We start from the raw sequence: 71123 nt of genomic DNA, 5'->3' as shown, positions 1-71123 counted from the left end.
TATCCTAGTTATGATTGTGCGTATTCGTCTTGTGAGCGTCGCGAACTTATAAGATAGTGTGTTAATTCTTAATGAAGCGAAAGTGGATTTAAGGATTTAGAACTTGCCATGCTAGCATAGGTTCATGTATTGATATGCATGATTCGTAGGTATTTTTAACCATCTCACTTGCCCTATGTAATCAAGATTGATAACTTATGCTTAAACCATTATGTTGTCAAATTCTATAGACATCTAGGGTCTCAATATAATTGGTGCCTATTCAGCTTCTATCTCTTTTGTGGATGTCTGGTAGAATGGTACTCGTGCAACGAAAGTTGGCGTTTATCAGTTTCATGTTGTCTGATTAGTGTCATCACCATTGCATGCTAATATTGATAATAATAAGGCTATTGAATGAAGTATTTAATGAAGTTAGAATTCCATGTCTGTCATATATATTAACTCAGCCTACCTTATTCTCATAGTTATAATAGTTAGCGTAATTCTTAGTTACAAACGTTTTCAATTTGATATCGTCTTAGTATTGGATAATAACCATACATTGTTGCTTAGGTGCGTAATTTAGATAGTTAACCAATACAGTCTTTGTGGGATCGAATCTGATTATATCTTATACTACTTGCGAACTCGTATACTTGCGTGTAATATTAGCGCGTGTTTAGCGACTAACAAGTTTTTGGCGTCGCTGCTGGGGACTGCAGTGTTAATTAGGGCTGTGCATTCGGTTCGGTTAACCGAAAACTGAACCGAATAACCGATTTTATTTCGGTTCGGTTAACCAAAATATGAAATTCAGTTCGGTTTTCGGTAATGATTTTTTAAAAAATCGGTTTTTCGGTTTTTAATCGCGGTTAACCGAAAACCGAATAGATTAACCGAAATTATTTATAAGTAATAATAATTTATTATTTATATATTATAATTTATATCTACAGACAGACTACAGACATCATCACTCATCAGATATGTACTATATACACTACAGTCTATACTTTCTTTCTACAAACACATAACCGAATAACTTAAACTTGCGAACTAAAGCTACCGGCGGTCCGGCGTCGCCCTCTACTCCACATCACAGTCCACACTACCGGCGTAAGTACTTTAATTTCCACTTCAATTTATACTTTTGTTTTGTTCTGTTCGATTTCAAATTGGATTTAGGGATTTCAAATTGGATTTAGGGATTTCAAATTAGATTTAGGGATTTGGATTGAATTCAGTTTATACTTTTGTTCTGTTCTGTTTTGCTTATGTTTATTTTCTCGAACTCTCAAATTTGAAATCATTTCAGTCACCTGGACTTTCCCTCACCCAGTCACCCTCACCTTGACACTCTGTAGATGATATCATATGTACAGAGTCTGTAGATGATATCATATGTACTACAGACTACAGAATCAGACTATCAGTATTACAGTAGTCACTAGTCAGTATATATATGTTTTAATGCTGTTGTGTTGATATTGGACTTGAGTTTCAGTGTGTCTATAAACTCACAGAGTCACAGTTTAAATTTTTAGTTCTAATTTTTTACCCATGTTATCTGTTTTAGATGGAAAGCGAACATGATTATCAAGAAGAATTAGAAGCTCAGACCGAAACCGTGGCTTCGAATCCGAGAAAGAGAAAGGGAATGGAATCTCGAAGTGATGTTTGGGAACATTACGAGAAAATTAAAGATGAAAATGGAGTAATTGTTAAAGGTAAGTGTAAGTATTGTGCTAAAGATTTAAGTGCAAATACTTCAAGAAATGGTACTAGTAGTTTGCGTAATCATTTAAAGTCTTGCAAGTCATACAATGTTGAAGGTCGTCAAATGAAATTAGCTTTTCAAACTAATAAAGATGGGGGAAACACTACTTTGGGTAGTTGGATTTTTGACAAAGATTTGGCTAGAGAGAAATATATAAAGATGATTATTGTTGATGAGTTACCATTTAGGTTTGGGGAGGGTTTGGGCTTTAAAGAATTTATGGCTACCGTGCAACCAATGTTTCAAATTCCATCTAGATGGACGGTTGCACGTGATTGTTATGGGATGTATTCTCTTAAAAGAAATGAGTTTAAAAAATCATTGCTTGAATCAACCCAACGCCTTTGCCTAACTACGGACACATGGACTTCTAATCAAAGGATTAATTATATGTGTTTAACCGCACATTTTATTGACAAAGATTGGAAGTTGCATAAGAGAATACTAAACTTTTGTCCAATTGTTAGTCATAAAGGTAAGGCAATTTCTATGGCAATTGAGGAGTGTTTAGTGGAGTGGGGAATTACTAGGGTGTTATCCATCACGGTAGATAATGCAAGTTCTAATGATGTAGCTTTGACAAAATTAAAAGAGAGAATTGGTAATTGGGATACTAGTGTCTTGAATGGGGAACATTTGCATTTAAGGTGTGTTGCTCACATTTTAAATCTAATTGTTAAAGATGGATTGGGTTTATTTGACGGATCAATTAGTAAGGTGAGAAATGCCGTTAAGTATGTTAGACAATCACCCGCGAGAGAGGTAGTGTTTATGGAATGTGCAAAATATGAGAAAATTGAGACTAAAAGATCTTTGATTCTTGATGTTGATACTAGATGGAATTCAACATATGAAATGCTAGATATGGCGGAAAAATATGAGAGAGCATTTAGTAGGTATGATACACAAGATCCTAGGTATAAAAAACATCTTAAGATGGGTAATGTTGATGGAAGGCCTACTTGTGAAGATTGGGTAACCGTGAGAAAATTTGCATCATTTTTGAGAATTTTTTATGATCTAACTTTGAAGATTTCGGGCACTTCTTATGTCACTTCTAACATTTTCTTGCATGAGATATATGCCGTTCATTCTACCTTGAATGATTGGACATATGGTGCTAATGTTGAAATGCATGCTATTGGAAAGGAGATGTTGGAAAAGTTTGAAAAGTATTGGGGAAGTCCGGTTAAAATGAACAATCTTTTGTTTATTGCGGTGGTGCTTGATCCAAGGCACAAGTTGCAATTTGTGGTGTATATTTTAAAGCACATGTACGGGGAAGATGTTGGGGGGTTAATGGGAAAGTCTTTAGAAGAAACATTGTATAAAATGTTCAATCAATATAAATCTAAACTTGCAAAGAACAAACAAAGAGATGATGTTAGATAGAAAAATAGAGAAGAAAATGTTGGTCAAGTGCATCCATCACAATTGTTGAGGATGCAATTTGAGAAAGATATTGGAATGATTTCAAGTGATGGTAGTGCATCGGATTTGGAAGAGTATTTGAGTGAAAAAGCAAAAACATTTAGGACTTCCGAGAGGTTTGACATTTTAGAGTGGTGGAAAAATAATTCGATGAGATTTCCCGTTTTATCTCAAATGGCACGGGATATTTTAGCTTTCCCAATATCCACTGTAGCTTCAGAATCGGCTTTTAGCACGGGAGGTAGAGTTCTCAATGATTTTAGGAGTTCTTTAACACCTAAAATGGTTGAAGCACTTATATGTGCTCAAGATTGGATGAGACGAACCGCAAAAGCTATAAGTGTTGAAGAGGATCCGGATGAAATGAAACAACTTGACGAAGGTATGCTACCCTTCCTAATAATTTCTAGGTTTTTAAATTTAATTAGCAAGCAATATATTTATGAAGAGTACTTATGATTTTTCTGTTTAAATTATGTTTTTTCAGCACTAGAGAAGATGAACATGGATGCAAGTTCTACGGCGGCATCAGCCACTGGTGGAACTGGTGGAACTAGTGAGACTCAGTCATGGTACAAACTAAAACCTTATACCCTGTAAAAAATTTGGCAGTTGTTTCAATCATCTGCATATGATATTTTCAATCATATTAAGTCTGCATTGCAGACTGAATTGAGTGAAAACTCCAGTTATTTTCAGTTATTTTGTTTTCGATTTGTAGTGATTTCAATCATCTGCATATGATATTAAGTCTGCATTGCAGACTGAATTGAGTTTTGCAGTGCCTGTTTTCAGTCTTGTTTTTTTATATATTTTTTTCCAGTCTGCATTGAGTTAAAAAGATGTCCTGTAAGTTTGTAACTCATAATTGAGTTTTGTTTTGGATTTTAAATTTTTTTTCCAGTCTGCATTGTGCTTTTTCTGGTGTTTCCGGCTGCATCTTTATAAAGCCCCAGCTTTACACCCATTTGTTTTTGTAACACTGCAGTCTGCAAATATGTTATATTTTCTGTTAGGGAAAAAGTGAACTGACTTTATACCCCCAGCCCCAGGTGTATTTACATCTTTATTATAGCATAAATATTGGTTAGCTTCTGTGTTTGAATTGTGAACTGACTTTCTGACAAGCATTTTTGGGTGGTGGATCAGAATACAATCCAGTAGGCAGTAGCTAGCTTATTAAAGATAATTCACACCTGAGTAATGAGTATGTTGTAAGATCTAATTCTTTATATTTTTATCCAAATGCAGACTTGCAGTTGCAGCCTTGCAGGAGCCAGGACCAGGAGGCCAGGAGCACTGGAGCAATGCAACATGTGGAGTCTGGTTCTCTGGAGTCTGGAATTTGGACTGAGTAGCAGTCTTGCAGATTCCAGTTTCAATGTTTCATCACATCATCTGCCAAGTGCCAACTGCTGCCAAGTGCCAAGCATTTAAATTTGAGATTTCCTTATATTTCAATTTTCAGACTCATTTTATATTAGCCAAGTTGTATTTGTTTTGAATGCAAACTGATGTTATGAAGTATCAAAAACTTATAATTCTGTTTGTTTGAAATTGCTGCTTGTAAACTTAAATTCTCTAATTATTTTTGGATAAATTTAGCCTTTTATTTTGAAATTCGGTTTATTTATTTCGGTTTCGGTAATAACCGGTTTATTTATTTTGGTTTTGGTTTTAAACCGAATAAATTTCGGTTCGGTTTTCGACAGGGTTTTTACAATATTTCGGTTTCGGTTAACCGAAAAAAAATTCGGTTTCGGTTTCGGTTAACCGAATGCACAGCCCTAGTGTTAATTACTAGTTTATGTGCTTTCCATCAGTGGTCGTTAGAGTTCATTGACTCGGACATTGTTACTTATTTGTTTCCTTGTTTTATTTCAGGTGATTTAGCGAGGGTGTATGCATACGTGTTCGCGTACTCGTAAGAGGACACTGGATAAAGCCGAGGAAGAACTTGTGGTAATTCGTAGAGAAGTTTTTGAGGAAGAAAAGAAGGTAGAAGAAGAAGAGAAAGTTGAAGAGCCAATTATAGCAGTTATGGGTGATCAAGCAGAAAATCCGAAGGCTTTGATGGACTATTCTAAGCCAAAGATTAATGACATTCAGTCTAGCATCATTAGACCAGCCATCGCGGCTAACACCTTTGAGATCAAGTCAAGCACGATCCAGATGATACAGAACTCAGTTCAGTTTGGGGGTTCTCCTACCGAAAACCCCAACATGCACATTAGGGATTTCATCGAGATTTGCGATACTTTCAAGTTCAATGGTGTGACTGAAAATGCTATCAAGTTGTGATTCTTTCCATTCTCTTTGAGAGACAAAGCTAAGTGCTGGTTACACTCTCTACCGACAGGGTCTATCACAACTTGGGAAGATCTTGCTCAAAAGTTTCTCACTAAATTTTTTCCCATGGCGAGGACTGCAGTAATCAGGAATGCTCTTACCCAGTTCGCGCAACAAACTGGAGAATCTCTGTGTGAGGCTTGAGATCGATATAAGGAGATGCTAAGGAAGTGCCCACACCATGGCATGCCTAATTGGATGATTATCAACTGTTTCTATAATGGATTGGGTCCTACTTCTAGGCCCATGCTTGATGCAGCATCAGGAGGAGCCTTGTGGGCTAAGAGCTACGTTATAGCTTATGAACTTATTGAACTGATGGCTGCTAATGAGTACCTGAATCTTTCCCAGAGACTGACTCAGGGAAAAGTGACAGGAATTCTGGAGTTGGACACAGAAACTGCAATAGCTGCCCAACTTAAGCCTTTGACAATGAAGGTGGACACTTTGGCTAATTATGGAGTTAATTAAATTACTAGTGTATGTGAGCTTTATGCTGGCGCCCATGAGACTGATCAGTGCGCAATTTCTAATAAATCAGCGCAGTTCGTTAGCAACTTCCAGCGATCGCAGCAACCTGTGCTAGCCACCTATCATCCTAACAACTGCAATCATCCTAATTTCAGTTGGAGCAATGCTCAAAATGCGGTTCAACAGCCTTACCAGCAGTATCCAGCTAAGCAGTACAACCCCCCTGATTTTCAGCAACCGCGGTATTTACCAAAACAACTACAACTGCAACAAGCTAATGCAAAATCTGAATTATAGGAGTTGAAGCTCATGTGCAAGAGTCAATTTGTTTCTATCAAGTCCTTGGAAAATCAAATTGGGAAAATTACCAATGCCTTGCTAAATCGTCAACCCAGTACATTGCCTAGTGACACTGAAGTACCAGGAAAGAAGGAAGCTAAAGAGCAGGTAAAGGCAATCACTTTGAGGTCTGAGAAGGTTGCAAATCCTGATCAAACTCAAGCATTAACTGAGGAAGCTGGGGTTGAGGAAGAAGCAAAGCAGCAGGATGAAGAAGTGGAACCAAGGAAGACTACTGTTGAGAACACTCTGCCTGAGGGTAATACAAGGGAGAAACAGATCTATCCTCCACCGCCTTTTCCTAAGAGGCTACTGAAGAAAAATCTGGACAAGCAATTCGAGAAGTTTCTGGAGGTGTTCAAGAAACTTTATATCAACATACCTTTCGCGGAGGCTCTCGAGCAGATGCCTAGTTATGCAAAGTTTATGAAAAGTATTCTCTCTCGGAAGGTGAAGCTAGATGATTTAGAGATTGTCGCTCTCACGGAGGAATGCAGTGCTGTGCTGCAGCAGAAGTTGCCTCCAAAGCTTAAAGATCCAGGAAGCTTCACTATTCCATGTACTATTGGAAAAGTGTCTTTTGACAGATGCTTATGTGACTTGGGAGCAAGCATCAATCTGATACCCTTGTCAATCTTCAAGCAATTGGACTTACCTGATCACAAACCAACTTATATGACTTTGCAGTTGGCCGACCGTTCTATTACATATCCGAGAGGTATTGTGGAAGATGTCTTGGTCAAGGTGGATAAACTCATCTTCCCTGCTGATTTCCTCATTCTTGATTTTGAGGAGGATAAGAAGATTCCCATAATCTTGGGAAGGCCCTTCTTGGCAACTGGCCGGACCTTGATTGATGTGCAGAAGGGTGAGCTTACAATGCGAGTGTTGGATCAGGATGTGACTTTTAATGTGTTCAATGCTATGAAATTTCCTACTGATAATGAGGAGTGTTTAAAAGTTGAGTTGGTCGACTCGAGGGTCACATCAGGACTTGATCAAATGCTAAGGTCTGATGCCTTAGAAAAAGCCTTATTGGGAAATTCAGACAGTGAAGATGACGAAGGAGATGAGCAATTGCAATATTTGAATGCGTCTCCCTGGAAAAGGAAGATCGATATGCCTTTTGAATCTCTTGGAATGGAAGAATTGAGCAAAGCTCCTAAACGCCTCAAGCCTTCTATTGAGAAAGCTCCTACTCTTGAGCTTAAGCCTTTGCCTGAACATTTGAGTTATGATTTTTTAGGTGATGCATCTGCTCTGCCTGTTATTATTGCATCTGACCTTCTAGGTAGCGATGAGAAAAAGCTTTTAAGAATTCTGAGAGAGTTCAAATCGACAATTGGATGGACTATAGCAGATATCAAGGGAATCAGCCCTTCTTACTGCATGCATAAAATTCTGGTAGAAGAAGGTAGCAAACCTACAGTCGAGCAGCAAAGAAGACTTAATCCAATCATGAAGGAAGTAGTAAAGAAGGAAATTCTAAAGTGTCTAGATGCAGGGATCATTTATCTCATATCTGAAAGTTCATGGGTAAGCCCGGTTTAAAAGTGAACCAAAGAAAGGTGGTATTACTATGGTAGCAAATGAGAAGAATGAGCTTATTCCTACACAGACAGTCACGGGGTGGAGATTTTGTATGGACTACAGGAAGCTAAATAAGGCCACTAGGAAGGATCACTTTCCCTTGCCCTTCATTGATCAGATGCTTGACAGGTTGGCTGGTCATGAGTACTATTGTCTTCTGGATGGGTATTCGGGTTATAATCAGATTTGTATCACTCCAGAAGATCAAGAGAAAACTACCTTCACTTGTCCATTCGGTACGTTCTCTTTTAGACGAGTTTCTTTTGGTCTGTGTGGTGCACCAGCCACATTTCAGCGATGTATGATGGCCATCTTTTCTAACATGATTGGCCAGAATGTGGAAGTGTTCATGGACGAATTCTCAGTATTTGGAGATTCTTTTGATGAATGCTTGTAAAATCTTGGACATGTTATCAAGAGGTGCGTTGAGACCAATTTAGTTCTCAATTGGGAGAAATGTCACTTTATGGTGCGTCAAGGCATCATTCTTGGGCACAAGGTTTCTAGTAAGGGTCTTGAGGTGGATAAGGCCAAGGTGGGGGTCATTGAGAATCTTCCCCACGTATTTCTGTCAAGGTAATTCGCAGTTTTCTTGGTCACGCGGGTTTCTACAGGTGTTTCATCAAAGACTTCTCGAAAATTTCAAAGCCATTGTGCAGTTTACTAGAGAAAGATGTCCCTTTCAAGTTTGATGACGAGTGTCTTACGGCTTTTGAGACATTGAAGAAGAGCCTAATCTCGACACCGGTCATAACTGCACCTGATTGGAATGAGCCTTTTGAGATGATGTGCGATGCAAGTGATTATGCAGTTGGAGCAGTTCTTGGGCAGAGGAAGAACAATATATTTCATGTAGTCTACTACGCAAGTAAGACTCTAAATGGTGCTCAACTGAATTACACTACTACGGAGAAAGTACTTTTGGCTATTATCTACGGTTTTGAGAAATTTCAATCTTATCTACTTGGGACTAAGGTGACAGTTTTCACTGATCACACCGCCATTTGATATCTCTTCTCAAAGAAAGACTCGAAGCCTATATTGATTAGATGGGTTCTTTTGCTCTAATAATTTGAACTAGAGATCAAGGACAGAAAAGGAACTGAAAATCAAGTTGCTGATCATCTCTCACGTTTAGAGAATCCTAATGCTACTTCATTGGAGAAGACACTGATAAATGAGTCTTTTCCCGACGAGCAGCTGTTTGGAGTGTAAGAAGAAGAGTCGTGGTTTGCAGACATTGTGAACTACCTTGTGAGTAACATCATGCCTCCCGACTTATCTTATGCTCACAGGAAGAAGTTTCTACATGAAGTGAAGTGGTATATGTGGGATGAGCCATTTCTTTTTCGCCAAGGAGCTGACAAAATCATCAGGAGATGTATTTCTTACAGCAAAATGGGGGGAATCTTGCGAGATTGCCACTCAAAGGCTTATGGAGGACATTATGGTGGAGAAAAGATAGCAGCTCGTGTTCTTCAAGCAGGTTTCTTTTGGCCAACATTGTTTAAAGATGCGCATCAGTTCGTTTTGAAATGTGATCGATGTCAACGTGTGGGTAATATGTCTAAAAAGGATGAGATGCCTCTTAATGTGCTTCTCGAGGTTGAGGTCTTCGATGTTTGGGGAATTGACTTCATGGGACCATTTGTCTCATCTTGCAATAATCAGTATATCTTGTTGGCGGTTGATTACATGTCAAAATGGGTTGAAGTTAAGGCATTGCCAACGAACGATGTGAAAGTCGTCCTTAATTTTCTTCACAAGCAGATATTCACAAGGTTTGAGACTCCAAGAGTCATAATCAGTGATGAGGGTTCGCATTTTTGCAACCGCAAGTTCACTGACATGATAAGAGGTATAATGTGAATCATCACATTGCTACGTGTTAGGTCACACATACTGTAGAGGGGGTGAATACAGTGTAAAGTACAATCAAATCGAACTTTAATATCTTAAGTAACAGAAAACAAACTTTATTGAAACAATAAACTCTGTTACAGTATAGAACTGTTACCTCTCAGTGATGAACAAATATCACGAGAGCTGTTAGGGTTACTAAGAATAATCTCTTCGAATATGATAACACTTTTAGTGTAAACCCTATGTCTGTGTTTATATACTACACAGTTACAAGATAATCGCTAATTGATATGGAATATAATTCTGCTTTCTAAAATATATCAATCAGATATCTTTTCTTTCAAGTATTCCATTCTTCACGGAACTCCTTCTTCATGCATATCTCTTTTTATGTTTATCTCGATCTTCTTTCCTTTAATCAGCTACTGTCCTTATCTGAACGTCCTTCAGCACTTAAGTTCTGATATCCATCTTCTGATGATTATCTCCTGATAATATAAGTACTGATATCCTTAAGTCCTGACTTCCAGTAAGTACTGATTTATCCTGTTTAAGTAAGATCTGAAAACTAAACATAAATCATATTAGCCATGACATTATCAAATATATCTAACAATCTCCCCCAACTTGTAAATTAGCATAATATACAAGTTTAACAGATATTTGATGATGTCAAAAACATTAAGTACAAATGCATGAGAATTAGACTAGATAACTATAACTTACAGTCCTTAAAGCTTTACCAACATTTAACTTCTGATAACAGCTTCAGTCTGGACAAATATCAGAATTTAATCAGTTGTAGATCTTGACTTGGCTTCAACTTCTGATCTCTCTGATGTCAGGAGTTGTTCTGAGATAGTTCTTCAACAAACATCTCTCAGCATATATAAGTTCATCAATCATCCTCCTTTTAGCATCTTTAAGCTCTGCATTATCTTCACCAATTTGAAAGATTGCAGCCCTGAGATCATTAATCTTTACTTTTCTTATATCCTGATCCAGTCTGATCAAGTAAGCTTTATCAAACTCAAGATTGAATTCCACAGCCCTGTAACCGAGAAAGGTAGTTATAATCTTAGCAGTGTTGGGCTTCATTTCAACTATATCACCCTTTTAATCTCTGTACTTTGGAACATATGTGCTGTCAGACTTAACAAAATAAAGTTTTTTCTGTCTCTGAATCTGATCCTTCAAATAGTTTGCAGCACTTCCTGTCAATCTGTCATCCACTTGAAGTAAGAATAGTACATGCTCCAGTTCTTCAAAATACTTCAATGGAATGGCATTCTGCCTTATATGATAAACCCTACCATCTATCATGAAGTACAACTTCTTTCAAGTAGGTATGGTAAACCATTTGTACAGATTCCAGTTGATTCAATCTCTCAGGAGTTGCTCCAATACCTGGTTCACTTAAGGAAGTTGGATCATTGGTAGTGTTCTATATTCTTCTTTCATCAGCACTTCCCAATCCAGTTTTATCTCTAGCTTCCTTTCCAGTAACTACTCTTGCTTTAAAACCACTTGCAGCAGTCTTCAAAGGTTGAGTCTGTTTTGCTTTAGTGAATCCTGGTAGGAGTGTCTTTGGTCAATTTTCTGATATCAAGTTAACTTGAGCTATGTCAGAGGTTACTTGCTTCTTTGGAATATCAGAACTTACTTTCTCTTGACTCTGAACAACTTAAGCCATGTCAGAGGTTGTTTTAAGAACTTTTCTTGAAGTCAGAGCAAGATCATCCTTTTCATCAGTGATTTCTTCATTCTCAGGAGGCACATAAACCTTGATAGGTTCACCAACCTTTTCTTTACCCTTGGATCTTGGATCTATCTGCGGTTATGATTTAGCCAATGTTGCTTCAGTATTTGTCCTTTCTTTTATCACAATGCCTTTGAGTTTTGGAAGTGTCTTTTTACCAGAAGCTTCAGTTTTAGATGTGACTTTCTCTGATTTAAGTGTGGCTTCTTCTTCCATTAAACTCTCCAAGTCCATTCCTGGATTTTCCTGAAGAAATAATTGTCTTGACATTTCTTCATCAATATCTAAAAGTTCATCAGAACTTATCCTTTTACCAGTAGCAGAACTAATCCTTTTCCCAGTATCAGAACTTGTCCTGTAACTTGTGATTTCAGCTTTTCTTGATGAGAAACCTCTACCTTGACTATGACCTCTACCCATTCCAGAGTTTCCTTGATCATCCTTTTCATCATCCTTCCCTTTCAGTGTCTTGTTAGTCTTGCATTTGGACTTAATTACTTTCTTCCCCTTTTTGGCATCAGCAGGTAGTAGAAGAGAGAAAAGCAATTCCACTGAGGCTTGGATTTCAGTAAGTTGAGATTGCTGCGAAGCTTGATTTTTCAGAATATCATCAATCTGAGCTTGTTGTTTCTCTTGAGTCTTCTCAATATAAGCAATCCTGTCAAAGGTAGGTTGGAAGAATTTTTTTATCAATCTTTTGAATTTGGTCCTGTTTGATGAATTCTTCATGAATCTTGTGTAGCTCTGCATGAGTAGTTGAATGGAGACCTTGTAGATGTTTAGTACTCAATGCAGTGACTCTAAGCTGGGTTTTGAAATCATCAGTATTTAACATCTCATCATCTTTTGTCAAGTGCTCAGCCAGATTCTTTGCAGATGGAACACAAGTAATTGAGTTCCATTCCTTAGTCCACTCCTGTCCTGCAGTAGTTTCACTCCAAGGCACTGGTGCTTCTCTGGTAACAAACTTCTTAACAAGTTCAGATTTAAGAATAGTTTGTTGAGGAGCATGTCCTGAAGGACCTGCTTCATCAGCATCTACATTTGGAGCAGCATCACCAGTATCTCCAGCATTTGCAGCATCAGAACTTACAGAATCAGTATCTTCTGATAAAACAACAGTGTGAGTAGCAATAGAGGCTTCAGCATCCTCTAATTGCTGATCTGGTTCCAAGTTCTGATCAACAGCCATATCCTGATGCTCACCTATATTCTGATCATCAGCATCTAGATGCAGAGAAGGTGTAGATAATTCTAGAGTGTGAGCAGCATCAGTAACAGGTGTTGTTGATGGATTAGTTGATGTTGGAGCTTCTAAGAGAATTACTGCAGGCACAACCAAGTTTTGAACATCAATATCAGCACTTGTGCCTGGATCAACAGGAGATACAGATGGTGTGTTGACCTTTTCAGAAACAGCTTCCTGAGATGGAGTTGATGAAGAAGAAGTAACTTTAGCAAATTCCTTTTCTTGTGAGATCAGAGATTCCTGATCCCCTTCTTAGTTGCTGCTTCTTCATCATCTGAAACTGGCCTTTTTGCCCTCTGTTTCTTGTATCTCTTTGTAGATATGGATTCCTTGGGAGTTTCAGGAACAGTCATTCTTCTAAGCCTCTTGAGAAGCCTAGATCCCCCAATTCCAGAATCCTTCTGAGAAGTCACTTTCTCAGCTTCTTTAACAACAGGTTCCGAAGAAGGAACATGTTCCTCACTGTCAGACTCATCTCTCAAAGCAATCTTCCTTCTCTTTTGAGGTGTTTTAGGAACAGTCTTTGTCCTCTTAGGTTTGGAAGATGAAGGCTTAACAGTAGGTGCTGAGGATGAGGGTTGAACTGTCTGTGAAGTGGAGAGATAGGATTTGATATATTGCCTGAGGGTTGGATGAGTAGAATGAGTGGTAGGTGCTGATGGTTGTTGTGGTGTTTGGGAGGTTTTTGTTGGTTGGACATCAGAATAAACAGATCTATAAGTATTAAGATCAGCATTTACTAAGATCTGTTTTACAGACTGAGGAATCTGTAAAGGTCTAACCACTGATTTCTTAGTGTCAGCATTTATCAGGTCATTAAAGTAGCGTTTTGCAACCTTAAAAGGTGGAGTTGAGGAACTGACTAATTAAGGTTCATCAGTATAAAAAGTATATATAAGTTGACAGAATCTAGCAAAGTAAACAACATTCCTATCCTCTGTCATCCTATCCCCAATAAAACCAATTATTGCAGTTGCAAAATCAAAATGAGTTTGGTTGATAATAGCATACCCGATGTGCTTACTCATTATAAGGATTAGCATCAAAATTCAAACACTTGTTCCCAAAAGGTTTAGTGATGCAGTCGATTAAGAAGCTCCATTCCCTCCTGATATGAGCCCGTTTCAACTGCACAAGCTTTGCCAAACTCTGTTCATATCCCAAACTGGCCATTAACTCCTCTCTCTGTCTTACTTATACTCTAAAAAAAATGTTACTGTTGGACACCTGTCAGACATGCAGTAATAACGGATAGTTACTGGGCGCGAGAAAACAGTAATCATTACTTACCCACTTATAGTTTTTCAAGGAGAAACCGTTCCACTTACCCATTTATTCCATTAATCAAGGTGAAACAGTTTTAATTCAGAATTGAAACCGTTCCCACTTATTTAATTATTGTTCACTGCAACATCAATATTCTGAAAATAAAGTGAAAATGACCAAGATAAATCAGATGAGTAAGTACTGATAAAGGAAAATCAGAACTTAAATTAAAACAGAATTTATATGGTCATCAGAATATGAATATGTATCAGGATTTAACAATGCATTAAAATATCTCAGAGACAAGATCTTGAAACAAAAACAAATTTCATTAATATATCAAGAGAATACATTCATGAAATTTAAATTACATCAGAACTTGTACAAGATTTCCCTAAGCTTCTAAACCTAACGTCAACAGCCTTTGTCCTAGCTCAAGAAGCAGGGCAAGGCTGATGATGAAGAAAAACAGGAAGAAGAAAATAAATCATTTCTTCTTCCTACTCTCGATAAACAGAATGGCGAGTCGAATGATTCGCTCTTGCTGGCGGAGAGCTTCTAGCCTTTCCTCCTCCAATCGCTCCAGATGGCGATGGTAATCCATATAGAAGAACATGAGGTGGGTAAGTACCTCCTGGAGAACAGAGTCCCATATCTCATCAGGAATGGCAGTGACGTGCCATTCCTGCTGCCAACACTACGCCATAGATAGCCTATCGCAATGGTTTAATCACGCGTGTTACAAAATTATGTTACCTTAGGTATGCTCATCTTAGCCTACTGCAACCTAGTGTTTTTGATGTTACCATAGCCTTCGTAACATGTTACTATAGCTTCAAAGTGTTACATACGGTAACATGTGGAAACTTATGTTACAATAGGGTGTTAATCGATAAAAAAGTAATATTTTACAAACAATTAAATTTATATAATTATTTGACTTCAAAGTTAATCAATTTTGATAACATAATTAAGCAATAATTTTAATATTAGCTAAGATTGATAAAATAAATTATTTTTGTTAAATTTTGTAAACTGTACTAATTAGTAACTGATATTTTTTTATTATTAAAAAAATTGGAAACTATTTAAACTTAAAAGTTTAATAAAAAAATAGCGATGTTGGGCTCTCGATCAGGCGGACTAAAGTAGGCTCAAAACTTTTGGAGAAGCAGTAGTTTTCTGGACTGACCTGGGTAAAATTTTAGAAAGTCAAAATTTAAAAATTTTAATATAAAAGTTTAAAAGTAATAAAAAATTAAAATATTATAATTCTCTTTCATTCTGATACGAGCATTGATGTACACATTTTTAAAAATAAAATTTATTAAAATGTAAATATACAGATTTATGTAAGTAACAAAATACATAACTAATTTTGTTCTAAAATAATATTTTCAATATTATTTACTACAATTATAAATTATAAATTATAAATTATATACTTTTTTTGGAGACTTGAAATTTTTAAAGGGGGCAAAATTTGAAAAAAAATTCAAACGGAGCGCCCTTTTTTGATGAAAGTCGCCCAACCCACTTTCTATCTCTTCCTCTTCTCTCTCTCCTGTACTCTTCCTAAAATTCTCTCTCTCTCTCTTAAACCTCTCTCTCATACACCGCCTCTTTTCCTCTTCTCCCTCTTCTCCCTCTCTTGTACTCTTCCTAAAATTCTCCCTCTCTCTCTCTTAAACCTCTCTCTCATACATAGCCTCTCTATAAATCTCTTCATCTAAAGTAATTTTCTTCTTCAAATTAGGGTTTTTTCAATATAGTTTGGCAAAGGCTCTTCCAATTAGGGGTTTCTTATTTTCAGTTCATATGACTCGATTTCTTCGCTTAAACATCAGGTAATTCAAGTTTTTCTTTGATTTTAGGGCTTCTTTAATATGGATTTTAAATTTTGAGTTTCACAAGTTTGAATCTAGTAAGACCTTCTCGATATGCATCTCTGGTATCATCGGGTTGACTATTGCTCACGAGTTCCTTTTAGAGTCTGATCTCTCTGTTGCTGTTGTGGACGCTGATGTTCCTTGTGCTGGCGCCACGAGCGCAGGTAAATACAAGTTGTAATCCCATGATGTAATTAATGTATTTAATAGCTGAATATTTTTTTTTTGTTTACTTGGAGGATTAGTAAACTCTGACATTTTAAGGTTGTTGTTGTAGATGCTTCAAATGTCACTGAATTGGTCTCACTTTCTTGCAGATGCAGCCCATCCCTGCAAAGTGCGATGGTTGTGAAGGATTCATGGATTTGCATCCTCTGCTCTTGGTTGTGGCAAGTGAAAAGACAAGATGTTCTGATCCAGTACAACATGGCAGGGATAGTTCATTAAGGGATAAATATGAACCTCGTGTTGGAGCAGTTATTCATTCTCTTACAGCTATCCATTTCTACTCATTAAGATCTCACAGTTATGTTCATGTTTTGAGATTCCGATCAGCTATGTATATGGTCAGATGTAGCTCAAAACTAGTGGCTATTGGTCTTGCTACACAAGTAAGTCTGTACATCTCAGTGTTTTATGGTTTTTTCTATTTGGTGGTGTTATATCATACAAGTATTATAGGCTAATATTATAAGGATCAAGAATGCCTCTTCCATTCTACTAACAGTGCAATCAACAATTTTAGCCTAGATCTCATATTTAAAAATACAGTAATTACTAGTTTATTTATTTGTTTACTTGCAGGATTAGTAAACTCTGACATTTGAAGTTTGATGTTGTAGGACAGGGGTACATATGGATGGTACATAAGACGCCTCGTACGTCTAAGTGGGAGCTAGCTACTCGAAGCCGGCATCTCTGGGAGGAGTTTGTAAACACTGTTACTCACCAAGGACTTGATCCTCTACATTTACTTGGCTGGAAAAAGACCGGTCAGTTTTGATATTGTCAATTCCGCATATTCACTATTCACCTTAGTAAAATTAGTTGTACTCTATATTAATTTTGGCTTTAGGTGAGTGAGTTTTCGGTCAACAGGGAGTTTGTTAGTTGGTAAAACTGCTGAAGAATCTTTCGTATTAAAACAGAGGGTAGATCAGCTGTCTAAGGCTGGGTTCAAGGCCCAAATCTTGTCAAGTACTGATCTGCTGGTACAGGAACCTGCGCTTGAGCTTGACAGAGAAGGTGGGGCGTCTTGTCTACTGGATGATTACCAATTGGATGCTCGACAAACAGTTGCTTATATCGAGAAGGTTATTTAAAATTATATGCTACAATATTTACATTTTGTATTGTGTTGTATTTCGGAGAGTGTAGTTATTGGAATCTCGAAATGGGAGTAGTTTATCTGTTCCACAACTTCAGTTTATTATATTTCGGCTGAGCAAGGTAACATTACACCCTAATCTGAATGTAAATAATATGCTTAAGTAGAATATACATCTTTTTTTATTTTTATTTTTCTAAACACATCTTTAAGATAACTAATTATAGATGCATATGCATTATTTTTCTAATTGGATGGTGGATATGAAACTGTTCAGCATGTTAATTTTATGTACTGCATTAAGTCCCTCTGATAATTAGAAGTACACAAACAGTAGAAAGAGAGTTATGCATGTTTAGTTAGCTTGTTTTCCAAAGATAAAAGCACAACAGACAGTGTTAACGAGTTTTTATATTTTACTTTCAGCAAGCAAAGCTTTTGATGGGTACAATTTTTATTTTATTGGGGGCTTTCAACCTTCATATAGAGGGTATCTACATGATCTTTTAATTGCTGCTGGTGGAATAGTTCTGCACAGAAAGTCAATTTCAGGAAGCAATGAAGCTGTATTATCGACATACATCATTTATAGCCTGGAGCTACCTGATATGTGTAACTCGGGTAATAGAATCTCGATTATCAACAGTAGACGAACTGATTCAGAGAAGCTAGCAAGATCCTGTCAGGCTGTTGAGGCAACAAATTCATGGGTTTTAAACTTAATTGTTGCATGCAAGTTGCAAAATCTTGCTGAATAAATCTAATGTAAGTCTTATTGTTATTACACATATATTATCTCATATTTGATAGGTCATTGGGTGTGTGATGTTGGATGAATAACGGTAGTATCTATTTTGACAAGTAATTTATAAATCAAGTTCTCGTGAAATATTCAATAAATGTATGGACAAGAGTCTTCTACTTCCCATCCCCGACTTTTTCTGAACATGTTATTCTTCTTCTGTATGTGTGGAAGCCTGGAAGAATTGTGAGCTATACCTCCTAGTAAACTTTGAGGATACAATTTTATTTGCAGTGACATTGCTATACTTTCCGTCTCTTCAGTCTTCACTGAGAGACAAGCTCGTGTTATGTATTTCCAGTGACAATGCAAAGTCCGGAACAGCAAAGATAGTTGCTAATACGTTAGTTTTACTCATGTTTTTGTTAATTGGTATATTGATCTAAATCTGAATTTTTGTTAATTGATGATGTATTAATTTTTGCTAAATTTAAATGTTATCATCTTCTCTACACTATCTCCTACTTTTTCTTATACTTATAAGTTATGTTAGTGTTAGGGGTTGGGTAATTTGTTAGCGCAATTTGTGTTGTCTAACTAATTTGTGCATTATTATCTTTGGGGTATCTTGCAGTTAGGGACATGCCGGTAAAGGAGGACACTTAAATAAAAGAGGACCAAACACTTGCTTCTGAAGTCGAGGAGAATGTGAAGAGTTTCCAGTGTTACTATTTTATTAAGTTTATCTTTTTTTTCCTAATGTTTAGTAAAGAGCCTGAACTATTTTATTTCGTTAAAATAATTGTTGTTATCATAGTTTTAGACATGTGATGGTTTGAATGTTTAAGTTGGTTTGGATGTAATACATTTTGTGGTATGTAATGATATTTTGGGATTGTTCGATTTCCAATAGTAGAATTTCATGTAGTATTGCTTTTTTACGTATGAAAAACATGTTAATGGTATATATGTTCAAACTACAAACAAATCCTATCAAATTAATATAATACAAATCATTATAAAAAATGGGGCCCACCTGTGGGCCCCAATATGGGCCCCACAAGTGGGCCCCATCTTTTTTTTTTGCAAATTCGAAGTACAAAGGTAACATACATAATGTGATACTATAGACATACATTGATGTTACCTTTGACGTCTATTGTAACACAAAAGTCCATGTTGCACCAGGGCAAAGGAAATGTTACCTTAGGGGCCAAAGGTAACTCGAAAAAAAGCAACTTAAATTTTATGTTACCTTAGGTCTTTTGGGTGGCTATGGTAACATTTTTTTGGCCTGTTGTAACATTTTTTGGATGTTGCTGTAGGCCATCTATGGTGTAGTGCAATCAGCACAGCTCAGCTCCATGTTGAAAGTTTCGTAGTTCAAAAACATATTGTATCTGACCATGGTATTTTTGATATAAAAAGTATGAAGGTGAGTTTGTGAGAAGAGATTTGATGGGAAGGCTGATGTGAAGTGGTTGCTTATATAGGCAAGAGAATGCCAGGAGACGTAAAGAAATTTAATGCTTACAGGTGGAATTAATTCTACCTCGTCTCCCCAGACTTGGATAAAGAAAAACATTCATTGGAAAGAGAAAACATGGTTTAATGCGCACAAGAAGCAAGTAAAAGTTGACTGTTCAAGTACGAGTACCACTATCCCTAACCATAGTGACTATTAATCTTCCACTTTAAGATATTCAGGTTTAAACTGAGACTGTAGGTCAAATTTTATCCACAAATAAGTCAAGTAAAGAATCAGACGTGAATGTCAGAACTTAGACTTATATCAGAACTTAACAGTCATCAGAACATAATCTCTTAACTCTAAAAATGAATGCCTATCTTAGTAAATCCTCACACAAATTTTGATTTATATTCTTCAGAACATAATCATCAGAACATGCAACCAAAACTTGTCCTCAGAATTCGTGTAATATGACACAATGACTGTTCATCTAAAATAACATAGATCACCACAATGATTTTCATCATTCATATGGAGTGGTTAGTGTGTGCATTAAGCTAAATATCAGACAAAGAGTAAAGTCTGATTCACTTCAGTATATCTTATAAATAAGGCATAACTAAAACTTTGCTAAAGAGCTATCATTATCCTGAAACCTACTGGTGAATGAGTTCATGCTTGAGTCCACCTCAACTATTGTGTGCTAATTTTGTGCATCTTTTTTTTAAAAAAATTCCTTTTTACAGTGGCTTCTCAGTGTAAGTGAATCACGACTGCTTATCAGAATTATGCTACTATCAGAGTATTTCTCCAGTAATCATAGAGTATGAAGAGTCACCAAGAAAATATTTTATTTGCTTTTCTGATGCATATTACTTAATACCAGCAATGCACTTGGGTCTTCCTTTCCACATTTTTACTCTAGATCTCAAAGGAGTACCTGATTTTTAATCCTTGTTTCATTTTTTTTCTTTTGATAAGTGAGGTTTATCAGCACTTAGTTCATTTAACAGGTTTACTAGCATTAGAACTTAACAGATGAGCAGCATTATTCTAGTTTGTGACTTAGTAATAAGATAGACAAAGTAAACTCAACTAAGCTCAATTATCAGAATTTGCTTGTGTCAATAGATTTCCACATAAATAATTACTTCTTACATGGGATCCCTTATTTATTGAAGACTACTAGGTCAGCATCTAGCACAGTTATCCTCATAGGATTGAATAGTTACCTAAACAGACATTTCACTATCAGAGTTTAGAAACATTGATCAGACAACAGTCAGTACTTAAACATATTTTTCATTTAAGCACATAATACACAAAGAGATTGAATTCTGTAAATACTGATCATAAAATCTGATGTAACAGAACAAAACTAAGCAGATTTAGAAAAAAAACCTGAAACCATTCCAAGTTCATTTACCAATCTTGTAAAAGTAGCTTCACACAATGGTTTTGTGAAGATATCTGCTAGTTGTTGATCTGTTAGAACAAAGTGCAATTCCACTGTACCTTCATCTACATGTTCCCTGATAAAGTGGTACCTGATGCTGATGTGCTTTGTCATAGAGTGTTGAACTGGATTACCTGTCATAGCAATAGCACTTTGATTATCACAGTAAATAGGGATTTTGAAATATGTTAACCCATAATCCAATAACTGATTCTTCATCCAAAGAATCTGTGCACAACAACTTCCTGCAGCAATATATTATACTTCTGCAGTTGATATGGAAATTGACTTTTGTTTCTTGCTAAACCAAGAAACCAATCTGCCTCCAAGAAATTGGCAGCTTCCACTTGTGCTTTTCCTGTCAATTTTGCAACCTGCAAAATCTGCATCTGAGTAACCTATTAGTTTAAAATCTGATTCTCTGGGATACCATAATCCCAGATCAGCTGTTCCCTTAAGATATTTAAAAATTCTTTTCACAACTGTTAAGTGAGGTTCTCTTGGATCTGCTTGAAATCTTGCACAAAGACATGTAGCATACATGATATCAGGTCTACTAGCAGTTAGATAGAGTAGAGAGCCAATCATACCTCTGTAATCAGTAATATCTATTGATTTACCAGTATCCTTATCCAGTTTTGTTGCAGTGGCCATGGGAGTGGATGCACTTGAACAATCTTGCATTCTGAATTTCTTCAGCAAGTTTCTGGTGTACTTAGTTTGACAAATAAAAGTGCCTTCTACATTTTGCTTGATTTGAAGGCCCAGAAAATAGCTAAGTTCCCCCATCATACTCATCTGATACCTTGATTGCATCAGTTTGGCAAACTTCTTGCAAAGTCTGTCATTTGTAGATCCAAAAATGATATCATCAACATAAATCTGGACTAGAAGTAAGTCATTTCCATGGTTGAGATAGAACAGTGTTTTGTCTATTGTTCCTCTGTTGAATCCACTTTCCAGAAGAAACTGAGCTAAAGTCTCATACCATGCTCTAGGAGCTTGGTTGAGTCCATAAAGTGCTTTATCAAGCCTGTAGACATAATCTGGATGTTTGGAATCTACAAAGCCTGGAGGTTGTTCAACATATACTTCCTCCACCAATTCTCCATTGAGAAAAGCACTTTTCACATCCATTTGAAAGACAGTAAACTTTTTGTGAGCAGCATAAGCCAAAAATTTCCTTATGGCATCTAACCTAGCAACTGGTGCAAATGTTTCATCATAATCAATTCCCTCTTGTTGAGAATATCCTTTTGCAACCAGCCTTGCCTTATTCCTTGTAATTATGCCATCACTGTCAGTTTTGTTTCTGAACACCCACTTTGTACCACCAACAGATCTATTCTTTGGTCTTGGCACTAGGGTCCAGTCTTTGTTTCTTTCAAATTCATTTAACTCTTCCTGCATTGCTTGCACCCAATCAACATCTTGAAGAGCTTCTTCCACTTTCTTTGGCTCAGTCTGAGAGAGAAAAGAATTGTAAAGACATTCATTTGAAGTACCTGTTCTAGTTCTGACATCTGCATCAGGATTTCCAATTATCAAATCAGGTGTATGTGATTTAGTCCACTTCCTTGCAGATGGAAGGTTTTCTCTAGAACTGGATGCTCCCCCATGATCCATGCTGTCTTCAATTTCATTTTCTGATGCTCCTCCTGAAACTATGCTCTCTGAGTTGGATTCTTCAGAATTTAGATTTTCAGCACTATCAGAACTTGGCTTATCAGAACTTGACGAATCAGAACTTGAAGAGCCAGATGTGTGTTCTGATGCTTCTTGAGATGTGGTATGTTCTTGAGTATGCTCCCCCTGCATAGGTGCATCTTCCTTTGGCATAGTCACCACAGTTTCAATAACATCAGAGTTTAATCCATCAGAGTTTACAGTATCAGGACTTAGACTGTCAGGATTTTCAGTATCAGTACTTGAGTCTTCATTTTCAAATCTCAGCTGATCATGATCAATAAAATCTTCAAGACCGGTAATATGCTTGTCATCAAAAGAGACATTGATAGATTCCATGACCACTCTTGTTCTCAAATTATAGACTCTGAAGGCTTTTGTGGAAAGTGGATATCCAACAAAGATTCCTTCATCAGCTTTTAGATCAAATTTAGAAAGCTGTTCAGGATGAGTCTTGAGAACAAAACACTTGCATCCAAATACATGAAAGTACTTCAGATTTGGCTTCTTTTTCTTCACCATCTCATATGGTGTTTTTCCTTGCTTGTTAATGAGTGTTGCATTTTGAGTAAAATAAGCAGTCTGCACTACTTCAGCCCAGAAATAGGTTGGAAGATTTGCTTCTTCAAGCATTGTACGTGCAGCTTCAATGAGAGTTCTATTCTTCCTTTCAACAACTCCATTTTGTTGTGGAGTTCCAGAAGCAGAAAATTCCTGCTTAATTCCATGATTTTTGCAGAACTCTTCCATTCTCAAATTCTTGAACTCAGTGTCATTATCACTCCTTATGGTTTTCACAGAATCTTTGACCAATTTATCCAGATGTTTGACATGATCAATCAAGATAGATGCAGTTTCACTTTTTGTGTGCAAGAAATACACCCATGTGTATCTGGTGAACTCATCCACTATGACCAACGCATATTTCTTCTTTGCAATAGACATGACATTCACTGGACCAAATAGATCAACATGTAGTAGATGATAAGGCTCAAGAATTGATGATTCAGTCTTGCTCTTGAATGAAGATTTTCTATGTTTGGCCTTCTAACAAGAATCACAAAGGCCATTAGGAGAAAATACTGACTTTGGCAGTCCTCTCACAAGATCTTTCTTGACTAGTTCATTTATATTGTTGAAATTTAAATGAGAGTTTCTTGTGCCAATTCCAGCTTTCTTCAATTGATGCTCTACTCATCAGACAGATTGCAGAACCATCAGTACTTGTTGAAAGCTTAGTTTCATAAATGTTACCACGCCTGTATCCTTTTAGAACAACTTTGCCTTTGGATTTACTCACAACTTCACAGTGTTCTTCAAAGAAATCAACATGATAACCTCTGTCACAGACTTGACTTATACTCATCAGATTGTGTTTAAGTCCTGAGACCAGAGCTACATCTTTAATGATGACATTCCCAAGATTGATATTGCCATATCCCAATATTTTTCCAATGTTGCCATCTCCATAAGAAACACTTGGGCCAGTTTTCTCCACAAAGTCTGATAGCAGGGCTTTATTTCCAGTCATATGTCCTGAACATCCACTGTCCATAACTAGAATATTTTTTCTGTTGCCCTGCAATCACAAAGACCACTAATGATTAGTTTTAAGGATCCAGACTTGCTTGGATCCTTTGGCCTTATCAAGTTTGTTAACATTTGCAGCGGATTTAGCATCAGAGTTTATGTTAACATTTTTCTTATCAGAACTTACACTATCAGACTTTGAATCAGAATTTACACTAGCAGGAACAATGGAAACTTTCTTCAAAGAAGGTTTTAATTGATAATAATCATAGTACAAACTATGATATTCCTTACAAGTATAATTTGGAATGCCATAAACTACCACAATGAAAACAAGGATTTTGTGGTTTATATCTAACAGACTGACTCTTAACTCCTGATTTTGAAGGTAAGGAGTTTATGTTCTTATTCTTCCTGTAAAAAGAGGTCGGATGGTTAGAACTTCCTCAGTTATGACATGTTTTCCGAGGAGCATCAGGAACAGGTTTATAATCATTGCTTTTATTTACACCTTCCTTTCCATTCCTATTTTTCCTAGGTGATTTTACCTTGTTTGCATTCTTAACATCTTTCAGCTTATGCTTAAGCTGCTTCTTAGTCATTAAGCCTATGTTTACTTCAGCTGTCTTTTCCTGTTTTAGTTTGTCAGAAGTTAATCCCTCTCTAACTTCTGATTTATCATTATCAGACTTTACAGTTACAAACTTAACAGGTTTTAACTTTGGATTTTGCTTAACAACAGGCTTAATTTCTACAGTTCCTTTATCATTCTTATCCTCTCCATAACCTAAGCCCTCTTTCCAATTTTCACTACTTAGCAAATTTTGAGTTGTTCTGCCAGAGTTAGTCCAAGTCCTGATTATCTCTATTTCCTTTTCTAACTCAGTTTTTAGAGATTCATTCATTTTTAGCACTTCATCCCTAACATAAAAAGCATCATCTCTATCCTTCTGAGTTTGATGGAACATAACTAACTCTTTTTCTAAGAAATCATTTCTTTTCTTAAAAGCAAGATTTTCAGAAGTTAATCTTTCACATGTTAAAGTTTGATCTCTATAACTAACAAACATGATTTTAAGATATCTTCTCAACTCATTAATATCATCAGTATGAAAAGCATAAGTAGTCTGAGGTACCTTTGTTTCAGCAGCTTCAGAACTGCTCTCAGCACTTTCTTTATCAGCATTTGCCATCAACGCATAGTTCTCCTCACTTTCAGAGTCTGAGGTGTCTGTCCAGCTTTTCTGCTTTGTGACAAGAGCCTTGCCTTTGTCACCCTTTACTTTCTTGTAGTCAGGAGATATGTGGCCTTTCTCACCACAGTTATAGCATTTGACATTGGTATAATCTCCTCTATCAGACTTTCCTCCTCTGCCTTCAGATCATCTGAAATTCTTCTTATCAAAACTTGTGCCTTTCCTGGAAAACTTCTTTCCCTTCCTGAACTTCCTGTATGCAATCTTTGTGATCCCTTTCACCTTAAGAGCACACAGCTTCATCATCTCCTCATCAGCATCAGTCTCAGGCAAGCTTTCAGAATCTGAGTCATCATCACTTTCAGAACTTGATGACTCAGTATCAGACTTTGTGAAAAGAGCTTTACCCTTGTCTTTTCTTGAGGTAGCTGCCTTGGGGGATTCTTCTTCAGCCTTAAGAGCAACTGTCCTTGACTTTCCTCCTTTCCTCTTGCTTCTTTATTCCATCTCAAGTTCATGAGTCTTGAGCATTCCATAAATTTCATCAAGAGTTGTTTCATCAAGACTGTAGTTGTCTCTTATTGTTGTTGCCTTCATATCCCAACATTCAGGAAGAGCTAACAGGAATTTAAGGTTTGAATCTTCAAGATCATACTCCTTGTTAACCAGTGACAGATCATTCAAGAGTTTGACAAGTCTATCATATAAATCAGTCAATGACTCATTAGCCTTTGAATCAAAGTGTTCATACTCTTGAGTGAGTATTGTCTTCCTGTTCTTCTTAATTGTATCAGTTCCCTGACACCTTGTTTCCAGAGCATCCCATATCTCCTTAGAAGTCTTGAAGTTAATTACCCTATTTGACATTACATTATCAATGGCACTATACAGTAAGTGTCGTACCTTAGCATCCTTAGCAATTGATGCGATATCTTCAGCAGTATAATCACTCTTCTCCTTTGGTACGGTCTTTGCTGCTTCACCTGCAACTGCAACAGCGAGCTTGGTTGGTTTGTGAGGCCCTTCCTTGATTCTATCAATATATTCTGGATCTGTAGCTTCCAGAAACATGGTCATCCTCACCTTCCATATGGCATATTCAGATGGTCTCAGTATGGGAACTCTGATGGTTTCATACCGACTTTGAATTTGTGTCTTTGGAGGTTCTTCAGTTTTGGTAGGCTTAGTTGGAGTTTATGTGTCATACATGATTGTGTTTGGATTTTTAACTGTATGTGTGTTAACAGATAGGCTCTGATACCACTTGTTAGGTCACACACACTGTAGAGGGGGTGAATACAGTATAAAGTACAATCAAATCGAACTTTAATATTTTAAGTAACAAAAAACAAACTTTATTGAAACAATAAACTCTGTTACAGTATAGAACTGTTACCTCTCAGTGATGAACAAATATCACGAGAGCTGCTAGGGTTACTAAGAATAATCTCTTCGAAAATGATAACACTTTTAGTGTAAACCCTATGTCTGTGTTTATATACTACACAGTTACAAGATAATCGCTAATTGATATGTAATATAATTCTGCTTCCTAAAATATATCAATCAGATATCTTTTCTTCCAAGTATTCCATTCTTCACGGAACTCCTTCTTCATGCATATCTCTTCTTATGTTTATCTCGATCTTCTTTCCTTTAATCAACTACTGTCCTTATCTGAACGTCCTTCAGCACTTAAGTTCTGATATCCATCTTCTGATGATTATCTCCTGATAATATAAGTACTGATATTCTTAAGTCCTGACTTCCAGTAAATACTGATTTATCCTGTTTAAGTAAGATCTGAAAACTAAACATAAATCATATTAGCCATGACATTATCAAATATATCTAACACTACGGCTTATCATTCGCAGACAAATGGTCAAGCTGAGGTTTCTAACAGAGAGATAAAGCACATTTTAGAGAAAGTGGTATGTCCATCAAGGAAGTATTGGTCTTTGAAGCTTGATGAAGCTGTTTGGGCGTATAGAACAGCATATAAGACTTCATTGGGAATGTCACCATTTCAGTTGGTTTATGGTAAGGGGTGTCATTTGCTGGTGTAGCTCGAGCATAAAGCTTATTGGGCTTTGAAGAAATTGAATTTGGACTGGGATGCAGCTGGAAAGAAAAGGATGCTTCAATTGAATTAACTTGACGAATTTCGACTTCAAGCTTACGAGAACAACAAAATGTACAAGGAGAAAGTCAAGAGGTGGAACGATCGGGGTCTAGTGCTCAAGAACACTTCCTGTTTTTCAAATTTCTGAAAAAGTAATCACCGATCATATTAAAAGGGATGAAAAGAATAAATTTTCAGGACCTCCCTTTCTGCCTAGAGAGGTCAGGCAATTTCTGTTAAGAAATAGACCTACTCCTACACAAATGCCTGCAAATCCTGATGCTGGCACCTCTGTCACAGAATGCCACCCAGAAGAAAGTTTGTCTCCGACGTGACTCTCCCGGTAAGAACCATTTTTTCAGCGGTTCGGGTTTTCGGTCGGTTTCCGTTCGCCCAGAACGAATGCGTTAATGACTCTCTTTCCCGATAGAAAGAAGCTGATTTAGCAGAAAACTAATCATGCCATAACTAGAGCTCAAAAAAATAACGTGGTGGATCAGGACGAGAATGAGGGAGTTCCTAACGCCCGAGGGTGAGAGCTTAGAACTTCCGAGCAATTGGAAGCCATTTTCGATGACTTGGAGTAAGCCCAGGGACAGTGACACCAAGGACATCAGCGAACTCAGGGGCTGTCAGTTGCTCAAAGAATAGAAAGAAGTGCTAGTTGGTGTCGCCTCAGCCTTGGCAAGGCTTTAAATAAAAAAAGACCGATTTGAGATCCCATCTACGAGCGGAAATGGACTTGCAGCCTCACTCTAAGGTGAGTGAAATTCCCTACTTCTACCTGAAAATGAAATCCATGAGACTCGGGATATTCCCCACTCCATGCCTTACCTTTAACCCACCCCCCTATTCTTATGCACCGTCGTCGGGGGCTTCCACGCTTGAAAAAAAAAACCTCCTCGAACCGGTAGTTCAAGCCCTGCTCTTTCCCAGTCTCGTTTTTTGGACCACCTTCTACTTTTGAACCAGCTCTCCTTGATCGGGCCTTTCCTAACTCCTGTTCGTGTGTAGAAATAAAAATTGAATATATTTCAATAAAAATGAAAAAAAATCAGTGAACTATTGTATGAATAATGATATCGACCATGACTCGTTTAAATGGGGGTCATTCTCTAAACGCCAAGCCTTTAGGTTGGGAGTCGGTAGTTGGGCACCGGATCCCTTCGGATCTGAACGAATCTTTTTCTATGGAAAAATAGAACATCACTTTCTCGGCTTCACCTTCAATGCGACCGAAATGAAAATGGAGTGGAAATATGAGTTAGCTTTAACAAGGAAGCTCAACTCCAGACCGAGTTAGTGTGGTTCCGGCCGGGGGGCCCGGTATTTAGCTTTCTACCTTAAACCGTGCCCACCCACTAGCGGGGATGAACTCTGATGCTTTTTCTTGAACTTGTGCATCCTGATGCTGAGAATCAAGAAACCACCCAACTTGTTTCTAACCCAAGCATTTCTTCTTCCAAACAGCAAACACACCCAGCTTCTAAATTAGCCTCCTCTGCTGTCTCTCAAAAGACATCAGTTGTAACAAAGAAAAGGCTGTTTAAGAAATCTGTCACTTCTGGACAGAAAGCTAAACAAGCCTCACTGAGTGAGAGTGAGAAGAAAGAAGACTGTTTTTAGTCAGGAAAAGAAGACTGGTCATAGAAGATGAATTTGACTCAGATGATCAGATGCCAATATGGTCTTTGTCAAAAATCAAGAAATCCATTGATCAACATCCTGATGACTCTGTTAACACTACTGGAACCAAGAAGCCAACTACTGATGTTAGTGCTCTACTCGACAAGCTTCCAGTAATTGAAGTAACTGCTGAACTCAAGACAACTGCAAAGAGCCAGTTGAAAAGAAAAAGTGAAGAAGTAGTTGGATACATCAGAAAGAAGAAAAAAGACTCAGCCTCCTGCCAAGGATGTCAGTACACAAGAACCTAAGTCTCAAAGGGATTTAGCAACTGATCCAGTCACACAAGAACCATCTACTCAAAGGGAAGATGCAGACAACGAGGCTGCACAAATCATCGTTAATATTGCTCAGAGTGATCTTCTTGCTGACTCTGTTCAACCACTAAAGAAAAAGCAAACTCATCAGGAGATACTGTCAAAGGTGGATGTAATCATAAATGATCCTATTTTTGAGAAGAGCACACAAGAACCTTCATCAAGCATTGCTGAAGCAGCTCATATTTCTCATACTCCACAGGAACCATCAATTCAAAGCACTGATGCTGGTCTCTCACCTTCTCCTGACAGATCAAATCCTGATGTTACAACAGCTCCTACTGAGATTCATCCTTCAACTGAACTAGTTACTATTGATGATCCCCTACTGATTTCTAGTTTGCAAAAGCATCATGATGTGTTATTTGTTCCTCCACTATCCTCACTTCCATTTGAGGACTCACCTTCAGGTACTGCTGACTTCCTCATATGTTCTCATGTTTGTATGATTATAAATAGTATCTTCTTTGAAGTTATCTCTATTTATATGACAAGCATACTACTCTTCTCAGCCATCTCTTATTTCTTTGCTAAATGTGTGATTGAGCCTTTCTGTGAGACTCTGTGAAAATATCATTAAGAAAATTAAAATTATTTTTTTTAGTGGCAGTCTCCTGTACAGGCAAAAGGAGAGGTAGCTTTGAGATAAGAATCTTATAAGTTTTTTTACTTATATAGTTTCTTCTGTGAGAATAATATTACTCTTATAAGTAATATATTGTGTGAGAAGTGATGAGATCACTTGAAAAGAACAGAGAGATTTAGGTGTTACCATGTTTCTGTTTCAGGATCTTATCAGCCACAGGCACCTCTTGCAAAGGATTTCGATAAAGGCAAGGAAATTATGCCTGATTCTGCAAATTCTTCTGATGGGTTGTCTGATTCTGATAATGACAGTGATGCAGATGATTCTGACACAGCTCAGCTTAAGACTGTAATTGATTCATCTAAGAAGTCCAATGTTGGTTCTTCTTCACACTTTAATGAAAATCCATCTTATTATAATGCTGATGCTGAGCATTTTCAACAGACAGAATAGGATTATAAATGGAGATTTGCAAATAATTCTATTTTATCTGTTGTTGCCTGCAACATATTCATCGCGCCTATGATGAAATTCAAACTCCTGATCTGAAGTTGTATCTTAAGGCCTCTACTATTTCTGTTAAAGGAATTCACTCTGACCTTGATGAAATGAAGAAGTCTCATGCTGCTGTCAAGGATAAGATTGATGGATTTATGCTTCACACCCCTAACTCGGCTGACATCAAGAGTGTGAAAAATACTATCACAGATGTTGTTAAATCTCAACACAACATGACCTCTAGACTTTCCTCCTTAGAAGATAAAGTCTCTTCTATAGCTGACAAACTGGATGCTCTGTTTTCCCTTCTTTCAAATACTGATGTCAAAAAGGGGGAGAAGGTAGTTGCTACAAAATGTACACCAGATTCTATTCAGACAAAGGATAAAGATATTGATGATGATGGTGATAAGAATCCAGTTACAGAAGTTCAAATTGCTTCTATTGCTCAACAACCTCAACATTCCAAGAAGACTGGTTCTTCAGGACAAAGGAAGTCTACTGGTGCTCATAAAGCTAAGCACAAGACTACTACCGATGCTCCTGAGGATGATGATGTTACAATCTCTAATTTAGTAGATGTTAAATGGTTATTCTTTCCTTACTGACATAAGAAAACAAGTGAAGAGATTATCTTGTACTACAAAGACAAGAGGTTTGAGCAAAAGAATGCTAGGAGTGCTCTTGGGTATATAACTAAAGAATTTCCTAATTTAACACCTGAAGAAGCAGTTATGCAACAAAAGTATTTAATGGCTCAAATTGAAGTTGAAGCTAACAATTCTAAAGAGGAAAAAGAGGTAAGAGATCTACAAGAGTTAGAGGAAGAGGAGGAAGAGGAAGAACTTCTAAATCAAGTCAAGTGACTGCATTTAACTCTACTATTCTGAATGTTTTATCCAGAGAAGGTTATGTTCATGTACAAGGACATGAAGAAGATGAAGAAGTTCAGAAGCCAGAAGAGTTGATTACACAAAGGAAGAAAAGATCAGCCACTGACATTGATCAAGCTGATAAAGCAAATCAGAATGTAACTCCTGATGCAGACACAAATCCTGAGGTAAAAGCAGATCCTGATGCTATGAACTTGATGACTGATTTTGACTCTGATGAGAAGAAAATGATCGAAGCATTAAATGAGTCAGCCCTTACTACAGTAGTCACTCCTCATATTTCAGAGGTTGATGAAAAGGAAAAGGTTGACAGAATGAAAGTTGATCAAGCATGCAAAGATTATGTGCATAGAGTTTTAAAATCAAAGAGAGAGCTATGGCATAAAGAAAAAGGGAAGATTCATGATTTGTCTAAAAGTTATGCTCTTCTCAGCAAAAAGGACAAAAAATGGAAAGACATTTATACATTTGATTATCTTAAAGGGTTCAAGCATGTTAAATTTGTGTCAGCAGGGTTAAGAGATTCTACTTCAGAACAAGAAGATGTTGATAAGTCCATCAAGAAACCTTCTTAGGTGGAATACAATGAAAAACTGAAACTTGTCAAATCTCGAACCAGAGGAGGCATTGGTCATTCTGATATGGAGATTTTAAGATCTGATCTGCTGGATATAAATACTCTGACAGAGAATCTTGGTGAAAGAATTTCTCCTTCACATCTTGAGAAAGTTGAAGTTGTGAAGATTATTTATAGAAAGATAAATGATAATGATGTCAGAGAAGAGATTATGTACTTTTTCAGGGATGGTAAAGTAAAGAGCTTTACATTGCAGCAACTCTTAATGAAGACTGTGACAGAATTGAAATACATTCACTATCTTCTTAGAGTTGAGAACAGTGTCACCAGAAATTGGTCTTCTATGATACTTGAAGCCATCAGAAGAAGAGTCATGACAAAAGATGATAAATACAATGGTGATTATGTTCCTGAGTACAGAACTTATATTGGTCAAGAAATGAAGATGAAAAAGGGAGTAGCAGTGCTAAAAGTTTTTCTCAACAGTCCTCAGTTATCCTTCAGTCCTGATCATGAAGATGTCAGTTTAAGCTTCATGTTGATTGGTGATCTAGAGATAAACAAAAGCTCAATTTCTAAGTTGAGATCAGCCATCTATCATCTTGGAGAAGAAACTGAAGAGAAGAGAGAGTTGAAGAAAAAACTTGTTAAAGTCCTACGAGCAAGGAGGAAGAAAGATTGAAAAACTTTCTGGAAACAACTGTCAGTTATCTGAAGATACTAAAGTAAGCTTTATTCCTTGTACATTTTGTAGATTGGTTTTGGCATCATTGAGAATGGAATTTGTGCTTCATTACATTAAGCATAAATTGGGAAAGATTGTTATATATTGAATTCTCAATGATCAGAAGAAGCTCTGGATCTGGCTGTTCGGGTGTCATCGGTATTTGATGTGTCGTCAGGATTTGACACATCATCAGCATTTGGATGTCATCAATATTTGAAGACAGTCAGCTTAGAAGATTTGTTCTGTTTCTTGTATTGTGGAATAGATATCTTTTACGTCTGAGTTATAGGACTTTATCTATTCAGTTGAAGATATGTATCAGTTTCGGTTAGTTTTTGATAATGCATATCTTAGATTGATTAGTTGTAGCTGTGTAGTATATAAACACAGTTTAGGTCATCACATAGTGTATCGATCTCGAGTATCATTCGACCTAGCAGCTCTCAAGAACATCAGTATTTCTTGAGAGAGTTTTGTAACAGTTTTTATCAGAAATATTAAAAGATGTTATATTTTATTGCTTGTTCAAAATATTTATACAATTGTATTTAACCGCTCTTAAGCAATTGTATCTTTATTGTAAAACACTAGGCATACAATCTAAAAATGAGTGATAGGGATAGATTTCTCTTAGAAATTAATTGGTGTATTTACTAGTTTTTGTTGTGAAAAAAATATGGTGTAATTTGGCCCTCCCTCGAGTTTAAGTCGGGCTCCGCCACTGGTCTAAAGGTAACATGTTCTTCAAGATGTGTGGCCTGAACCCCGTAAACAGAGGACTTATGCCTCTTGATTCAGGTAGAGAAATAGTTGTATCAAAGAGAGATTATACATATTTTCTCTAATATTTTACAAATCAATCAGTAAAATGAGTAACAATATCAATTCAAATCCATTTCTTGTACTTCATTTCCTCTGTGATTTTAGCAAACTTTCAAAATATTGTTATACTAAATTTTCCCATAATATATATAAACTATATTCCAAAAGTTCGCTATTAATAATGGCCCTTTTTTATTTAACATAATTTAAATATAAATTAATATAATATTCACTTTTAGATAAATCTACTTAGACCGGACGAGAGAGGACAAATGGCTCCGTTGATTGTTAAATAATGGCACTTAATTCTGCATGGGGTATTCCCGTTAAAAAACAAACTAAAGAAAGGTAAAATGTCCCAATCTAATTAAAACCTTTTGGCCTATATACGTGTCTTTTAAATGATGAATGCCTTAATTAGCCAATCTTTAAAATCTGGGCCTACTGAAGTTTTGTGATCCAAAAATTCAAATTTGAATTATTAAATGGTTTAAATATTGATCCAAATTTTTAGTCAAACTCTAACTGTATAATCCAAATATTTGAACCAAAGTACTTTTCACATATAATAATATATAAATATTATATTAAACAATTGTATCTTAAATTTATCATTTAATCATTATTAACAATATATATAACATGTCATAAATTAATTAAATCAAAAAAAATTAATACACATAAAATATTAAAAATTGTGCACTTAATTCACGAAAAATACATTCATCATACAAAATATAATTGATACACACTAATTTTCCGAATTAGCATATATTCTTTCCAAAAAATGTTCAATTAATACATATCTAAATTCAATATGTGCCTCTTTATTTTTTATTTTTCTAAAGCAGTCTAGGAATTCTTGCAATCGAGTATTTTCATCATCGAAATAGTCTCAACTTCTATCCGGCACTTCTGACTCTACAATGTACTTCTATTTAAATTTTAATAAAATTATATTTTCTTATTTAAGTTTTAGTTTAAAAATAAATTTTGTTAACTATTAATTACATTATGTTATTAATTATATAATTAAAACATCAAAAATTAATTTAAAATCTCATAAATTACAAATAACGAAATTATTATTTAATATTAAAACAAGTAATTTAAATTTGAATCAGTGATTCAAATTTGAATCACCATTTAAGCGTTGAACGAAAATTTGAGATAATTACCCTAAATTTGGATTTTTGAGGATCTGCTCTAAAGACCCGTCTATAGACCCCATATCCTACTATTACCCGTCGTTGTCTATTTAAACACTACATTTACTTATTTTATTTCCGTATTTAATTAGGTAGACAATGTCGTGAAGCATTAAAGGTATTCAAGTAAAGCCTAACTTATAATTTGTACGTAACTCTTGAGATTTTTGCAGATTTAAGACTCCGTCTCGATCCCAACCTAATTGTACATGCTTATTTGGACCCTTCAAAAGATTCTACTAGATATCTAAAATTCAGTGTTTACTCGTTAGTGTACATACATGACCATGAGGCAGAACTGCAATTCGGGGGGACCATAACGAGTTTTGAGCTTAAGTTAATTGAGTTTTACTTCCGTCGGCTCCTTTAACTAATTGACCCTAAAAATTTACGTGAATTAATTTTTAAGAGTCGAGTCGAAATGACTCATTTAATTAAATGAGTCATTTTAATAAGTCAGACGAACCGACTAATTTAATTTAATATTTAATCGAATTTAAAATTCTATCCAAACTCTGTATATTTAATTTTACGAGTCGAGACGAGCCGACTCATTTAACTAAACGAGCCGGAACCTCTTCCCAAACTTGATTCATCAAATTAAACGAATTCGAGTCTAGTCCACTTAAACGAGTGCGAATCGGATGAACCCGCGAGCCACCCGAAAATTACAGCCTTACCACGGGGCTGTGGATTTAAGGAATGAGGTACACGTATGGCCTCTAAAATAATTTTATTATTCAAACTATTATAAATATATTAACATACTTGGACCTCTAACATACTTTTACAAAAAATATAAAAATGTTTTATCAAAATATACTCGATGTTGGTGTGTTTTTTGGTCGGACTGTTTAGTGACGATGAAGGGGCTAAGTTGAGGTTCGGACCAAACTAAAATTGTGAAAAATCATCTTAATTTATCTCGATTTGAGTCTTGATTAATCTTGGATTTGAAGAAGACTACCAATAAATATTTTTGTCCTGACTGATTCTGGAGTTCCACGTACCATTGAGGACAGTCGTGCATTCATCTTCATTTCTGATATCTCTCGTGCACAAATATCTTAAAGATTTCATATGCAGAATTAATATGAAAAAAAATCTGGAGTTGGTGAGATGTGTGTATATATTATCATAACAATTGGAAAAGAAAGTAACAATATATATGCATGTACCTACCTAATCAAAATTTACTTGGATTTGCCCCATAACTCAACCATGTTGATGCATGTAATGCCCAGTTGTCAACTGCCAGATATTTTATTTATTTGTTTTCCGTAATAATTCACTTTCTTTTTACAGTATCCTGGATTATACGCGAACAAGACCTATAACTAAAATATTCGATACTTATAAAATTGGAAAATATATAACATGCATGTATATGTTATGCATGTTAGGTATCGGAAATTTGATTTCGACTTAGGTCGAGTAAACTCGAGGGCCGGTCTTGTAAATTGCTTACAAGACACAAAGTACTTGTTTCCCAACATTGAACAGGGATTAAGTAGAAGATTAATTAGGCTTAAACAAGTCCTTGATTATGATCTTCTCACGGGTGCACGATCAGCAATGATGCACCCACCCGGATCGGATTTACAAGTACTCTTCATCTACTTGTATGAAAAAACAAATTGCAAGAGGATCTTCATTTTTTATATCATAATATATATAATTGACTCAACAACTTGCTCCAAAATTATTTTACGGCAAGTCGGATACCTATTTCTTCGGCTTCGAGTTTGAATCCCTACAGTCTAGAAATGTATATAGAACTGGTGTGCGGATAATAGTTTTTTTTAGGAAAAAATCAAGACCACTTGCTTCCCTTTTTGGTTATGAATATTGTTTCGTCAAATTCATTATATATTTCAGTTCGACTTATATTCGATAAATTCGCATAAAAATATCATACAAGCAACAAGACTAATTTCATATATTTTTAAAAACTACTAATGTTCACAAAAAAAAATCATATATCAGGAAGAAAAAATGCTCATTTCTCTGGGAAGAAAAACCACCTTAATCATCTTTACGTATTTTATTGGATAAAATTAATATATCTGGACTGAGTTATATTATTAAACTATTTATTTATACTTTCTGGTCCGGCAAGTACAAACCTATATTAAGAATAATAAACCATTTCTACGTTTTGGGTATTGTGTTTTCAAGTTGGGCCTAGTCTATAATGGGCTTTCCGGTTCGGCTCAATTTGCAATGATTTATCAAAACTAAACTTTTCAAATCCTAGTCTTGTATTAGATCATATTCACAACCAAACATAAAATCACTTGATAAATTTATTGACGGGTAATTTATAGAACTGTGTTTTTTATGCGAATGAGCCATTGGGACGGTGCAAAACGAATCGGTGACTCATCGTAGATAGGATCTAAGGGCGGGTGTGAATGGGAAAATTAATATGTGATCTATCGTATGTATCAGCGTCCGTCCGTCACTAGATTATGACTTCAAGAATAATCTATGAAACTGTGATCGGTGTCGGAACCTAAATATGAAAATTAAATTATTTTTCAACAGATAAACGAGGCTTTAAGTAAGAAACTGTATTAAAGTTTTCTAGTTTATCTGAAAAGTAGAAATATCTTATGTGGGCAGTGCTATATATCGTGAAAGAGATTGACATTAACAAATGAACAAACTCAACTTTAACAGAAATCTTTTTTAGCTCGTATGGCACCTTTATTCCTTCTTTTTGATATCATTTTGCTTGAATTTTGCAACATTTTGTTGACATGCAATGCTGCATCTTCAGATCATTCAAAACTACCCAAATTCTCTTCTATTCTTATCTTTGGTGATTCATTACTCGATACCGGAAATAATAACTACATTTCTACTCAAATTCAAGCAAACCATGCACCATATGGTGTATCATTTCCCGGTGGCATTGCCACAGGTAGATTTTCTGATGGAAAACTCATGTCGGATTTTTTGGCTGATGCCTTGGGTTTAAAGCAATATGTACCTCCTTTTCTCGACCCAAATCTGCCTCAATCTGAGCTTCCCACGGGAGTTTGTTTTGCGTCAGCAGGGTCTGGATACGATGACAGGACTGCTAGTCTGTCACAGGTCATTTCTGTGACACAGCAATACCAGAAGTATTTTATGGATTACAAGCATAGGCTAATTCAAATGGTGGGTGAAATTGAGGCTGCTAATTTACTCGGAAAGTCTTTGGTGTTTGCTACTTCAGGAAGTAATGATGTGTCCCTTAACATATATGAAAATCCAGGGCTATTTCATCAATCCATTGATGAATACCAAGATTTTCTGATAGGCAACATCGAAAAGTTTATCAAGGTTAATTTTTTCTCATTGTTAACATCTACAAATATTATTATTATTGGATAACTAATCAGTCGCTCTAAAACCTTAGGTAGGAGGAAGACCTCAAAACAGGATTTAATACTCTTCAATACTCATAACCTGTCTCTGCAATTTCTTTCTTTTTTTGTTCAAGAATGATTACCAAAAAAATACTTTTAATATAAATTTTGTGATGGATAATACAGGCATTATATGAAGATGGATGCCGCAACATGGCTATAGCCGGGCTTCCCCCTGTCTGTGGCCCTCTGGAGATGGGAGGAATAGTGGGATGCTTGCATAACCCAAATTCGGACCCTCAAGTGTATAATAGGAAGCTCCAAGCAATGTTAAATCAATTACAATCCTCACTTCCTGGAAGCACACTTGTTTATGCTGATATTTTCACACCCTTGAGAGAATTAGCCTCCAATCCAATTCCTCACGGTACATTCTTTATTTGTTTATCCTCGCTTTCATTTTTCTTGCAACATAATTTGCTAACAGTCAAGGTACATAGTTACGCTTAATTACATGTATATTTTCTGTACTTGAATAAACTTAGATAGAATCTTCTAATACTCATCTAGGAGCCTGAGCCTGTTTCGATAAACCAGCATCTACCAAGTATTGTGCATTATAAAAAAAATGCTGGACAAGTAAGGTTAGAGGCCGAATCACAGCATATGTGTGGGAAATTAAAATTGGAACATCTCAAAAAAATAATTTATACGTACATCACTGATTAATATACTTTACTTACTGCAATCTTCACTGCCATATATTTCTAGTATTTTGTTAACATTTTGCAGACACGAAGAGGAACTAATGATTTGGCTCTTAAAATGAATTGATGGCAGGTATATTTACACCTATTGGGAATTGCTGTGGAGAAGGAGCCCTAACAATGGGATTAACATGCAATATGTTGGTGCTGACATGTTCAAATCCTTCAAATTATTTTCTCTGGGATTCCATACATCCTACGCAAGTTGTCTATCGCTACATGTCTGATCAACTAATTACCAATGTTCTCCCACAGTTTAATCTCCTGCCATAACTAAATATTATTTTTGAGTTTAGCTAGCTGGTTTATTGTTTTTAATGTATTTTACAAGGCAAAGGCTTAAAATCTTAAATCTAATTAATGTATGTTAGTTAAGTCATTCATCAAATTATTTCATAGCAGCGGTGGCTAGGTCCAGTTTGTATATGTTGTTACCTTTAAAGTAGAATTGTAGTGATTCTAGTATGATAGCACCAAATTGTAGAATGCTATTCTATTTTGTATGATGAACAGATACACATATGACATATATGACACTTATCGATCACTAAGTGAATATTGTGAAATAATCTGAAAGGGCCACTAGGGATGGAAGTCATTCTTGGGCTCAGAAGATGGATAATCACCTCTCTATTTGACGATCCTCGCTGAAGTATTTGTTTCTTTTCATCTCGATGGTAATAGTTTCTGCAGGCGCATTCCGGGCTAGATTAGCATTATCTTCAGACGAAAACATGGAGGTGGCCTGCACACCTTTGCTTTAAAAAAACTATGGGGGCACAAATGCACCATAGCAGTAGTTTATATCTCATTAATAACTAGGAGCAGTTGGCCATGCAAAAAAGGAAAAAGAATGGGGTGAGAGAGGCTCGAACTCTCGACCTCAGGATTACTCGTATGCTATGAGACCTACGCGCTAGCCAACTGCGCCACCACCCCAAGATGCAAGCTTCCCTAATTTAGTATATATACCTTATTATAATAGAAGATTGTTCTGCTTCTGGTTACTTGTATAGTGAAATTTATGTATCAGGGTGACTTTATAAAAAAATTAATTGCTTTAACATGACTTGCATAAATTGGAATTTTAAGGCGAATAACTTTACTTCCAACCGCAACAATTACGACTAAATAAAGATGACATTGTTGCTTGAGCCTTGAGGCTTGCTGCATTTGATAGCTGTTGCAGAGCTCCTTGCAGTTGAGTGTGGGAGCCTGGTTTGCCGGCACATTCTTTGGGGATTACTTTACCAAATTAAATCATTTATATGTTTATGTGTTCCGGGTAGTGACGAAACCAGAATTGCAGATGATCCAGAGCTTCATTGATACCTGAATTTATAAGAATTTCGTCAAAGCTAAAAAAAGGGCTCGTGCAGGTTAGCCTTTGTTGATTATTTGGTGAAAGTGTTTTAACTTCCCGTATAAACAAGCCAGATCGCATCTGTTTGGCTTAAATGTAGTCTTTTAGATCTGGCTTCACATAGTCAAACACCTTTCTTGTACAAACTACGCAAAATTAACTACATCTCTTCACTGCATCTTTTTGAAAAAAAAAACTTCTTTTATTTAGCCACTCGGTCCCTGCGAATCACAACTTTCTATGAGTTTGAACATAAGTGTTCTCCTCTCCTCGACTCTGCTTATATTTCTAAGCAGAAATTTAATTTAATTCCACAGCAATGTCCTCTACTTACACCCTCCCATCATCCTTGGCGACACCAGCCTTCCATACATTTCTCACGCGCCTCCACAACACTCTTCAAACCGCCTTTTCTCATCGACGTCCTTGGTACGAACTCATCGACAAAACCGCCTTCTCTCGTCCATTATCCATCAGCAATGCCACTTCTCGTATCCGTAAAAACATCTCCTACTTCAGAATAAACTACCTTACAATACTTTCTCAAATCCTCGCATTCTCTCTACTCTCTCACCCTTTCTCTCTTTGCATTCTACTTTCTCTCCTTGCTGCATGGCTCTTTCTCTATTTGTTCCGACCTTCTGATCATCCTGTGATCATATTAGGCCGTGTTTACTCTGATCGCGAAACTCTAGGTGGCCTAATCACTGCATCAATAATCGTCATTTTTCTAACGAGCATTGGATCATTGATTATGACATCAATGTTAATTGGACTTGGAGTTGTGTGTGTGCATGGAGCATTCAGAGTTCCTGAAGATTTGTTTCTTGATGAGCAAGATAGCCTTGGTGGAATTGGAATGCTCTCGATGCTCAGTAGCGCCGCAACATCAGCTGGTGCTCATATGGTTTGAGTATATTAGATGTGATTTTGTCATCATCATTCTTTTCATAAAGCCATGATTTTGAACTTGTACTGGCTATTAGTATTTGAATACATGTCTTAAATTTATACAATTTTAAAGAATTTTTCTGGCATACGTTACATGAACTGCAGAATATGTAAAATGTGTTGATTCTTAATGATAATCTCGATCTTTGATTCTTGAGTAACAAGCTCTGTTCACCCCTGTGTTTTGGGCATGGCTTCCAAAATTTACTCCGGTATTAACTATATATATATTTAAAAATTTTAACGTACAAGATGTCAGGTCAGGTAAAATTACTAATGATTTAATCTAATCATCTTTAGTTTTGGGTTTTAAGTCTAAAACCAAGTTTCCTCACTTTCACTCTTTGTCCCACGTTGATAAAAAAGGGACACGCACCTTTCTCCCGTATAAATAACTCACGTTCCCTTCATTTCTAATTACACCTTTCTTTTATTTCTCCTTTTATATAGCGGTTAGATAGTTCATTTAGTAGGAGAGCGAACTTAGCTTGCTTTCAGGAAGTGTCAGGATAGAAGTTTCTCGTGCCTAAACTATTTCTTAGGATATTTGGGTCGGCTGCAGTCATCGGAGGTGGTCCCGCTGCAGCAGGAGGAGGCCTTCGGCACTGTCTGGGGTTAAGAGGGAGAGAAGGAAAGGTTGTCAGGATAAAGTGATAGGGGGAGGTTTTGAGAGAAACACTTCAGTGATTGAGGGATATACATAATAGATATGCTAGTAAACTCGGGGTCATCTTACCATATATGTTCCGAGAGAGAGCATTTTGAGGAATTCCATGAAATAAAGAATGAAACAGTTTCTTTGGCTGATGGGGGTCTACTTGTGAGATCAAGGGGATTGGAATTCTGAAAATCAAAATGTTCGATCGAGCAGTTCGCAATTTTAGTGGGGTAAGATACGTTCCTAAGTTGAGAAAAAATTGAATATATATCGGCCAGTTAGCTTCAGAAGGCTACAGTTGTTCTGTAGTGGGGGGGAGCTATGGAAATCGAAAGAGGCCGTATGGTTCAGATGAAGGGAGAGCTCCGTGGGGGAATATATCGTCTGGTTAGTACGGAGCCAGACCGTACTGGAACTTCGAAAATCTGGTTATCTCGTGCACGAGAGAAGAGGGACTTGAATGATACTGTTGCGGTTGTATTGCTGTCAAGTCTAGACGATGGTGCAAAGACTGCTGGGATGGAAGTTTGGTCGAAGGACTTCTATAGCATCAACGAGTAGTTGGTGCGCTGCAGCTGCATATGCGCATCGATCAATACGAATCAAGTGAGCAGTGAACCATGCAATAGATTGATTCATTTGATATGCAGTTGGGGTAAATGAAAGATCGATGGTCACACTTGCGTGTGTGAGGGACTACATATGGGATTGGTCAACATGAATCAAGTGAGTATGTGCGCATATAAAAGATTGCTTCACATATATATTGTTGGACAAAAAAAGGCCAATGGAACACTTGTACGTAAAATAAGTGGGCATGCGAGAATGAATGTGCAAACTAGAGAATAGTTTGGAGTCTATGACTTGGGGGGAGCTTTGGAAATATTTGTGGTTGAAGTGTTTTCTATGAAGGAAACAAGGAAGAAAGAGTCGGAAGTTCGGAGGAGGAGATTGTTGGGTTTTAAGCCTAAAACCAAGTTTCCTCACTTTCAGTCTTTGTCCCACATTGATAGGGAGAAATGGACACCCACCTTTCTTCCATATAAATAACCTCCATCCCCTTCATTTCTAATTACACCTTTATTTTCTTTTTCGTTTTATATAGTTCGTGTGCTCAAACCCGCAAATACTATGATGATAATGGAAATAGCAAATTAACAACATAGTAAAAGAGACAAAAGATTTTAACGTGGTTCGGCAAGCCTACATCCAAAATAACTTAACTAGATAAATAGATATTACAATATCCGGATATGCGAGCCTGAATTCTATACTCAAATTCAGTCTACTAGCATATCTATTATGTATATCCCTCACTCACTGAAGTATTTCACTCAAAACCTCCCCTTGTCACTATTTCCTGACAACCTTTCCTTCTCTCCCTCTTAACCCCGGACAGTGCCCAAATTTGTTTTCCTCTTTTTGCTTAGCCAACAGTCATGCTCCTAAATTAATGAAGTAAAACACTGCAATTATATGTGCCCCGTTATTTTTCCTGAAAGAAAAGTTGTCCAGACCACCACCCACCATGTTATTACTAGTGCTAACTTAGCACGACAATGTGCTACTGCATTACCTGCAGATTTATTAGTCTATTACCAATTTAAGATGGAAAAGAACACTTCAACCAGGAGAGGTTTCGTCGTCGAGTATCAACATCTTCTCTTCCCTATTATGTTGATGTTATGCTTTTAGCTTATTTTTCGGCAAAACCTAAGAAAAGTGAAGAGCTACGAATTGCTAAACCATCAGGCTCGGTATGTTGTCTACCGAAAAACAAGAAGAAAGTTCCAACAGCTGAAAGATGATTAATTTTTAGTTCTTGAAACTAAATATTGGGAATCTGCCCTGATTCCCGGCGTCTGCTTAAGCGTTTTTGTATACTCGTGTGCTCAGACCCACAAATACTATGATGATTATGGAAATAGCAAATCAACAATATAGTAAAAATGAAAAAAAATTTTAACGTGGTTCGGCAAGCCTACATCCAAAATAACTTAACTAGATAAATAGAGATTACAATATCCAGATATGCGAGCCTGAATTCTATACTCAAATTCAGTCTACTGGCATATCTATTATGTATATCCCTCACTCACTGAAGTGTTTCACTCAAAACCTCCCCTTGTCACTATTTCCTTACAATCTTTCCTTCCTAAGACGTTAAAATCTTTTGCCTCTTTTACTATATTGTTGATTTGCTATTTTCATTATCATCATAGTATTTGTGGATCTGAGCACACGAGTATACAAAAACGCTTACGCAGACGCCGGGAATCGGGGCAGATTCCCAACCTTTAGTTCCAAGAACTAAAAATTAATCATCTTTCACCTGTTGGAACTTTCTTCTTGTTTTTCGGTAGACAGCATATCGAGCCAGATGGTTTAGCAATTCGTAACTCTTCACTTTTCTGAGGTTTTGCCGGAAAATAAGCTAAAAGCATAACATCAACATAATAGGGAAGAGAAGATGTTGATACTCGACGACAAAATAAAAAGAGGGCTGGGAGAGGTTCGAACTCTCGACCTTAGGTTTTAAGAACCCATGCGCTTGCCATCCGCGCCACCGCCCCTCAATTTAAATTTTACATTTTAAAATTAATATTTTAAAAACTATTTTCTGCAAAAAAAAAATGAAGTACCCGAAATCTGGTATTAAGTATGTGCAATGGTCATAAGTTATAACAAGCCTAACTTAACGGCTTAACATCCTGATTTCTTTTTTTTATTACTTCAAACCCCAACAATTACAATAGACAAAGATGACATTGTTGCTTTGGTTTTAAGATGCATTTATAATTTTATATGCAGTTACAGAGCCCCTTGCTGTAGAATGTGCCGCAAAAAAATGTGGAATCATGAATGTTCAAATTCAATTCAAAAACTACTAAATGAGATTTACAAGCCAGAGATTACAGAGATCACATGAAATAGAAAATGTTCCACCCTAGAGCATGACATTATTGTCCAGGAAGGTCCCAGTGGTTTCATTATCCACTATAACTATCTATAATTTGCAGCTACCTCTTGAATTCTAATACAAGCACAGACAGATTACAGCCTTTAATTAGCTGTACTAATGGTACTTTAAAGCCTACATCTTGTATACAGGGGAGCTACGTTATTGTATATTTGTTTTCAATCTTTGTGTTTCTCGTAAATACACATCCTCAAAATAAGAAAGCGGATAACAAAAATTTTAATTCGGACTGCATAGTCAAAAGTTTCAACCACTCTCTTTTGCGTATCCACTGGTTTCCTCTGCGATCTTTGCCCACTCGTTTCCTATCTTCTCCGAATATGTGACCTGCAACATTTATAGAAAGAGACATAAATATATAGGGAAAGAAATAGATTACAAGAGTCTCTAATTTGCAAATTTCATTTTAGCAAAAAAAAGTTACTAAACAATTGCGTTGCTAATCTCTAATATGCAAATTTCATGAAGATCAACCTCCAATGGGGGACACTTATCAGACGATCAGATTTTTTAACGAAATGCATAGCGCTTAAGATAATTTTCTAATAAAATCCCTAACTTAACAACTCTATTAAAGAAGAACAAGAAGAAACCTAACTTTTTCTTTAGACAATCCCCATCATAAGAAAGGCAAAAAACTCCATTCACTAGGGATACTTTTACCTCTAATTTTTTTATATAGAAGTTACGTCTAAATTGTTGCTTTCTTAAAAGAAAATTATAGTTTGTACAAAGAAAGCGTTAATAAAAATAATTTAAGTGACGACCATAAAGGCATAAACTTGACGAAACCACTTCTTCAATTCTTGAAATTGCAAAAACGTCTAAAAAGGTATGTCACTACTTGCTCACAAATCATTACTCAGGCAGGTAAACGTTCTCCCAAATAATAATTGGTGTCTGATTAAAACATCGACAATTTATTTTTACTAAAATCACATAATAAATTTTAATTAAATCTAAATTATACGACACGATTGACATAAGTAACTAGACTGACTTGTGACGTGAAATTTAATTTTAATGTTTTCTATCTTCTTTACTTGTCTTTTTTTTTCTAAAAACAAGTCTTTATAATTAAGAAAATCAATTTGAATTAGGAAAAAAATTAATTGGTGTTTGGACTTTGATCGGTTGAAATGAACCAGGGTGGTTAATGAAATAAGCGTTTCTGAAAAAGAAAGGGGTGGAAGGAAAGAAAGGAAGTGATTCAACGTGACAGCTTGGATGAGATCATGGAGGGCCCGAAGAAGGCAGATGAAATTGCTGAAGATGATGGGGCATAAGAATGTGATAAGGCATAACAAAACAAATGGTAACAGAATGTGACAGGCCCAGCTATCTTAAAATACCAAGAAAATACCTGATTAACCACAAATCCCTTTAACATGTTTATGAAGTCCGCCTTTCTCTCTTTGTCTAACCTTTCCATTTCACTCCTGTTATTTTCCTGCAGTATACCCAAATTATCACCATTAGTGTAGACCTGGAAACATCAAACGGTAGAGGACAAAAAAGTATGCATAATTCACTCTCTGCAAATTCAAAGTTGAAAAGAATGGATATATAAAACTTGAGTGTTCAGGGGAACATATTATGGCCCAACCCAGTAATGAAAGTATAATTATAGCATAATGTATAACCTAATTGCGGCATCATTGAAAAATAACTCGATCTCTCTCTAGCACAGTCTCCAGTTCAATAAGGAAGTCTCCCACTTTCTTCAATTCTCCCCTCCCATTTCTTTTATATTTTTAATTGATCGCCAGGTCCTCTTATTAAAAGTACACCCAGATCTAAAATTAAGCCTTAAAGTTGTGATGGTGCTTACTTGATGTTCATGTTCTATGTCTAATGAACAACGAAAAGCCTAACTGTTGTCCATATTTTAGTATTGATACTGATTCTTTTGGTCTTAACTCTTCCTCAGATTTTTGTATTAGAACCAATTGTTTCACATGCCTACAATTTCGGATCTGGTTGTCTCAGCAATAGGTCTGGCGACTCTGGCCAGTAATCTTCAGGTGAATATTTCAACCCATTTAATCTTCGGGTTTGGAGTAAACCCATTATTACAAGCTGATTCAGTTTTTATGACAGGAACCCAACCAACACCCAAAATTGCCACCGCTACTAATTAGCAAAATTCTAATACTACATGTATCACATTCAGTAACATTTATGAAACTTCCTAATTTATCTCAATATACATACGAAGTAACTTGTATGTTTAAAAGTAGTAACTACTTATCCCTTGACTAGTTGACATATAGGCTAGCGGAACCCATATTTTCTTGGTAACAAGAGATTCAGGGTTTAAGCCTCGGTGGAGAATGAGCACATTAGTATTCATCTTTCTGCAAATGACCAATTTCAAAAGAAACATCAAGTACTTAAACATGCATTTGATACGCTCGATTAACATATCCTTCTTAACATATATATAGACCGATAGCTCAATCAAAAAATTGATCCTAAATGTTTGTAAAATCAGATCAACTTGTGGGGCAGATAAGGTCAATTTACAAGTCAAGAAGATATGTATTTCAGAAAGAAACTATATACCTTAATCCGCTCATATTGTCTGATTGCGCAACTTTTAGCATCCTCGGTTACTTTAATAGCTTCCTTCAGCTCCTCGCCCTTCCTGGACTTGTCACCACCAAATATTTTTGACGATGCAGTTTCAAGTTTTTCAGCTCTTGCGTGCAAAGAAGACAATTCCGTTAGAAGGGTTTGTACAGTCAATAAAGCACTTGACCGATCCGAGAAAGCAGCGTGAACCGCAAGCATTAGACCCATATACTCATGTAACATATCCTGCAATATATATGCATGCACAATATGGTGATGGTACTTTAAGTGGAAAATTAAAACGGGAGATCTTTAACATATAAGTAGTTTCTTGATATACAAGAAAATTAAATGATTCCAAGATGACATCGTGGTATAAGTATGGTACAAAATATTACAAACACCGATAACCAAAATTGAGTAATTAACTATTGAAGATTCGGAAGGGAAATAAAAGGTACTGTAGATAGTCGACATAAGCACAGATGGCATCGGTCCACTAACAGACCTCGATTTTAAATTCTGCCAATAGAAAATAACAAAAGGCCAAAACACACCTTAGAACAAGGATAAACCTCGTTCCTTAAAGAAAGGAATTAGCAAAAATTGATAGAGATGCATTTTTCATGCCAAATAGCCGAAATTATGAATAAATGGGAATGGAGATCATGTTCCACTTAAGCTAAACCTACACGGCTAAATCTGAGTACATTTCCCCGCCTAAAAGTCGTCTTGCCCAAAAGTCTACTCATGAGCCATAGCACCCTCAGTTCCTCACTGATGCATATTACTTAATTATAAGAGCTACATATCCTAAAATATTTTGTACCTCTAAATTTGAGTTGTTTTAGCCCTTTTAACTATTTCACTTGTAAGTTGTAAGCAAATACCAACGGAAAACTAATTCTCCCCTCAAGGCCAGGTCATAGTTCACTATTATGTAAAAAGCTATTTATAAGATGTAGTTCCTTGCACAAAATTACTTTTAACAAGATTATTATTCTGCAGAAATCACTTTAATAGCAAAAAATTAACAAATGAGGATGATTATAGAAGAGTTGCGGTAAACTTATTTCCAAGGGTCTGGTAATATTACCAAATGCTTTACAGTTTGTGCATTTAATTCCCGATAAAGTCTACTTGCTTTAACAGTAGCAGTTGCCACATTTTTCATGTCAGCGGCACGAGCTCTTTGAGTGTTGTAGGAAGCTTCCTGATTTTCAAATTTCATCAATTTAAGAAACGCTAGCCCTAATTCTCCCATTGTCTCTCCCATATCCTGCTGAGCTTTAACAAGTGCTTCGGCCTAAAATGAAAAAAATCTAACTATCAATATTTCACTTACGAGCTACAAAACAAACACAAACTGCATTATAAACTCAACAAATATAATAACTCCGATAAAATACCTGTTGGGACGCATTCCCGAGTTGAACCTCAAGAACATTCAATCTCTCCTTCTTTTCCACAAACTCCTTATCGTCATCCTCAACTTGCCTCTTCGAACCACCCCAATCATTCGAAACCGACTGCTTCAACTCCTTAAAAATCCTCAACAAATCCCTCCCCCCTTTAGCAGGCTGCACCGCCTCTTGAGGCGCAATCACACTCGACGAATCCCCAAACAACTGCTTAGGCAAATTCACCGCCCCGTCAAGCATTCTCGATGCCACATCCGTACTCGTAGGCAACGGTAACTTTCCCTGAACCTGCAAAAACACTCTCAACTCATCACTCTTCCTAATCACCGGATGCCCCGCTAATCTCCTCAAATACTTCTCCAACGCCACTCTCCGTTGCTCCACAAACTCCTGTTTCTGCATTACTTGACTCTCGACCACGCTCTTATCCGGTCTAGAAGGAATAAAATAGCCTCTATAAACCTCACTTAACCGATCCGATAATGTAACTACATCTTTAAACCGTCTCCTAACCACAAATTCTGATCCTCCGTGCTCTAAAATATTAGTAGTGGACGTAATCAAATACGTAAAGTACTTATTTCCACCTGGCACTATCGAATTCGAAGCCTCTACTTCTTTCTGAGGTTTCGAAACGGATATCTTCAAATACTCAATTGGGGATTCGGAAACACGTAATTCCGGTTGTTGAATTGCATTGTTTTTAGCATTTTCAGTATCGTCGCCATTCGATTCGTTCAATTCGTGTGATTCGGTATGTAAGGGAGAGATTACGATATCGGAATAGGAGGGAGGTGGGAGAGACTGGGGAGAGGGTGGAGAGAAAAGAGGATCGGAGAGAGGGTGGTGTGAATCGGAGGAGAGAGATGTGAATGTGCTTTTGTAAGTAGAGAACGAGTTGGAGCTGAGTGAGTCCGAGTCCAGCTTTAGGGTTTGTTGTTGTTGTTGCTCTTCTGCACCCATCATTGTGGTGTTTGATCGGTGAATGCCAGAGAGAGAGAGAGAGAGAGAGATGGAATTGGGGAGAAATTAGGTTAAGGAGGACTGAGGGGGGAAGCAATTAGATTTAGAGGTGTGTTTGTTTATGGTTTAACTGATTTTTTGATAAAGACGTGAGTTTGCGGAAATAAGTGGAAGATGACGTTGGAAGAAAAGTAAACTTTGATCTTGCTAGAAATATATTATGATAACTATATAATAGATATGTGAGAAAGAGAGATTAAGAAGAGAATATTATATTCATTTAAGTGTATCCTCAAGCTTAACTTTGACACCTATTTATAGGTGAATAGATGGATGTTACAAGATATATGAAAGGCCAAAGGGCATGAGTTATATGAATTAAAAAGCCAAGAGTTCTATTCTAAAAAGTTCTAAGAACATCCATATTATAACACTCCCCCTTAGATGTTCAATTTTCAATAATCGTGCCTCGTTAAAACCTTTCTAGGAAAAAACCCTTTTGGGAAAAAAAATCCTAGTAAAGGAAAAAGAGTACATCGATTTTGAAAATTTATTTAAGGTCTCTAAGTCGACGCATCCCTATCTTGTGTACCAATCTTTCATCAATTGTTGGCGGTAATGACTTGGTAAATAGATCTGCAAGATTGTCACTTGAGCGAATCTGTTGAACTTTAATTTCTCCATTTTCTTGAAGCTCATGTGTGAAGAAAAACTTCGGTGATATGTGTTTAGTTTTATCTCCCCTTAGATGACTCATAAGAACACCATGCCTCGTTAAAACCTTACTAGAAAAAACCCTGTGGGAAAAAACCTTGTGAAGGAAAAAGAGTACATGTTTTGTACGTGTAATAATGAGCGAAGTCTGCACATCATGATCATGTGTACTAGTTTCTCGAATGAAGTGGTAGGAAATGCCTTTGTGAAGAAATCTGTTGAATTCCTTTAATCATCATTCCTTTCATGTGATGCTTCCTCGTTAAAAATTGCCTGCAACGATTAAATTCATAGCAAAAGAAAATCTCCACTATAATTTATTCAATTTTTGATTCCCTATCACTTTCTTCCTGCAAAATTAGTTAGAACTTTATAGAATAGGTTAGTGGAGATTGAATAAAATTATTATTTTATAACTTCAAGATTAACACGCCCCTAGAGCGAGTGATCTATTAACAATAAACACTAACTGAAAGCAGAGTCTTGTTTTAAATAATAAATTTATAATTATGTCAAAACATGTATAAAACATGTTTTATTTTACTTAGATACGGTACTTCGGGACCGAGAATTTCTTTCAAGTGTTCACAAAAGTTAGTGTACTATCGTGTATTTATAATACATCATTCATCCAAGAGAAATTCCTTTTAATATATACACCAAAAAACACTTCATCACATAATATAGCATGGAGTATTTTTATTATGAGGTGCAACTCAATTCAATGTCAACTAGATACATATTCTAGTTTCCATCTGCTCTGGCCAGAGACTTTAAGAGTTGTCCTTGGTATTTTCTGAAATAATTTTATGTCGGACTGCTAGTCCAAATCCCTTTTTTTCATTTGAGGAGGGTATGTTCTCGAGAATTTATTGGACTGCTTCCGGCAGTTAAGATCTTTCCGGGATAATCATTGTCAAGTGGGTCATATATAGAACTTAAATTAAATCACTCACATATGGTGAGATTATTTAACAATCAAATAATCGTATCCACCACAAGATACTATTTCTCTTCATAACCTAGACAAGGTCATCTACGATTATCTGAGCTTTACATTCATAAATTTTATTTTGTTTCACACAAATAATCATCTATATTCCACTTACTTGACACCTTTAGGTGTGTGAACTGCAGTTTCAAAAAGAAAATTTCTCTATTTTTAAGAGAAAATGATTCGTAGGGCACACTATTTGCACAACTTCAGGTGTGGAAATACTACCAGTCCAAATAAATTTTCTTTATAATTGCCTCAATTATATCCTTTATTCTTTGGCCAATTTTGTCAATATTTTCTAACAGATTCTGCTTCATGATCCTCATTATTACCAATAACCTCAAGTTCTATAAATATTATCGATGTCGATTCGATTAATGGTTCCACTTTATTCTGGACAAGACATAATATATCGAGATCTCAATATTTTTCTTTACTTTGGTTCTCTCTAATTTGTCATGTCTATAATCTCTTCCTGAGATCCTTCAAAAGCCATCATCAATTATTGCTCCTTTTTACTTTTTTTCTTGTATAAGATATGGAACCAACTTGCCTATCACGCTTCAGGCGTTCTATAGACATAGTAGTATCTTGAGGTTATCATTCCGTGACATTAATATTATTGGAGCATATGTAGCCGATTTATGTGACACAGTCACTATTTCTGGTCATCAAATATATAAATGAATTATCTTATGAATTTCGGGTTCATATTAACATCCCTTTTAGGATCAAGATGAGGTAACGATAATTCATTCTCATAAAAATATTCACCGACTATTTATTTTCTCCCCCTGATTTCAATCAAGTCATAAAGAAATATACTTATGATTTCAATATATATATCCAATGGTGGAATCGATCTTACTATCGTGGTGGAAAATCTATGATGACCAAATTTGTTTATGACGGGGAGGAAATATGAAAACTTGTTTATATGATGCGAATCATTATATAATTGATACAAAATACTCAACAATTTTCATGGACAAGATAATACTCATTGTGAGATTCACCAACATTATATAATCACATATTCTAAACAATGAATTCCGCATACTTCAGGCTGCGAGTTGATAAAACTTGGTATATAAAAATATCTCATTGTACTATATCTTTGCTGGTGATTAATTATGCCTTTCAAGAAAATAACATATTTATCACTGAGAAGAATCTGCAGGTTCTTCAACAGAAGTTCATATAAATTTCAATTATTATTCGCATTTTTATTAAATTGATGGCTTGGCTAGTAATGTCTAGCTATATAGTTATCAGTAACCTTCTGATTTACTTCAAAATCAATTACAGTAATTTTATAAAAAAATATTTTTCAATTGCCTGGGAGAGTATGATTACATCAATAATATACATACATTTTTGGGTAAAATATGATAAAATGTACATGCTCTTCAGGAGTCTTATACATGCTCTTCAGGAGCCTTATATTTAGAAAAATATATAATGAGTCATTCTATATAATACTCCCCCTTTGAATGACTCATATTAGATATTAGGTATTGATATTAGTCATCTTTATTTCGTTTAAGAGAAATATTTCTTATACACATGGTAAGAATACGATCAAAAGTGTTTGCAATATCATGACTATTGCTATAGAGGCATGATCGATATCATTTGATTTTTTAATTTTTGTCATATATACTCTAATGAATGGAAGGGTGTCATTTGTTGCAATACATAATCTTTCTATCAATAATTCAAATTTAATAAATTACAATTAATCACAATATCAACTTATGATTGTAACAAACCAATTTCATAACACTGTATCTGCATGATACTATTTAATATATATATATATATATATATATTCAACTAAATTCTATTATATCTAAATATCACACTATTCTTTATATAGATCCATCCTTCATGGAGATTATTTTTATTTAGAATAAAATATAATTTGACTAATATATCATTCTTTTGGAATGTAAACAAGTGTTTAAACATATCAAAAATGTGTGATAAAAAATAAAAGAATTATATATATAGAGACAACTTCTGGTTGTTATTAGATGCAACTTTGGTTGCAATCATATATAGTCAATCTATTAAAAACAACATCAAATAGGTGTTGTCGATAATACCAACATCATTTAACTTAAGAGGGATAAAAAATCACTTTTATAAATGCTAAGGTTAAATCACAGAGGCACATAGTGATTTTTTCATTTACCAAGATATCATATAAAGATTTCCAAATATAACTTATTTGAAGCATGAATAATATGTAATACACTCTAATTTGTGAGTAAGACAACTTAATACAAGTGACATAGTGTGTGCGCATAATACTTCTCTTTCAAACCATAATATATAAAGTTTTGACTATCTCAAAAAATTCATAGCAAACATAAACATAAACCAACCACTTAAGTGACATGGCCATGAGTGTCAATTCATGCCAATGAATCTCTTGAAGAGAGCTATTTTAAAACAAATCAGAAAAAATTCATGGTCATGAATTTATATTCATGCCCATGAATTTCTGCTGTAATTAAAGTTGGATGACTATACTTGTATGTGTACTACTCCTGAAATTATCATAAAAAAAAAATCACACAGGTGGAGTAAAAATAATGCATACCTTTAATGATCTACCACGAGCATATCTACGAGCACGCCCAAATCTACTAGCACGCCCAAATCTACGAGCACGTCCTCATCCACGTCCAAATTGCTTACTTGGCCCAAGATCATTACTGGTCACAACATTCACTTCAGGGAATGGTGTTGAACCAGTTGGAAGGGCTTGATGATTTTTCATCAATAGTTCATTAGTTTGCTCAGCAAGAAGCAAGACTGATATAAGCTCAGAATATTTCTGAAACTCTTTTTCACGATACTGTTGCTGCATGAGCATATTATTGGCGTGAAATGTGGAGTAAGTTTTCTCCAACATAACCAGATATTCGGTTTTCAATAGCTTTTGCTTTTTTCTTGCTCAGAGATTTTGTTCTCTTCTTTGATTGTGTCACCAAGACCCATAGCACTAAAATGGATTTTCGCATCCAAAATCCATGTCAAGTAATTTTTTCCGGTGACATCAAGTGCGTTGAACTCAAATTTTGTAAGATTCAACATTTCTTATATTACTATAATAAACATAATATAAAATCAGAAAAAATTCATGGCCATGAATTTATATTCATGCCCATGAATTTCTGTTGTATCTCAAGTTGGTTGTCTTTCACGTGCATGCTTCGTTAACACTTTTATAATAAGCACATTCGGTCAATATTTAAAATATTCAAGGAAAAAATGCATGACAATATAACATGATGATGGTACATTGAATTCAATCTACTTGTACATTGAATGCAATCTACTGTATATGTAGTGTCTTAGCACATTGCACCCATTTTCACCTTTATAATTTATCTCACCCCACTCAAAATAATATAGTTTCCTAATATATTAAAGCAAGGAAGATGGGAACTATTAAAGCAAATAAGGATGAAAACATATTGATCAAATATCTCAAATCGAATATCGTTCAAAATGGCTAATTATGATAAAGTCAAATTTGATCAGTTTCAAAGAAGACCAATTTACTCTATGAAGATGATTTTATCTGAAAAAGTATAAACCACGAAAAATGTAGAAAATTCTGGGATCTTTCCAGAATGGTAAGGCTCGTTGAAAACGAACAAGTAACGAATTCAGAAAATAGATATTTGTGGACTGTAAAATCAGAATCTGCTTTTGATTATGATAGTATTTTGATATTTAAGACATCGAAATCACATTATATGGTAATTGAATGTAAAGACAAAATGTAGATATCGAAAAGAGATTTTCAGAATGGTATGGCTCTTAATATTTGAAAAATATTTAATTTACTATGAATTTTAGAAGTTACTGCATATCACCCTGAATAATACAATCAGATTACACAAAATGCAGATTTTGACATACTTATAAGTAGATTTTGGAAAAATATAAAGAAGAAAGATTGTAGATAATCAAAAAAACCTTTACAACGAGTATAAGCTCAACAAAATCCGACACATAATAAACATATAAAGATCATCTTATTGCAAGCGAAACGAAGTAAGCTAAAAATAATGTTCTTACCTCATGGACAAACTGAAATAATAAAATTTTCATAGAATCCTTCTTCTTCTTGGATTTCCAACACCTATCTACACTTTGATGATCTCCTTTCAATACTTATGTAAAACTGATCCCCTTATTTTATAAGTAAATCGTGCTGATAACGTGTTAGAAATATATTATGATAACTATATAATAGATATGTGAGAAAGAGAGAGATTAAGAAGAGAATATTGTATTCATTCAAGTGTATCCTCAAACTTAACTTTGACACCTATTTATAGGTGAATAAATGGATGTTACAAGATATTTGAAAGGTCAAAGGGTATGAGTTATATGAACTAGAAAGCCAAGAGTTCTATTCTAGAAGAAAGCTCTACGGACATCAATATTATAACAGATCTAAATTTTTAATTTTACGTTTAGAAATTTGACTACAAATATTTATTATATTAGGTAACAGTTATATACCTCCTCTTTTACATGGAGAAAAAAATATGTTGTGAATATTTTTTTTTTTTTTTGCTGAATTGATGATAAATATTTTGTTGCAAATATATCGATATGGGGTTCAGGTTCCAAACGACTTGTTCTGGTAGAACTGAATCCCGGAGAATCGAATCCAAACTTGTTTATATTTTTACTTGCAAGAAATTTTGATAGAATGAATTGAAACAACTAAACAAACACGGAAAGAAAAACTGAAATGAGATCTCTAGTTCCCCAGGATTTATCTATGTATTTAGTCATGGACAACAACGAAGCCAACTGCTTCCTGGTCGAAACGTAATGTCCCGTCGGAGCTAAGAATATAGCTCATGCGTTATGTTGTGATAGATCATTGTCGGAACATAAGATCTCCTCAGAGCTAAGAGTATAGCTCTTGCGCTATGTTATGATTTTAAGATTTCCTTTCTATATCTTCCTGTGCTGCAATAGATATGGTCCCCAGGGTTCTAAGTGTCCATGATTTTCCGAAGTATTGATTTAGAAACAGTTTGAGCAACATCGTAACAAAGATATCTTTACACAATAAAATTTATTTATTCAAATAGTTTCTGTATTTTTACAATGTTGCAGTATACTTCTAATTCAAATAGAATTAGTTGCAATATTCAAAGACGGAAGAAACTTGTCCAGCACAATATATTTTTTTCTAATTCTTCTAAAATATAAGTGAAGGTATTATGTTTTTATATGATTTTTCGTACAGATCCTTTAAAGGTTAATGCTGCAGTCATAACCTATTACACCTGTTTGTGTTATTTTGTTCCTTTGGACCAGTAGAGAAAATGGAAGCTGGAAATTTATGCTTAAAGAACCTAGATGCTGCCGGGAACATCTTTTTGAAGTTCCGATCAAACGGGTAAAAAAATCTATTCTCTCTTTAGGAGTAATGAGTCTGCAATAAAGAATTTATTGAGAAAGTCGGATACATGAGATCTGTGCTTTCATGTCCTGGCAGTGATGTTGCTGCTGTTGTCCAAATGATTCCAGTTTCCAGAGTCATTGGATTGGCACATATTGGTAATCCGGTCTTGTCTCTGATCATCTCTTCCAACTGGAAAGAAAGACAAGAAAGGCGGAGCTACAGAACATTTAAGTTCTTAACTATCAAATGAGATCCGAGTATCCATCCTTTGTCTGTAACACTATAGTATTTACATAAAAATTACATAAACCGGTGGATGAAGGTTCGGAGAAGAGACTGCAAAAGAGGCTAATGCATGGTCCAGTGAAGGTTTTCCATGTAATTAATGTACATTTATGCATCAATAAATCAAACAGACTCTGCAATTCTTAATATCTTCTTACACTTAAGCTTAAGATTCTGCAGACATCAAAACCACATACTAAGCTTAAAATAATTGTGGCTTTGGAAAGTATAATACATGATCCTGCAAACCTCTAACCAGCTTAAAACACCCATTCATGAAATTTTTTGGGTTGTGCAATTTTGCGGATTTTGTCACTTTTGCCCTTAAATGTTAAAGATATATACTTCAGTTATTCAGTTCAGAGGAAAATTAATCCCCCCTTCACACGTTTTCTGAGATCGTCGCAAGTTTGGGTTTGTAAGAGCATAAGTTCTAGATTAACTATTTCTTTATCAAAAAATCTTGGTATAGGAACATAAAAACAAATATCTTGTAAATTTTTAGAGCCTAGGAATGCCCTTGTCAGTGTAGCCTATGCCACAGCTTTCCAAGCATATATTTTTAGAACCATTCTATCTGGACTAAAGTTGAACTATGTTTTAGTTTGCTTTCTACTGAAGTTTCAGTTATTACATATCTAGCTAGCGAGGTGCTAATCCCTAACAATCGTGTGTTATATAAGCCATATCTAACACACTCCTCCAGAACCCTTAGATTATTATTTCAAGGGCTCATATCTAAGAAATTTGTTTTAGCCTTCCGCGGAAGGGTATTTCTCCTTTCCGCTAATAATATCCGTGGAAAGGAGAAATACCCTTCCGTGGAAAATATCCGCGGAAGACTTAAAAAAATTCCTTAAATCTGGACCCTTGAAATATAGATTCGACGGCTTTGGAGTAGTATGTTAAATAAAATTTAACCAACACATGATTGCCGGGGAAGGGAACAGGATCTCTATCACCTCTATGTTCTGTGACTTGTCGAAACTCGAAATAGACCAGGTGTTGATTTTAGACTAGAAGATAAATATTAGACAAATTTAATGTCTTTGAGTCGTTAACTTACTTCTTTGGCAGGCCACCGAACTCATTATAACAAGATTAAATATATTGAGGTCTGATTTATTCAGCTGTAGAGAAGGTCTTGGAAGCTAACTACTCTGATCTTTGTCTTAGCGGTAGATGTGGTGGTGTAATTAGTGCCTTGATTATAGCTATAATTCTCTTAACTGCAGACTTACCTATCACAAGACTAAGTTGATTGTAATTATGGAGTAGACTTTTGATTCTTGAAGCCCCCCGGAGAATAAACTAACTACATGTTATTCCTTCCTATATTTAAAAGGGGAAATAAACTGGACAATTTCGTTTGGATCGTGTGATTTCAAAAGGGTTTGAATAATTTGGTGTCAAACATCACAATTTGTGGGGGGGGGGGAATTGATCGAAACTTACAATGTAGTATGTAACAGTATCCAGACAAAGCTTGAGGATATAAATCTGAAACAGATGAATTCATTGAATATTTGAAAGTTGATCTGTAAGTGAAGTTGTGGTGCTTTTCACAAACACATGGTTGCAACATAAAGGGTGGCAGGTCAACTAGAGCAAATAATACAGACCTGACCTTCTTTTCACCAAATCTTTAACCTTAAAGTTTATATTCTTGACTCTTAATTCCTCACTAATTAGTCCAATTTATCTTAAAATAATTACCACTGTTCTAACAAAAATCATGAACATAATAGTATTAAGGGTATTAGAGGACTAATATATTATATAGTTCTTAAAAATATTCACTTTTGGAAGGAGATAGCTAGTGGGTGAACCAACTCTTATGTATTGTTAGACTAAGTGGCCTAAAATTTACAAGTATTTGTTGACTCACAACTAATCAGGTAATGAGATATCAACTTCACAGTAATGTACCTCAATATATTATGTTAACAAGTTAACTAATCATTTGATTCCCTCTATGATGTTGTATAAATAGCTAGCATAACATTAACTCTAGATCACACACTACAACTTCAAACTTGCTCTAGTACCTCACTCAGTAGAAGCTGAAAACAAAAAAAATGGAGACTTGGAGCAACCACATTCTACTTAGCCTTGCTGTGTCACTCATATTATCAGTAGCTCTTGTTAATGCAGAAACTCATTACCATCAATTTATCGTATGTCTTTCGACGATTTGTGCTCTTTTGTCAGATCATATTTGTGGTTTATTGCATTAGCTTTAATTAAGTAATCTTTGTTTGTGACAGGTTCAAGCTAAAACAGTGCAAAGGTTGTGCAAAACCAGAAACATTATAACAGTAAATGGACAATTTCCAGGGCCGACTCTGAATGTCAGAAATGGAGACACGGTTATCATCAAAGTCCAAAACAGTGCTCGCTACAATATCACCATTCATTGGTACTTATAACTTCATCTTTGATCTTGGAAACTATTTTGTTCTTGAGGCTGTTGTTTTACTTGGCAATATTCTTTTTCCTTGTTTTAAGGCATGGACTTCGTCAGATGAGAACACCATGGGCTGATGGACCCGAGTTTGTGACACAATGCCCTATTCAACCAGGAGCAACTTACACATACAGGTACACAATTGAAGATCAGGAGGGTACATTGTGGTGGCATGCTCATAGCAGGTGGCTAAGAGCTACTGTTTATGGTGCACTAGTCATCCGTCCCAAGTTAGGCTCCTCGTATCCTTTCCAACAGCCTAAGATAGAATTTCCTGTTGTTCTTGGTAATTTCAAGCAAGTCTTTTCCAGTTTCAGTTTTCTTCGTTTGATATATACACAATAAACTAATACAATGTGTAATTGGTTAAACAGGGGAGTGGTGGAACAGCAATATTCTTGATACTATGAGACAGGCAGTTTTTACTGGTGGAGCACCAAATGTGTCCAATGCATACACTATTAACGGTCAACCTGGTGATCTATATCCATGCTCGCGTCAAGGTTTGCTAGAACAATAAACAGTATTTTGTAATTTTAACTCAAAAAATGAGCATTTATAGTTTTTAACGTGATGAAACATTACATTATATTGCAGATACTACAAGACTTTCTGTGAGCCCTGGCGATACAGTTCTTCTTAGAGTCATCAACGCTGCACTCAATCAGCAACTTTTTTTCACAGTTGCCAACCATATGCTAACTGTTGTTGCAGCTGATGCTCTCTACACCAAACCTTTTGCAACAAATGTTATTATGGTTGGACCTGGACAGACTACTGATGTTCTCCTCACTGCTAATCAAAGTCCAGGGCGTTACTATATGGCTGCACGTGCTTATGCATCTCCAAAAAATGCTCCATTTGACAATACAACTACAACTGCAATCCTTCAGTATGCATCTTGCAACTCGAGAAATGGTGCTTGCTCAAGACCAATTTTACCACGTTTACCTGCCTACAATGACACTAATACTGTTACTGCATTCACGACTCAACTGAAAAGCCCCTCAAAAGCTGAAGTTCCCTTGAAAATAGATGAGAGTCTATTTTTCACAGTGGGGTTAGGATTTGTTTTTTGCAATCCAGGGCCAAGATGTCAAGGACCTAATAACACTCGATTCGCTGCAAGTATGAACAATGTGTCTTTCGTACTCCCAAGAAGGACATCTCTGTTACAGGCCTACTATCAAAAAATTCCTGGAATTTACACCACTGATTTCCCACCTGTTCCACCAGTGAGATTTGATTACACAGGCAATGTTAGCCGTGCTTTATGGCAGCCAACTTTTGGTACTAAGCTTTACAAACTCAAGTTTGGTTCCACTGTCCAAATTGTGTTACAAGATACAGCTATATTCTCAACAGAGGACCACCCAATTCATCTGCATGGCTACCATTTCTACGTTGTAGGACAGGGTTTCGGTAACTTTAATCCAAGCACAGATACAGCTAACTTTAACCTCAATGATCCACCACAGAGAAATACTATAGATGTGCCTGTTGGTGGATGGGCTGTTATCCGGTTTGTGGCTGATAATCCTGGTAAATATTCTAAACATACATTTTATATAAAATATAAATTACATTGCAAGTGACTGAATATTTTTTTTGCAACTTCACTGCATTCTCTGACTTGGGTATTTTGTCAGGTGTGTGGCTATTCCACTGTCACATTGATACACATCTTACATGGGGTTTGGGTATGGCTTTTGTGGTTGAAAATGGTGTTGGAGAGTTACAGACCATAGAGCCACCTCCAGCTGATCTTCCTCGATGTTAAGAAGATCAAGGAACACGCCAGTGTTCAAATATTTACCTGGTTCCGAGAAAGGAATAGAGCTTCTTCCAATTTATCTTTGTATCATTGTTTGCCTGCATTTCAGTATATCCTAAATTTCAAAACATTACTTGATTTCCAGAGCATCAAGTACAGATTGTTACTTGCATGTATAGCATATCCGGGATTCTTATATCATATTGTACGATTTGTATTTGTCACCTTTTAGTTTTATGTACTTCACTTGGTAAGAAAAATTAAAAGTTATGCTCATCTATTATCGACTTGTTACCTATTCTGTACTTCCTTTCCAAGACTTCACACTGTTTGCAAACTTGCAGCAACAAAACCTTGTCACAGTCTTCAACTTTTTGTCAAGAGTTAAAGCTAAGAAATTTAAAATATGGTTGAACTTAATGGTATTAAACTAATCATACTACCATAATGCAAACTAGAATATCATTGTCACCTAGCTACTAAACACTGCCAATTAATACTACACTGCATACATCAGAACAGGTGAGTCTCTATTTAATTTGTTCTTGTGCCTGGTCTTACACAATCCTTCAATCCTCGCGCAATTTTTGAAGGTCTTCTTTGATCTCTTAAGATCTGTTGTTGCACCACTAATACAGAAGCTGTAGTTCCTAAATCCATTGAGGATACATACTCCCCAATAACCCCAAGTTCTTGATGTTCACCCCAACTCTGTAATCCTTCTAGCAAAACCGGGTTGATCCCCTTTTTCCTACCAACAATCCATAGAGTAAAACTATCATCATTCATAGCCTGAATTGCACCCAATGTATCTTCCCCATTTTGCACCACAACTTCCCTATATGCCACCTTGCTGTTCCCTTCATTTTTCACCCAAAACCATGTCACTAGTCCATCATCCAGCTTCTTTTCGATCAAATCATCCCCTTGGCCATTGTCTGAAAGAAATCTAATTACCAACAGTGACACATCAGGATGACTTGCCATGCGATCAGCAAAAGACAGAGCCTCTCGAGCATCAGGGCCACCCAGAAAAAGCACCGCAAAATAGTACTTCGTGTGCTGCATGGAGAATGAAGAATTGTTGTGAAGATGACCCTGAAGAGACCCTTTATCTACAAGAAGTGCGACAGAGCAAGGAGCATGATTTAAGACATTCAAGTTTATAGACTGAACTTTCTTATGCGCTGCTACACCCTCAATATTATTTACCATTTCCAACAAGTCTTTGTTGAATGGTAATATGATTAAAGAAGCTTTCTTTGTCAAAGCAAGCTCACAGATATCCTGGTACATGCTTTTCTTTGGGGACACTGATGTAAAGGGATGGATTTCCACGTATTCTCCTTCTGATTCATGGGAGAATTTCAAGGCATTGTGGATGGGATTGGAGCTAGTGTAGTTATCACTTACATAACTATCGCCATCTCGAGTCTCATGATCAATAAATAGAGGACTGGCACGGCCTACTAATTCAATGAGACGTAGAGCATACACTGAGAAAGGGCTATTAACATGTGGATTGGAGACTTCTAGTAGACTGATGAATCCTGGTACACTTTCTTCATCACGAATTGATACTACAATCCTTAGCTCTGAATTTGGAGGATTATGCTGAATATTTCTTCTCTTGTTAATCATATAAGGCCGTGTTGGATCATAGATAAGATTGATCAGAGGTGAGGCTATAAAAGTCGCAGAAATTGTCATGAGCACCATCAATGTAAAATGTGCAGGCTGCGTCATCATCTATGCATAATACATCAGCGTTCCAAAAAGTTTAAGTTAGTATCATGCAAAAATGGATTACAGACAAGATCACTACTGATATAGTTTCTTACCTTTAAATCTGTCCAATGAATGAACAGAATAAGCTCCACTTGACCTCTCAAGCTCAAAATAAGACTAAGAGCAACACTCTCCCTAAGAGGCGTGTTATAAATGCGAGCAACAACCAGAGTGGCCAAAACTTTTGTCAAATATGCTGTCATAACAATGAGGAAAAGTGGCTTCAACGAGGACCAGCGTCCGGACAAGGCGAATATATCTGTATACAAGCCTATATAAACATAGGAAAATGGCATCAAAATCTCCATTATAATTGTCTCACTCTTCTCCACAAGTGTTGCACCTAAAGGAGGACCATCCGGTATAGCTAAACCATACCACAACGGTGCATTACCAATAGCTAATCCAAGAAAATCACTAACAAATCCAACCACCATCACGCCTAATAGAATAAGGACAATGTATGTTTGTTCAACAGGTTTGCCTTCAGGTGTTGCCCGAACAATCCAGAGCATTACAAAACGAAGGCCATTAAAGATAAAAGCTGTGATAACAATCAAAGATATTATGTACCATAGTGCAGCCATTGGCCTTCCCTCTCCCTGTTTAGAAGCCTCAAATGCAACAAGTCCTTGCATTCCAATAACATCACTGATAATTGCTGTGGACAAGGCCACGCGTCCAAGATCCGAGCTTAGTAGATTGAATTCTTTGATTATAGTGTAGATTACAGGAAATGCTGTTATGGCTACTGATGATGTAATTCCCCAGATTGATGATCCTACCCCAAATTCTCCGGGCAGGCCTTTTCGCATGAAAAATGCTACTGTACCACTAGCAACTATAGGAATGAAAATCCCAAAAAATGCAATACATATTTGCTTTTTTCCTGGTTTTGCCATGGTCATGAGATCCATCTTCACTCCACACAAGAAAATAAAATATACAAATCCCAACACTCCAATTGTTCTTATCACAAATGCCGAATTGTCTGTGAAAACGTATGCTGAAAACGTCTTGCTTCTGCCTAGGCATGAAGGTCCAATTATTATACCACCCTTCATTTCCAATAATTAAACTTCATTAAATCAAAACAGAGCTAAAACCAACACTACTGCATAAACGGAGGCTGATCTAGTAAGAAGCACCCGAGAACACATGTCTCCCGAAAAATTAAATTATATGTTTTTCACCGAATTTTTTTTGAAAAAAAATATGAAAATGCCCCATAACATAAGAATTCAAAAATATAAAAATGTCTCCGAAAAATTAGAAAAATTCATGGATCTGCCCCTACACACAAATAAATGAAAGAAAAGAAACTTACAATGACTTCAGAGACGATTCTGGGTTGCTTGAGAGGCTTGAGTACATAACGAACAATTCGAGTAATTACAATGACCATAGAAATTTCTAATAAAAGAAGAGGAAACGAGAAACGCAACGGATTTTTGCCGTAAAAAATGCCAGGAGAATAAGAATCTTGATATACTCTGCAAATAAACTTGTGCCGATGATCAAGTTCATTTTGGAGCTTGATGATGTTATCCATGGATGCAACAAAAGCTTGTGAAGTGTTGTGAGTGTGCATGCTGAAAAGATGATAGTAAATACGTGGAGGCCTAAGCATGCAAAAAGGTGTGTGACAGAGGGAGCTAGTGATTATAGAGAGACTCATATTGTCTAATGGATGTGCGTTAAACAAGGGTGCTATACATACTGATTTTGTGTTTTCCATTTGGTTGACCAATTACTTGTAATAAATCTGCTTACTACATTACTTAATTCTTTTCTTTTAAATTGTATATTTCTTAATTTCTTCAAAATCTATCTCTATTTACTGAGTTTTCTTTACTAATTAATTACACACACTCTTCTTTCATAAATTGTTCAGAGGAATTTTTTTATAAAGCTTATTCCAGTCGGTTCTGCGAGCTCTTTTTGTCAAAAAAAAACATTAAACTTATTTACCTATGTTTGAATCAGAAATTATTATTTTTATTCAATTTAAATAATTTTTGAAATAATTAAGTCCCTTTATTTCATATTAAAAAAGTTCGTAAATCAAATCAATTATTGACCATTGACCTATAAAATTTAAAAAAAATTATATTATAATATGATTAACCATCGAGTGTACCTATATTTTACTATTTTTAAAGCTATAGCTGCTGAAGAGATCTCAAATAACATAGGTGATGAAAACATGTCTACCTCAACATTGACTCCGTGGCCCAATGGATAAGGCGCTGGTCTACGAAACCAGAGACTCTGGGTTCGATCCCCAGCGGAGTCGACAATGTGTTTTTAATAGGCTATTTTACCTTTTTCTTTTGTAAGTCTTTTACCTGCGGAGACGAGATCTCATCCAAATTTAGCTGGGAAAAGAATCTGGTTATTAAATTTCAAGAATTAAATTTGGACTTAATTCTTATTTTCCCGTGCGTTTCTTAAATCTATACTATACTATATTATGATATACGAAACATTAAAGTTTGGTAGTCGGTACTTCCTTAAATTACTTAATTATTCTAATTCGAATTATGGGGTCGATCAATTCTAATTCTAATTGATATTAATTCGATTTCAATGTTATTTTATATCGAACTTTATATTATCGAACTCTATATCATTATAATTTATATTAAATTCAACTTCTTCTACCAATTTAATTTTATTTTTTTCATATCGAATTCTATATTATTCTAATTTGTTATTTCGGGCTAAAATAAATTTAAGCAAACTAAATATAATTATTAAGATTTAGTTGATATAATGTGACTCGGGTTAAGATTAAAATAATAATTCTATCAATCCTCCTAAAAAAATTATACTAATGAACTGAATTAAACAAAATAATATATTTTATTTATCCAAGATTAAGAAAATACATTATACAATTTATTCAGACAAGCACAAAACTAAAATAAAAATGCAATTCGACCAACATAAACAAAATCATATATACTAATTATTTAGTCTAAAACAAAATTATCTTATTGATCCAAACTTTTAAAAAAAAATTAAACTAAAAATAATTAATTTGATTTAGTCGGTGTATTGGAATCAGATTAAAATAAAATAATGTAAACTATTGATCCCAGATAAATCAAATTAATATTAGAATAAGTATAATTTGTATCCTGTTGTTGTGAACTAAAAAATCAAATTTTAATTAAAGCATAAATATTTTTTTCTAAAAAATATACATACAATCATCAATAAAATAATATCATTCAATCAATAATATTGTATTTTTCAAATATCTTTTATAGAGATATAGTTAATCGATTAAGTAATCACTATCCTAAAATAATATTTTTTAAGGTCCTAACATAATCGAGACATTATATTTTTACCCTCAATAAATAATAATTTCTCTATAATAATATTTTCCCCCTTACTAATGTTATCACTTGAAATAAGTTTAAATGTTCTAAAAAATTATGAACATGTATGTCTACTAATATGTTGTGAATATGTTGTGTACTTAATGATCACTTAAACAAAATGTCTAAGTAGATTTTACTTAGTGAAATAATGTAGCACTGACGGATAAGAGTTTTAGTCCCGACGGATAACTCATTATAGTCCCGACGGATGATTAACTTATTATCCATCGAGTGAGTAGCTTATGTAATAATAAGTTTGTAGCACAGTGTTGTATGCACCTTTGTATAGAATCTGAAGTAGCATATAAGTCATGTTGACTTTAACTAGATATGCAGAATAGGTTGATTAACTGTACATAAACAATGTCTTGTAATTCTGTATAAGTGAAATGAAGTCAAGTGCCAAAATAGCTACCAACGGATGATTAACAAAGCTTCGACGGATGATCAAATGACTATCAACGGATGTTTAACATAGCAGTCGACGGATGATCAATTAAGTCATCGACGGATAATCAATTAAGTCATCGACGGATAATCAATTAAGTCATCGACGGATGATCTGAAAGTCGACGGATGATCATATCAAGATTCAAACATCAGTTGAACAGTGAAAGCTGACACACAGCCGTTGAGTTGGATACAAACACACTGTGGAAGCCCATTGACTGGGTAATAAAGGACGAAAAGCAACAAAGATCAAGACTGTTAGATTTTATATTTATTCAGTTCTTTTGACTTTGTAATCTTGGTAATATATAAACCAAGAGAGTAGCAAATAAGAAAAATAACTGAGATAGCTAAGAAACCAAAAACAGAGAAATCTTTGTAAGCACTATCTTTAGCATTTCCTGTATTCTCAGCAGTTCAATTTTCTAAGCAGCTGTGAGCAATTCTGCACATAGAGTCCTCTCGATATATTATATATATCTCTGGTGGAATTGTTTAAATCCACCAGAAAATTTCTAAAGACTCTTGTTTTTAATTACTTATGTTTTGATTCATTCAAGTTTATATTCCGCAATGTGCTAATCAAAACAGATATATCCATAATCGAGTTGAACATTTTTATTTCAAGAAAAAGGTTCAAGAATTCCATTCAACCCCCCTTCTGTAATTCTTGCTATATTGTTAAGGGACTAACAATTGGTATCAGAGCAAGCTCTTAATCTACAAAGAGTTTAAAGATCAAAACAATTCAGCAAGATGAACAAGAAAGATGTTGGAGTCAAGATTCCTTTTCTTGATAAAGATAATGGTATCATTGGAAGGTAAAGATGCATCTTCATATGCTTTCTCAAGATGAGGCCTACGTGGACTGCATAGAAAGAGGCCCTCATGTTCCAATGAGAGCTGCAACAGGAAATGAACCATCTGTTCCAAAGTCAAGGCATGAATGGTCTGATCCTGATATTGAACAAGTCAGGAAAGATAAAAAGGCCATGAACATTCTGTTCAATGGTGTTGATGCAGACATGTTTGATAACGTCATCAACTGCAAGACTGCCAAGGAAGTTTGGGACACAATACAAATAATCTGTGATGGTACTGAGCAAGTAAAAGAAAATAAAATGCAGCTCCTGATTCAGCAATATGAGCATTTTCACAATGAAGAAAGTGAGTCACTCACTGACATTTTTAGTAGATTCCAAAAGCTACTAAATGCTCTTAAATTGCATGGAAGAGTCTATCAGACTAAAGACTCTAATCTGAAATTTCTTAGATATCTTCCAAAGGAATGGAAACCAATGACAGTCTCATTGAGAAACTCACAAGATTATAAGGAATTTACTTTGGAGAGACTGTATGGCATTCTGAAGACCTATGAGCTTGAGATAGAGCAGGATGAAAGAATGGAGAGAGGAAAGAAGAAAGGAGGATCCATTGCACTTGTGGCTGAACTGGAAAAGGAGAAGGAAGTGAAGATAGAAGCTGTGGAATCAACTTCAAAGGCCTGTGAAAGCAAGGGTAGAGGGCTAGCTGCAGAAAGTGAAGATTCATTGAGCCAAGATGACATGGAGGACATTGATGAGCACCTAGCATTCCTTTCAAGAAGATTTGCCAAGCTCAAGTTCAAAAAGAACTTTGGAGCTGCCAAGCCAAATATAAACATGGTGGATAAATCAAAATTCAAGTGTTTCAAATGTGGCTTGGCAGAGCATTTTGCAAATGAGTGTAGAAAGTCAGATTCCAGTAAGAAAAGATTTGAGTCTGTGGATTATAAGCAAAAATACTTTGATCTACTCAAACAGAAGGAAAGGGCTTTTATTACACAAGAGAATGACTGGGCAGCTGATGGTTTGGATGAAGATGAGGATGTCAGCTATGTCAATCTAGCCCTTATGGCCAAGTCTGATGAAACAGAGACAAGTTCCTCAAGCAATCAGGTAATCACTACAAACCTTGCACATTTATCTAAAGCTGAGTGTAATGATGCAATAAATGACATGTCTACAGAATTGTATTATTTGCGTGTTACACTTAAGTCCCTCACTAAAGAAAATGCTAAAATCAAAGAAAACAACTTGTTCTTGAGTGAGAGGAATAATGTGCTCGAGTCTCAGTTTGTTGAGTTTGAGAAACTAAAAATTGAGTGTAAAATTGCCAAGGAGGAATTAACTGAGTCCTTGAAAAAGGAAGAAATTTTAAAGAAGCAGCTCGATCGTGAACATGAGGTGATTAAAGCATGGAAAACATCCAGAGATATTCATGCTCAAATCACCAAGGTTCAAGGAATTGAGTCTTTCTGTGATGAAGCCTGGAAAAAGAATAAGGAGAAACTAGAACCCACTTTGGTAGATGGATTGCTGACAGATGTAGACTCGACGGATGATGAGGACTATCCGTCGGATAACAAAAAGTGCTATCCGTCGAATGATAAAAATCCTCATCCGTCGGCTGTAAGCAAACCCATTAGCAAAGCCAAATTAACCAAGCTAAATGAAAAGTATGGGTCTGTTTCCAAGAACTTTGTTTCAGGAGAGTCAAGTTAAGCCAAGAAAGGGAAGAAGGCTAATGTTGGTCACATGACTGTCAAACAGTTAAGTGACAGACTTGAGAAGATAGAGGTAAAAACAGAGACTAAAAGGAAAAATAATAGGAATGGTAAAGTAGGGATTAACAAACATAATAACTACACACCTGAAAAATATGCTCCTAGAAAAATCTGTGTCAAGTGTGGTAGTGTAAATCATTTGTCTGTTAATTGCAAATCTGCCATGCCTACTCCCATGTCTGTTCAGCCTCAATTCTCTAACATGAATGCCATGCCTCCCATGCCTGTTAATGCTATGCCTACACAGAACATGAATGCACAGTTTGCTAATATGCCATTTGCACCTAATCCATATTATGCTGCATATAATATGCCTCAAATGCCATTTAGCATGCCTTACTGGAATAACATGTTTGCACCAAGCATGCCATTTCCTGTAAGCCATAACATGCATGATAATTCTGTTGCATCTAGTGGTTTCAAAGGCCCAACCCAAATGACTAAGGAAGAATCTGAAATTCCTAAGTCAAATGAGTTAAGACCTAAGAAACAGAAGAAGAAAGGTAACAAGACAGGACCCAAGGAAACTTGGGTACCAAAATCAACTTGATTTGATTTTGATGTGTGCAGGGAACATAAGGAATCTTTGGTACTTGGATAGTGGTTGTTCAAGACACATGACTGGTGATTATACCCTGCTCACAGAGTTTGAAGAGAGAGCTGGCCCAAGTATCACTTTTGGAGATGACAACAAAGGTTATACTGTGGGATATGGCTTGATTTCAAAGGACAATGTCATCATTGAAAAGGTTGCCTTAGTGGATGGTCTCAAACACAATCTGTTGAGTATCAGCCACCTTTGTGATAAAGGCAACTCAGTAACCTTTAACAAAGAAACCTGTGTTGTGATTAATAATCAAAACAACAAAGTGGTTCTCACTGGTGTGAGAAGAGGAAATATGTATCTAGCTGACTTCAACTCAACTAAAGTAGAATCTGTAACTTGTCTTCTTAGTAAAGCAAGTCAAGATGAAAGTTGGCTATGGCACAAGAAGTTATCCCATTTGAACTTCAAGACCATGAATGAGCTGGTAAAGAAAGAGCTAGTTAGAGGCATTCCTATGGTGGAGTTTACAAAGGATGGACTGTGTGATGCCTGCCAAAAAAGGAAGCAGATTAAAGCATCATTCAGGAAGAAACTTGATTCAATAATTGAAGAGCCTCTGCAACTGCTTCACATGGATTTGTTTGGACCAGTCAATATATTGTCAATCTCAAAGAAAAGATTTTGCCTAGTAATTGTAGATCAAAGTTCTCTTGGACCTATTTCCTAAAGTCCAAGGATGAAGCTAGTGAAATCATCATCAATCACATAAGGCAAGTTAACAATCATCCTGATTTCAAAGTTAGAAGAATC

At 35.8% G+C, this 71123-nt stretch overlaps 6 protein-coding genes, 1 long non-coding RNA gene and 3 other non-coding genes across 11 annotated transcripts; 6 read left to right on the top strand and 4 right to left on the bottom strand.

Annotated features, from left to right (window-relative positions):
* Positions 1–5620: 5620 nt before the first annotated feature.
* On the bottom strand, positions 5621–5727 carry LOC141694734 (small nucleolar RNA R71). Its single transcript, XR_012564018.1, has one exon. It is a non-coding gene; the product is annotated as a small nucleolar RNA R71 (small nucleolar RNA).
* Positions 5728–15992: 10265 nt separating this feature from the next.
* Positions 15993–17055, top strand: LOC141689627 (autophagy-related protein 18h-like). 2 transcript variants are annotated; one of them, XM_074493974.1, is made up of 3 exons: positions 15993–16129; positions 16283–16576; positions 16813–17055. In XM_074493974.1, exons 1-3 carry the CDS (start codon positions 16100–16102, stop codon positions 16966–16968), a joined length of 480 nt encoding a protein of 159 aa, XP_074350075.1. In that variant the 5' UTR covers positions 15993–16099; the 3' UTR covers positions 16969–17055. The 2 variants fall into 2 exon arrangements, with proteins under 2 accessions (XP_074350075.1, XP_074350076.1); XM_074493975.1 differs by having other exon boundaries at positions 16808–17055.
* Positions 17056–17126: 71 nt separating this feature from the next.
* Positions 17127–18803, top strand: LOC141689477 (uncharacterized). Its single transcript, XR_012562396.1, has 3 exons — positions 17127–17278; positions 17719–18057; positions 18669–18803. It is a non-coding gene; the product is annotated as an uncharacterized LOC141689477 (long non-coding RNA).
* Positions 18804–37468: 18665 nt separating this feature from the next.
* On the top strand, positions 37469–39981 carry LOC141688940 (GDSL esterase/lipase At1g06990-like). Its single transcript, XM_074493089.1, has 3 exons — positions 37469–38142; positions 38355–38595; positions 39009–39981. Exons 1-3 carry the CDS (start codon positions 37513–37515, stop codon positions 39206–39208), a joined length of 1071 nt encoding a protein of 356 aa, XP_074349190.1. The 5' UTR covers positions 37469–37512; the 3' UTR covers positions 39209–39981.
* Positions 39790–39874, bottom strand: TRNAM-CAU (transfer RNA methionine (anticodon CAU)). Its single transcript is given in 2 exon segments — positions 39790–39825; positions 39837–39874. It is a non-coding gene; the product is annotated as a tRNA-Met (tRNA).
* Positions 39982–40617: 636 nt separating the features above from the next.
* Positions 40618–41211, top strand: LOC141691602 (PRA1 family protein B3-like). Its single transcript, XM_074496371.1, has one exon. It carries the CDS (start codon positions 40618–40620, stop codon positions 41209–41211), a length of 594 nt encoding a protein of 197 aa, XP_074352472.1.
* Positions 41212–44783: 3572 nt separating this feature from the next.
* Positions 44784–50003, bottom strand: LOC141690093 (sorting nexin 2B-like). Its single transcript, XM_074494701.1, has 5 exons — positions 48871–50003; positions 48558–48767; positions 47453–47707; positions 46251–46337; positions 44784–45214 (listed from the first exon to the last, which is right to left on the bottom strand). The coding sequence occupies exons 1-5, from the start codon at positions 49846–49848 to the stop codon at positions 45134–45136; spliced, it is 1611 nt and encodes a 536-aa protein (XP_074350802.1). The 5' UTR covers positions 49849–50003; the 3' UTR covers positions 44784–45133.
* A 9321-nt stretch (positions 50004–59324) lies between these two features.
* Positions 59325–61767, top strand: LOC141688939 (laccase-3-like). Its single transcript, XM_074493088.1, has 6 exons — positions 59325–59467; positions 59558–59709; positions 59799–60043; positions 60132–60260; positions 60355–61299; positions 61407–61767. The coding sequence occupies exons 1-6, from the start codon at positions 59369–59371 to the stop codon at positions 61535–61537; spliced, it is 1701 nt and encodes a 566-aa protein (XP_074349189.1). The 5' UTR covers positions 59325–59368; the 3' UTR covers positions 61538–61767.
* Positions 61768–61951: 184 nt separating this feature from the next.
* Positions 61952–63903, bottom strand: LOC141693761 (cation/H(+) antiporter 24-like). The gene is made up of 2 exons (XM_074498926.1): positions 63373–63903; positions 61952–63280 (listed from the first exon to the last, which is right to left on the bottom strand). The coding sequence occupies exons 1-2, from the start codon at positions 63832–63834 to the stop codon at positions 62066–62068; spliced, it is 1677 nt and encodes a 558-aa protein (XP_074355027.1). The 5' UTR covers positions 63835–63903; the 3' UTR covers positions 61952–62065.
* Positions 63904–65542: 1639 nt separating this feature from the next.
* TRNAR-ACG (transfer RNA arginine (anticodon ACG)) lies at positions 65543–65615 on the top strand. Its single transcript has one exon. It is a non-coding gene; the product is annotated as a tRNA-Arg (tRNA).
* Positions 65616–71123: the final 5508 nt, after the last annotated feature.

Source organism: Apium graveolens, chromosome 10 (assembly GCF_009905375.1).
Source record: "Apium graveolens cultivar Ventura chromosome 10, ASM990537v1, whole genome shotgun sequence".
Lineage (NCBI taxonomy): Eukaryota > Viridiplantae > Streptophyta > Magnoliopsida > Apiales > Apiaceae > Apium > Apium graveolens.
The sequence above is the reverse complement of the archived record's forward strand: the minus strand, read 5'-3'. Positions and strand labels throughout refer to the sequence as shown.

What these genes read in the sequence shown, in the direction of transcription:
- LOC141689627 (XM_074493974.1), top strand. Translation starts at nt 16,100, where the DNA reads ATGTTCCTTGTGCTGGCGCCACGAGCGCAG. An exon ending in TGCTGGCGCCACGAGCGCAG is followed by an intron (nt 16,130 to 16,282) that starts GTAAATACAAGT and finishes ACTTTCTTGCAG; the next exon opens with ATGCAGCCCATCCCTGCAAA. An exon ending in CTATTGGTCTTGCTACACAA is followed by an intron (nt 16,577 to 16,812) that starts GTAAGTCTGTAC and finishes GTTGTAGGACAG; the next exon opens with GGGTACATATGGATGGTACA.
- LOC141688940 (XM_074493089.1), top strand. Translation starts at nt 37,513, where the DNA reads ATGGCACCTTTATTCCTTCTTTTTGATATCATTTTGCTTGAATTTTGC. An exon ending in ACATCGAAAAGTTTATCAAG is followed by an intron (nt 38,143 to 38,354) that starts GTTAATTTTTTC and finishes TGGATAATACAG; the next exon opens with GCATTATATGAAGATGGATG. An exon ending in CTCCAATCCAATTCCTCACG is followed by an intron (nt 38,596 to 39,008) that starts GTACATTCTTTA and finishes AATTGATGGCAG; the next exon opens with GTATATTTACACCTATTGGG.
- LOC141691602 (XM_074496371.1), top strand. Translation starts at nt 40,618, where the DNA reads ATGTCCTCTACTTACACCCTCCCATCATCCTTGGCGACACCAGCCTTC.
- LOC141690093 (XM_074494701.1), bottom strand. Translation starts at nt 49,848, where the DNA reads ATGATGGGTGCAGAAGAGCAACAACAACAACAAACCCTAAAGCTGGAC. An exon ending in TCGGGAATGCGTCCCAACAG is followed by an intron (nt 48,768 to 48,870) that starts GTATTTTATCGG and finishes TTTTCATTTTAG; the next exon opens with GCCGAAGCACTTGTTAAAGC. An exon ending in AGGGATTTGTGGTTAATCAG is followed by an intron (nt 45,215 to 46,250) that starts GTATTTTCTTGG and finishes TAAATGTTGCAG; the next exon opens with GTCACATATTCGGAGAAGAT.
- LOC141688939 (XM_074493088.1), top strand. Translation starts at nt 59,369, where the DNA reads ATGGAGACTTGGAGCAACCACATTCTACTTAGCCTTGCTGTGTCACTC. An exon ending in AGAATTTCCTGTTGTTCTTG is followed by an intron (nt 60,044 to 60,131) that starts GTAATTTCAAGC and finishes TTGGTTAAACAG; the next exon opens with GGGAGTGGTGGAACAGCAAT. An exon ending in GTTTGTGGCTGATAATCCTG is followed by an intron (nt 61,300 to 61,406) that starts GTAAATATTCTA and finishes GTATTTTGTCAG; the next exon opens with GTGTGTGGCTATTCCACTGT.
- LOC141693761 (XM_074498926.1), bottom strand. Translation starts at nt 63,834, where the DNA reads ATGCTCTGGATTGTTCGGGCAACACCTGAAGGCAAACCTGTTGAACAA. An exon ending in TTCATTGGACAGATTTAAAG is followed by an intron (nt 63,281 to 63,372) that starts GTAAGAAACTAT and finishes TATTATGCATAG; the next exon opens with ATGATGACGCAGCCTGCACA.